This window comes from Siphateles boraxobius, unplaced genomic scaffold (genome assembly GCF_051911475.1).
Source record: "Siphateles boraxobius isolate OS27281-9 unplaced genomic scaffold, OSU_SipBor_1 15, whole genome shotgun sequence".
In the NCBI taxonomy this organism is placed as follows: Eukaryota; Metazoa; Chordata; class Actinopteri; order Cypriniformes; family Leuciscidae; genus Siphateles; species Siphateles boraxobius.
In genome coordinates, this window is record NW_027508755.1 from 4,876,985 (window position 1) to 4,949,073 (window position 72,089).

At 38.5% G+C, this 72,089-nt stretch overlaps 2 protein-coding genes across 5 annotated transcripts; one reads left to right on the top strand and one right to left on the bottom strand.

The window, feature by feature from the left end:
- Positions 1-5,973: 5,973 nt before the first annotated feature.
- prpsap1 (phosphoribosyl pyrophosphate synthetase-associated protein 1) lies at positions 5,974-34,226 on the top strand. 4 transcript variants are annotated; one of them, XM_077230745.1, is made up of 12 exons: positions 5,977-6,276; positions 6,719-6,771; positions 8,741-8,807; positions 9,163-9,335; positions 9,514-9,629; positions 9,735-9,790; positions 11,627-11,772; positions 13,811-13,849; positions 30,374-30,444; positions 30,538-30,684; positions 31,773-31,966; positions 33,861-34,226. In XM_077230745.1, exons 1-11 carry the CDS (start codon positions 6,194-6,196, stop codon positions 31,929-31,931), a joined length of 1,110 nt encoding a protein of 369 aa, XP_077086860.1. In that variant the 5' UTR covers positions 5,977-6,193; the 3' UTR covers positions 31,932-31,966; positions 33,861-34,226. The 4 variants fall into 4 exon arrangements, with proteins under 4 accessions (XP_077086861.1, XP_077086860.1, XP_077086859.1 ...); XM_077230744.1 differs by having other exon boundaries at positions 33,868-34,226; XM_077230743.1 differs by having other exon boundaries at positions 31,773-34,226.
- A 3,813-nt stretch (positions 34,227-38,039) lies between these two features.
- Positions 38,040-39,266, bottom strand: rasd4 (rasd family member 4). Its single transcript, XM_077230758.1, has one exon. The coding sequence runs from the start codon at positions 39,104-39,106 to the stop codon at positions 38,480-38,482; it is 627 nt and encodes a 208-aa protein (XP_077086873.1). The 5' UTR covers positions 39,107-39,266; the 3' UTR covers positions 38,040-38,479.
- Positions 39,267-72,089: the final 32,823 nt, after the last annotated feature.

Below are 72,089 nucleotides of genomic sequence, written 5' to 3' on the forward strand. Positions count from 1 at the left end.
CCACCTGCACCACTGACTCTCTCCAGCGCTTTAGCTCCACCTGCACCGCTGCCTCTCTCCAGCTCTTCTGCTCCACCTGCACCGCTGACTCTCTCCAGCTCTTCGGCTCGACCTGCACCACTGACTCTCTCCACCTCTTCTGCTCCACCTGCACCACTGACTCTCTCCAGCTCTTCTGCTCCACCTGCACCACTGACTCTCTCCAGCGCTTTAGCTCCACCTGCACCGCTGACGCTCTCCAGCTCTTCTGCTCCACCTGCACCGCTGACTCTCTCCAGCTCTTCTGCTCCACCTGCACCACAGACTCTCTCCAGCTCCTCGGCTCGACTTGCACCTCGGACTTTCTCCAGCGCTTTAGCTCCACCTGCACCACTGAGTCTCTCCAGCTCTTCTGCTCCACCTGCACCACTGACTCTCTCCAGCTATTCGGCTCCACCTGCACCACTGATTCTCTCCAGCTCCTCGGCTCGACTTGCACCGCGGACTTTTCCAGCGCTTTAGCTCCACCTGCACCACTGACTCTCTCCAGCTCTTCTGCTCCACCTGCACCACTGACTCTCTCCAGCTCTTCTGCTCCACCTGCACCACTGACTCTCTCCAGCTCTTCTGCTCCACCTGCACCACTGACTCTCTCCAGTTCTTCTGCTCCACCTGCACCGCTGACTCTCTCCAGCTCTTCTGCTCCACCTGCATCATTGACTCTCTCCAGCTCTTCTGCTCCACCTGCACCACTGACTCTCTCCAGCTCCTCGGCTCGACTTGCATCGCAGACTTTCTCCAGCGCTTTAGCTCCACCTGCACACAGACTCTCTCCAGCTCGTCTGCTCCACCTGCACCACTGACTCTCTCCAGCTCTTCGGCTCCACCCGCACCACTGACTCTCTCCAGCTCTTCTGCTCCACCTGCACCACTGACTCTCTCCAGCTCCTCGGCTCGACTTGCACCGCGGACTTTCTCCAGCGCTTTAGCTCCACCTGCACCACTGACTCCTTCCAGCTCTTCTGCTCCACCTGGACCGCTGACTCTCTCCAGCTCCTCGGCTCGACTTGCTCCGCTGACTCTCTCCAGCTCTTCGACTCTGCCTCAGGACCCTTCACCACCAGTACAGCTCTGTGAAGTGGATTATCTGGTTATACCTCCAGGCTCCAGGGTCATTTCTCCACTTCGACCAGTCAGCACTTCAGCTCTGCGCTCCCTCAGCTCCACCGTAGTCCTCCGTCTACTCTTTCCTCAATCTACACCTTAAACTCTCATCATCCTGGTTTCACCACAGATTTCCAGGCCTCCGACTGCACCTCAACTCTCCACCCCTTCAGCTTCACCAGGTTCCTCCTTCTCTTCAGCTCGTGGCGCCACCTTGGACCGCCTGGCCTATTATGTCACCCTAGATTCCTGTCGGTTTCACTGGGGTCTCCACTTCTGAAGAATAATGTACTGTAGGTTTGATTAGCCTGATCAAATCAGTGGCTTTGGAGACAAACAGGTGGGAAACACGGATAACTGAATTAACTAACAGATCAGAACAACAAAGAAACTCAAACATGAACAGAACTGAGACAGATCAAAAGACAAACTGAAAATGAGATAGTTGTATTTCGTATATCATTGTGCACAATCACACAGAGATATTTACCGGGAAGGAGGAGCCCGATGGAGCCAAAGGGGTGGAGGGACAAGGCACTGCCCGATGCCTAGAAGTCCATGGCGTAGGCATAACGATGACTGATCAAGGTGAAGCCAGAGGGATGAAGGAGCCCGTGGAGTCGTAAAGATGAAAGTCCCAGGTGGAGCTGAGGAGCCAAGGTGTAGCCGACTGGTAGATGGGCTGAGGTGGAGTGATGAGCTCGGCGGCCCAAAGCGGAGCCAGGGGATCCACTTACCAAGGCAGAGGTGGAGACCAGAGGGCCCAAGGTAGATCCGAGTAGCAGAGCAGAGCCACTAGAGGAGGAGCAGAGGGACTGAAGGGAGCCAGCGAATGCAGGGACGAGGAACTGGCTGGCTTAAGCAGAGGAACCGGGAAAGGCACTCATTTTGCGACCATTTTATGAGACAGTGCGAGTATTGTTTTTACAACTAGTCATTTGTGTGCGACCTGCAAATTTGAGTATATTTTATTTCATGTTAAAAAATGAGTAAGGATGAGTAATGAGCGAGTCCACCAGTGTATGTCGTGAGAGGGGGAGGTTTTGGGAGTGATTAGTCACCTGCGTGGGTCACGACTCGTGTGTGTGTCATGCTGTTGTCACGTCTAACGTCACATTTTATTTATTATTTTATTTAAGCCTTTAAATTCCCATAGGAAGATACGCCATCGACAAAGCTCTTCCATCCTCTCCGGTCTTGGGCCCTCCTCTCCAGATGTTGCCACGTCAGCCCTTCTTTCTTCATCTCTTGTTCTGTGGTTCTTCTCCAGGTGATTCTTGGTCTGCCTCTCTTCCTCCTGCCCTGTGGGTTCCACGTCAGTGCCTGTTTAGTGATTGATTTCTTTCTCCTGAGTGTGTGCCCTATCCACTTCCATTTCCTCCTCCAGATTTGCATTTCTATTGGGTCTTATTTGGTGAGTTCCCACATGTTGGCGTTAGAGATGATGTTGGGCCAGTATATTCCTAGGATGCGTCTGAGGCACCGGTTGGTGAAGGTCTCCAGCTGATTGAGTATGGTGGTGGTAATTCTCCATGTTTCTGAGCCATAAAGTAGAGTGGTCTTTACGTTTGAATTGAAGATTTGCAGTTTTGTCTTGAGTGACAAGTTTTTTGCCTTCCAAATATTGTTTAGCATGTTGAATGTTGTCCTTGCTTTTCCGATCCTGGCTTGGACATCGTCCTCCGTGCCACCTTCACTTGAAATGATGCTACCGAGGTATGTGCATTGTGATCCATGGTTATGGGTGTGTTGTTCTTGCTGTTGATACGCAATACTTTAGTTTTTGATGAGTTTATTTTGAGACCAAGCAGAGTAGCTGTTTCCTCCAGCTTTCCAGATTTTTCCTGCATCTGTTGGTGTGTGTGAGCCAGTAATGCCAGATCATCAGCGACATCGAGATCTTCTAGCTGCTCGGTCAAGCTCCACTGTATGCCAGTTCGTCTATAGTTGGTTGTTTCTTTCATCACCCAGTCTATGCAAAAGAGGAAAAGAAAGGGTGAGAGCAGGCACCCTTGCCTCACACCAGTCAGGACCTCAAATGCCTCCGATATACATCCTTCATGGAGGACTTGACATCTCGTCCCTTGGTAGGTGCTCCTTATGATGTTAATGATCTTTGCTGGGATCCCATAATGAGCCCTCAGTTTCCACAGCCTTTCCCTATCCACACTGTCAAATGCTTTTTTTAAATCTATGAAATTCACATAGACAGGCGAATTCCATTCGATGGATTGTTCAATAATAATCCTGAGGGTGGCAAGGTCTCCACAGGATCTGTTGTTCCTGAAGCCAGCCTGGTTTTCCCTCTTTCTCATCGGCCCCCTTCTGGAGCCTCTTGAGCAGGATATGGTTGAACACCTTCCCAGGTGTTGAGAAGAGCATTATTCCTCTGTAGTGTTTGCACTGCCGGAGGTCTCCTTTCTTGGGGATTGTCACGATGTGGCCATCTCTCCAGTCAGCTGGGACATTTTCCGTGTCTAACATCACAGCTCAGTCAAAAATGACAAAACGAACCATTGATGCATTTTTATCACCAGAGCCAGGCCCTCTACAGCAAAAATTGCAGAGAAGGAAAAATCAGATGACGAGTCAGAAGAAGCAGGAGTGGCGAAAAAGGCAAGACAACAATATTTTCTACAGGAAAATAGGGAGTTTACTAGGCTTAGATACTCAGGAATAGGCTGAATAGGCTTAGATATTGCAAAAACACTAACACCATGAACTGTATCTTCTGCTCTCGATGTAATCTAAAACGTGTGGGAGAACCAAGTCGGCTGAGGCAACCGGCACCACACAGTTTAAATATGACACACTAGTGAACTACAACAGCAGCTCGAAGCATAAGAAATGCAGAGACGGATACGTTAATGAAACAGGCAGGAAGATAACATTCAGTCAGCAGATGAGGCTGGAATGACAGTGAAATTTAACACAGCGTATTTCATAGCTAAGGAGGAACTATTCACCAAATTCAAGGATCAAATTGAATTGTTAAAAAAGAACGGCATACAATTTAGTCCTACATACATCAACGACACAGCATGTGCACAGTTTATTGGCGCTATTGCATATTCACTCAAACAGAAGACTCATTAAAGGAATAAGGACACCACTTATCTCTCATTCATAATCAATGGCATTGGTGACACAGATGTTTCAACTAAAGAATGTGAAATTGTGTACGCAAGGATCCTGCAACAAGGTAAACCAATGCGTAATTGATTGGCCGCATCGAAGTTCAACATGCAAATACTCAAGGTATGTTGTTTACAGTAGCTGAATTTGACTCTAATTTAGTGCTTACTCTCAATAACACAACAGTCACTTCAGCATATATGCCAGGAATGACTACAAGAGTGAAACCATTAACCTTTCTAGGCCTAATATATATATATATATATATATATATGTATATATATATATATATATATATATATATATATATATATATATATATATATATATATATGTATTATTTAGGTGCCACAGTGATTTTAACTGTTCATTGTGATTACGTGGAAGGAAACTGTTACTTTCTGCTGGTGGTTTTGGTGTATAGTGAATATATAATTGTGTTGCTGGTCGATTTGAGGTGTGCCCCTAAATTTTATGCTTGTGCTCCTAAAAGTTTCAGTAAGGGGCTACATTGCTTCTAGTAAACAAAGTTAGTCTGGAGCCCTGATAAAAATGACAAATGAATAATAGATTATACCATCTCACTCAAAGACAATTTTTGGTTATCACCAAAGCTATCTCTATAATGTTGCCACAGACCAGAAATCTGTGCAAAATGAGTTTGAAAGGAACCTTATGCGCAAACGCTGCCTGTAGTCATCATAGCTTTCGGACACAGAAGTGTGCAGAATTACTTGCAAATTACAGACAGGTGTGTTTAATTAGGGTTGTAACTATAAAGTGTGCAGGACACTAGTCCAGGACTGTAGTTGGTATGGCTCTTAAACGTTTTTAGCCAAGGAGCCAAAAGTGAATTCTAGTAGTTATAACTGGGAAGAAGAAAATAAAAATAAATAAATACAGTGTGGACAAATCTTTGATTAAATATAATTAATTGGCCTATAATGGCAGCATTATCACAAAAGTATGTATAGGCTTTTTCATATTGATTTTTTAAGCAAAGCATATAGCTCTACACAGTGGACATGGCATGCAGTCACACAAATGTCAGGATTCCACAGTATATAGGCCTACATAAAAAGTTTTGTTACTTAACCAGCATAGTTGTTGGAGATGTTGACGAGATGCTTTGTGCCCTTCACAGTGACTGTAGTGAAGTTTTTTTTTTTGTTGAAACTTTGAATCAATTGAAACAATTGCTTCGCAAAATGATTCGTTGTTTCGAAGTCTCCTCAAAACGCGACACGCTGGTGACCCCTGCTGGTCATGCATAAACTTGCATAAAAACACCTTTTAAGTGCGCAATTTACGCAAATGTTTTATTGAAAGTGTACTCTATTAAATGCTATTAACAAATAATACCATTAAATGAAGTGTAGTCTGTATAAAATGTGTTATTTTGCTTGATTTGTTTTATGGGGGCTGCTAGTGCTTGGTTAATCAGGCCTAGACTATTAACTACAACTGTCCCTTTTATACAGAAAACAGAAATCAGGTAAAACCAAATAGACACTAGGTCATAAACTTACATTTCGGAACGTTTGAAAACATTCAAGTAACGATGCCTCGTTTATTGAAATCACGTGACTTAAGCAGTTCGACACCCACTCTGAATCACTCATTCGAACCAAATGATTCTCAAAGGTTTCGAAGCTTCACGAAGCAGTGATTCACACGCGCCCGTCACTAGGCGTCAGTAGTGAGGCGTCGTGCGTTCATAGACAACAGTGAAGCTCGCGCAGAAGAAATCGGTATGGTTGTGTGGAAACCGCAGTAAACGTTGCATGGTCTTCTTCAATAGCTTTTACAACATTCGCAGGTTTTCCTTTGTAAATACGAAGATAAAACCAGGAGACCCTGTAGCAGTACACCTGTAAACGGCTCAGTTTTGTTGTTGGTCAATAGGTAGTTGATCATGAACGTGGCTAAAAGTGGTTATCGTGTTTTCTCGGCTAACTCTACGCCCGCCTGCATTGAGCTCTCTAAGAAGATTACTGAGTAAGTAAAGTATCCTACGACCAATTGCTCGATATTTAACATGGGTCGTGATTATAGAAGTTGATCTTGATGTATAAATGTGATGTTGTTGTGATAGTGGCCTGTAGATCAGCAGAACCTGGTCCGTTTCTTCGCATCATGTAACTTAGGCTAGTTGTAAAAGATTGGGTCCTGTAATAAGTGTACTTACTTTAGGACACCGTGGGAAGTAAATGTAATGTTTATCTTGAGCACGTGAAGAGATCAGGAACAGTGGGCTATTCATCACATAAGCTGTGCATGTGACTCACTGCTTTTGGAAATATCCTGCATTCATTGCAAACTCTTGACTGAAGGAATACAATCTATTTAATCACATTGTCATGCAATTCTGCTTGAAGTTACTTTCATGATAAGAAACTCTTTGCAATCCTGTCGTGATGTTCTGCTTGTGTTTGCGCAGGCGTCTTGGAGTCGAGCTGGGGAAATCAGTTGTTTACCAGGAGTCAAACAGAGGTGATCAATAATGCTTTGTTTGTTCAAGTACAGTTTGAGCCTTGAAACCCTAACATGGTCTAAACTAAATTTCACTATAATTTGATTTTAAAATGAAATGGGTTTAGTGTCCTTGTACACGTTACATGTACTTACTCAAGTAATAATAACAGTAAAGCATTCATAATTGCAAACATGCAAAGTGCATGTTGTTAATTGATATTACTTGGTTACTTAATTATAACTTAATTTAATTAATTACACTGTAACAAGGACTCCTTGAAATAAAGTGCTACAATTTATTTGGTAACACTTTATTTTAAGTTCTCTTTGTTTCACTGTAATTATACATTTAACTAGGCTTCTGAGTAAATATGAAGTAACTACATGTACTTACTATAGTGTCCTCAGGGAAACTATATTAGGGTTTGGTTTAGGGTTAGTTGCATGTAATTATGCATCATTTATAGTACTACAGTAACTCAATGTAACACGTTACAATGACACAGTGAAAGAAAGTGTAACAAAAACATGATTCTCCTTACTGAATTACATCTCTGATTTGTTTGTAATTACTAGGCTTAGAAGGCCATCACTACATTTTTGCAATTTCAAGCTTCATCTGTATCTCTCAAAGTCCGCACTATTTCTGACAATACTGTTCCTACATCACACAAAACTCAAAGGATTATTTAATATCTGTACGCACAGGAGAACTTCTCAAAAAACAGTTCTACCTAATTCTCAATACATGCGTGCGCACACAAATTTGTTCTTAACTTCATACTAATGATAATGAATCTGGAGGATTCTAAATGAGCGACCGTGCGTCCGACGTTATAGTCGTTTGCATAATTCACGCCCAAACAATCTCCAAATAAGTGCTTGCTGTGCGACCCTTCCTTTACGGCCTTTCGTCACGCTCAGCAAACATGTGACCTTCTCTAAAGACGTATCTGAGAGCACATGCATCTGCAAAAACCAGCTCAAACACAATGAACACTTTTAACCAGATTATACCACTCATTAGCCAGCGGTACATATGCATATCTGTGTGTTTTCAGAGAAACCTTGCAGATGAGCCATAACACTCCTTGCTTCTTAATATTTCACTGTATATGATGAAATACAATTCAAGTCGTCATGAAACGGAAGCTTCAATAGTCTTTTCTTCTTTCTTGTGACGCAAGTCAATAAGAAAAGAATTGTAGGACGAGACTTGTTTTTGTCCATGTGGAGTTGATTGGATGGTTGTGGTTTGCTATTGGTGGATCTCATGTGAGTGACAGATTGCTCCGCCCCAACGCCAGTAACACTTTAATTAAAAAAATGTGCATGGATAAATTGTTTATAATAAATCTTGCAATATTCAAAATAAATAAGAATTGTCAAATTTGATTTCATTGTGAGTTTATGATGAAATTTTGTGGTTTCACTTCTACCACTTTTTTTTTCTAAATTTTTAAAACAACTTTTAGTACAAAAGTTGGTGAATCATGATTTGTTCTTGATAACATTTGTGTGTTAGTGAATGAGACCTACCATGTGTCCGAATAAGCCAACTTTGCCAACAATGTCGTTGAAGAAAAACACTATCTGAAAAAATGCAGTATGTCCGAATTCATAGCGTTCATAAACCAAAAGTACTCAGATGACCTTCTTCATACGGCCAGATTGTGTCTCCACATATGAAATGCGTATCTGATGGACACTTTACTATCCCGTGAGGCCACACGAGAGGATTTTGTGACAGTGAAGCTCAAGCGATGTCATCGTGAGTCACATGATGATGACAACATGGCTGATGTTGCAATGTGTCCAAATCTCAATCAAACTACACATCATACTACATGTTTTTTAATGGTCGCGAAGTAAATTTATTATTTTTGTTTGAGGTAAAACATTAAATTTCACCCAAAAACCAGTTGGTAGCACCTGAATAATCCATTTAATGTTGCTTCTTTTTTATATGTTTGCTTTTATCTTACAGAAACGAGAGTTGAGATCAAAGAGTCTGTGAGAGGCCAAACAATCTTCATCATCCAAACCATTCCCAGGTAAGAGTGTGCTGGATCGGATTCAGAATAGGAAATCAGCACTCTTGTTAAGTCAATTCAGGCCATTTAAATGTATCTGTGTCTGTGCATTTTGCAATCACAAGTCATATATAGTGCATCATTGTACACAAGGTGATATTTTTAATGTGAGTTGAAGTTGCCAGTTAACGGGTTAGTTCACCCAAAAATCATTTACTCACCAACTTTTTCCATTGAACGCAAAATTTGAAAAGCCATGCCTTTTAGTATATATGCATGGCATCTTACCTTTTATTCTGAACTGCATGTAGTCGTCTTTTAGGCCCAGAAGCGTTTTAGAACAGTTTGTTAAAATCGATTGTTCTGTCTCTGTCAGAGATGTCAACACGGCTATTATGGAGCTGCTGATTATGGCCTATGCACTGAAGACGTCCTGTGCCAAGAACATCATCGGCGTGATCCCGTACTTCCCCTACAGTAAACAGTGTAAGATGAGGAAGAGAGGATCTATAGTGTGCAAACTGCTCGCTTCCATGTTAGCTAAAGCAGGTAATGCATTATAATGTGTCTGATGTTCCCACTTCTGTTTTCAGACTACCACTCTAATGTTTGGACGTAACATTCAGTCTTTTTTATTTATACGTGCTGAACACTTGATGACTGTTGCTGTTAAACTATTCATTTAAAAATAAAATAAAACCATTTTACTCTCTGCATTGATAACTAGGTCTGACTCATATAATCACAATGGATCTGCACCAGAAAGAGATCCAGGGCTTCTTTACATTCCCCGTGGACAACCTGCGGGCTTCTCCATTCCTGCTGCAGTACATCCAGGAGGAGGTTTGCAGCGTTCACAGACAAAAACTTCACCTTTTTAATTGTTAAAATGATAAATAAGCAATTAATATTGATAATTTCTCTTCTTCCTATTTCTGTTTTGCATAGGTTCCTGATTATAGAAATGCTATCATTGTAGCCAAGTCCCCATCTGCTGCAAAACGGTAACTGTTCCTGGATTTGTTTTCCTTTTGTATTTGTTTTGTGGGTGAAAGCAGGCCTAGGTGGAAGTGGATGAGGGAGTGTATTTAAACATTGTCAAATGGGCTAAAACGAGCTGAGAACGCTACATTTTTAGATTAAAGTGTTATCCAATTAAATAACATGCATGGGGCAGATAAAGCATATAACTTTGTGGATGGATGCACATTTGCAGAGATTTGTCAGTGCAGATTACATGTTCGTCTGCTTGTTTGCAATATTTCGGAAACCAAACTTTCAGGTTGCTTAAAATTCCCCATTATGCTTTTTTTGGATATTTCCTTTCATGTAATATATAATATAACTGTTTGTGAATGTTAAAGTTCTTCAAAATCTTGAAGATCATAGTGCAGATAAATGGAGTTGTTGACTCCCAAAAGAAAGAACATCTTCTGAACTGCCTGAAACGAGTCGTCAGCAATTCCAGTCTTGCGTCCTGTCACAAATTGATACGGTAAAACTGACGCCCTAACTCCAAGAGGTGGAGCTGAAATTCAGGTTTGGTAATAGCGTTTGGTTTCCGACATGCACTGTAACCGGTTGTCCAATCACAACAGACTGAACTGTCTGACCAATCAGAGCAGAGTAGACCAATCACAACAGACTGGCTTCTGATTCCACTTAACAATTCTGGGGTCTCATTTATAACCGTTGCGTACGCACAAAACATGCCCTGAATGAGGCGTACGCCACTTCCAAAACATAAGTTGTGATTTATAAAAACAAACTTAACGGGAAAATTTGCGCACCTGCACGCAAACTCTGACCCTTGCGTAGGAACGCCCTGGAGACGGAGCAGTTTGGCGACACCCATGGAGAGCTGGAGTTAAATGTCTTTTTGGTCATTTTAGACAGAAAATTCTACATATACAGAAAGACAATACAAATATAATTTCACTCACCAAGCCTATCACTTGAAGCAAATATCCATCGCTTCTTAAATGTCAGCGAGCGCGTTGGGCCGTTTAGTGAAACCTATATATCTAACGGCAGATGAAGTAAAACTGTAAATCTTGATTATGAGTCCTAATCATAAATACAGTGCATGTTCACAATAACGGTTTTAATAAAAAAAAAAAAATGTAAACTGTTTTACTTCTGATATAAACATTTCTCTGAAATGTATTTTACACTATTTGAGTAATTTATTCAAAAACAAGGCAAGGATAGGCTACTAAATGATTTTATCAATGTAATGTGACGGCATATCCGTATCTCATATTTTCCTAATGTCTTAAACATGTTATCAAGTGGATGAATAATCATATGCAAATGATATGCAGATGAGGATATGCATAGTAAAACTAGGCGTTGTAAGCTCATATATGGTTATTTCAGGGTGGAGACGCATGCGCGCACAATCTTCCGCTAACTGGGATTTATAAAGTGAATTCTGCGCAGGTTCTGGCGTACGCACAGTTTTATAAGTCTGAATATTTATTGGCGTACGTCCTGTTTGGCTTTCGGGCGCACGTACACTTTTAGTAAGGATCCTACACAAAGTTTTATAAACGAGACTGCTGCTTAGTTAACAATTCCATTAACTGTATACTTCTAACAAAAAAAGCATCTTTACCCCACACAGAATAATGTAAGACTTTGGATATAGCACACTAGGACTTTAATGTGCTTTTTCAGTTCAAGAGCTTGACAGACACGGTCTCTATGAACTGTCATTATTATGTAAAAGTGTTCAGGAATGGTATAACTCCTAAACTGGCACTCATGAACACACATAGGCAAGAGGCCCATAAGCAACATCTCTGTATGTGTCTCCTCTCTTGTCGTTGTCTCTCCAGGGCTCAGTCGTATGCAGAGCGTTTGCGTCTCGGTCTGGCCGTCATGCACGGAGAAGCTCAGTGTTCGGAGTCAGACATGGCAGATGGGCGGCATTCTCCTCCATGTGTCCGCAACACCTTTGGACACTCCGGCTTGGAGTTGCCATGTAAGAGCAACCACACTGTAGATCTGCACGACCCAGCAGCTTGAACTAAGCATTATTAAATATCTTAACCAGGTTATAAACACTAACTAGACCAGCAAGACAGCTGAACACTCACAAAACATGTCAAAACATGTCCTGTTTATATTTGACCCTAAAATCAAAAGAAATTAATGGTTATTTTTTATAAACAAAATTAATGTGAATAATTTTACTTTGAGATTTTATTTTCTTGGAAAAATCTCATTCTTATTAGTGTAATAATAATAATTTAAAAACACAACAAAGATATGAAATTTAGGTTGTGAAGTATTTGGACCTCATGGTAGTATGTGTTGTACTGCCTTTAAGGTGATTAGGTAAAGATATTCTATTTCAGTAATAGTTTACTGGTTTGTATTACAGTATTAAGAATAATCAGTAAGAAATATGGGAATTTAAAGTGCAATATAAAGAGCAGTGTGGTTTTGAGAATTAGGGTGGAAATGGTCCATGTACGTTGCATTCATACGTTTTTGGTTTAATATTGAAAGCAGAAAGTGACACAACGGCAGCTTTTTGGATCAGACCGAATTCTTGTTGTAAAAATTTTTTTTTCATTTTTTTTTTCTGCTCTCAGTATTAAACCAAAAAACAAATGAATGTACACAAACTGAAAATTTGTTTAATTGTCATGGAAATAAAGCCACAGTGCAAAAAAGACATGGTGGGGAAACAAATTTTATTTTACAAATTTCTAGCACAATTAATTAGTATTAATTGTTTTTTTTTTTTTATAAATAACACATTTTAATTTTATTTAGGCTTTATTTAAATGTACCAACAAAAAAAAAACCTTTTAATTTTGGGTGTGAAACGTAATCTAGACATGTTTTTGTGAGATTTATACCGTGATCCTGTTAATGAAGGGGTTGACTGCAGCATTCAGCCTGCCGAATAGCTGATTCTGGAGATCTGTTAAGTAGTTCAAGATAGGTCAAGAGCTTTTTTTTAACCCTCCGGCTCCCACATTCATTTAGCACTGTCTCTAGATGTTTACTAAGGCTTTGTCTCAAAACCTAGTCAGTACGTGAGCTACCTAGACAATCTGTTCTGTTCTGTTCCAAAACCTAGCAAGCCACCAAACTTACGGTTTATGCAATATTGATAGCTCTTGACTCGGAATGTCTTCGTATTAATGTGTAAGTATTTAGAAGTTGATTAAAGTTCTTCCCTATTGTGACATACTGTATATCACAGTGAAACTAACTAAATATTTCAAAATGGGGACCTCAGTTTTAACTCTTAAGATTTTGAGCGGGACCTACTAGCAGTCCAATTGGTTAGAGTGGGTCGGCAAATTGATTGGTGACTTTCTTTCTAATAATCAACAGTGCCAAATAGTGTATGGTCCTGACATTAAACAAACTTTGAAAAATATTTCTTTCTGAAGCATGTGCATATATAAACCAACAATTCAAGAACTCTTAGAATGTTTGACTCGTGTTAGTTACCATTACAAGACTTGTTTTCCATGACAAAAGTTTTACGGCATGTTGTTTAGCTAGACACTGACCAATAAAGGTGTCAGGCAAGTCATCTAGGTTTTGAGAGACAGCTTTTATTTCTAATGTTCCATGTGCTATTTGTTGTAGATTTTAAGATACCTGCGTCTTACCGTGAGCACATAGTTTACTTAATTAAGAAGTTCATAAACACACTGTGATATATTTAGCATATTAATTTATGAGCAGGTTTTGTTTGGTATGCGTCTTGGCCTTTATATACTCACATTGCCTGAGAGGAGTTCACTCCAAGTAGCTCTATATACATTTATAGTTGTTGTGTGGACTTTAACAATCCTCAAAATACCCTCTCTTGTCTTTGTTCTCCATTTGAAGGCACTTAATTCAACTTGAAGTGTAAAACAAAGTTTATTTGAAAGCTTAGAATAATGTTTTAAGGTTATGTAAGGATTGTTGAAGTCCTAGTTTCTTGTTTGTATGTTCTATTATTTGTGTGTGGATTTTTGTTTAACGTGATGTTTATTTATTGGTAATAGGCAAACAACAAGTTCCGTTCCCAGGCATAGAGCTCCCAAGTATGATGGTTAACTCTATTTGCTACCGATCACATCAGTGAACACGCTGAAATGTTTCCTTTTGCATGCGTGCAGTGGCTGAGGTCTCTCAGTGTCTGTGATCCCAGCACTCTGAAGTACTTCCTCTATTCACCATGAGGTCTTTATCAATTCACCCAAAAATTTTCATTATTACTCACCCTTGTGTCGTTCCAAACCTGTGAGATTTTCGTTCTTCTTTGGAACACAAATGAAGATATTTTAAATGAAATATGAGAGATTTCTGTCCCTCCATTGACTGCTACGCAGCTACCACTTTGACGCTTCAAAAAGTTCATAAAGGGATCATAAAACAAATCCATATGAATCCATATTTTATCAAAATTTTCTGAATTGTCTAGATCGCTTTATATGATAAATAGATTTAATTTAGTCTTTTATTCACATGAGTGAACATAAACAGAAGCTCAACTTTATTTGCTTGACGCATGACAACAAACCTCATTGGTTTTTGCGGAAAATCAAACGTGCCGCGTAAAACGAGAATGAACCTCATTGGTTTTTGCGGAAAGTCAAACGTGCTGCGTTACAATAATGAACTTCATGGGTTCTTGGAGAAGCTCAAAAGTGCTGCGTAACACAATTAACCTCATTGGTTCTTGCTGAAGCTCAAACGTGCTGCGTAACATGAGAATGAACCTCATTGGTTCTTGCTGAAGCTCAAAAGTGCTGCATAACAAAATAATTAACCTCATTGGTTCTTGCTGAAGCTCAAAAGTGCTGCATAACAAGAATGAACCTCGTTGGTTCTTGCTGAAGCTCAAACGTGCTGCGTAGAACATATTTAACCTCATTGGTTCTTGCTGAAGCTCAAAAGTGCTGCATAACTAAATAATTAACCTCATTGGTTCTTGCTGAAGCTCAAACGGGCTGTGTAACACGAGAATGAACCTCATTGGTTCTTGCTGAAGCTCAAAAGTGCTGCATAACAAAATAATTAACCTCATTGGTTCTTGCTGAAGCTCAAAAGTGCTGCATAACAAGAATGAACCTCATTGGTTCTTGCTGAAGCTCAAACGTGCTGCGTAACACATAATTAACCTCATTGTTTCTTGCTGAAGCTCAAAAGTGCTGCATAACACATGAGAATGAACCTCATTGGTTCTTGCTGAAGCTCAAAAGTGCTGCGTAACAAGAATGAACCTCATTGGTTCTTGCTGAAGCTCAAAAGTGCTGCGTAACAAAATAGTTAACCTCATTGGTTCTTGGAGAAGCTCAAAAGTGCTGCGTAACAAAATAGTTAACCTCATTGGTTCTTGGAGAAGCTCAAACGTGCTGCGTAACACATAATTAACCTCATTGGTTCTTGCTGAAGCTCAAAAGTGCTGCGTAACAAGAATGAACCTCATTGGTTCTTGCTGAAGCTCAAACGTGCAGCGTAACACATAATTAACCTCATTGGTTCTTGCTGAAGCTCAAACGTGCTGCGTAACATGAGAATGAACCTCATTGGTTCTTGCTGAAGCTTAAACTTGCTGCGTAACATAATTAACCTCATTGGTTCTTGCTAAAGCTCAAAAGTGCTGCATAACAAAATAATTAACCTCATTGGTTCTTGCTGAAGCTCAAACGGGCTGTGTAACACGAGAATGAACCTCATTGGTTCTTGCTGAAGCTCAAAAGTGCTGCATAACAAAATAATTAACCTCATTGGTTCTTGCTGAAGCTCAAAAGTGCTGCATAACAAGAATGAACCTCATTGGTTCTTGCTGAAGCTCAAACGTGCTGCGTAACATGAGAATGAACCTCATTGGTTCTTGCTGAAGCTCAAAAGTGCTGCGTAACAAGAATGAACCTCATTGGTTCTTGCTGAAGCTCAAAAGTGCTGCGTAACAAAATAGTTAACCTCATTGGTTCTTGGAGAAGCTCAAAAGTGCTGCGTAACAAAATAGTTAACCTCATTGGTTCTTGGAGAAGCTCAAACGTGCTGCGTAACACATAATTAACCTCATTGGTTCTTGCTGAAGCTCAAAAGTGCTGCGTAACAAGAATGAACCTCATTGGTTCTTGCTGAAGCTCAAACGTGCTGCGTAACACATAATTAACCTCATTGGTTCTTGCTGAAGCTCAAACGTGCTGCGTAACATGAGAATGAACCTCATTGGTTCTTGCTGAAGCTTAAACTTGCTGCGTAACATAATTAACCTCATTGGTTCTTGCTAAAGCTCAAAAGTGCTGCATAACAAAATAATTAACCTCATTGGTTCTTGCTGAAGCTCAAAAGTGCTGCGTAACTAAATAATGAACCTCATTGGTTCTTGCTGAAGCTCAAAAGTGCTGCATAACACATGAGAATGAACCTCATTGGTTCTTGCTGAAGCTCAAAAGTGCTGCGTAACAAGAATTAACCTCATTGGTTCTTGCTGAAGCTCAAACGTGCTGCGTAACATGAGAATGAACCTCATTGGTTCTTGCTAAAGCTCAAAAGTGCTGCATAACAAAATAATTAACCTCATTGGTTCTTGCTGAAGCTCAAAAGTGCTGCGTAACTAAATAATGAACCTCATTGGTTCTTGCTGAAGCTCAAACGTGCTGCGTAACATGAGAATGAACCTCATTGGTTCTTGCTGAAGCTCAAAAGTGCTGCGTAACATGAGAATGAACCTCATTGGTTCTTGCTGAAGCTCAAACGTGCTGCGTAACAAGAATGAACCTCATTGGTTCTTGCTGAAGCTCAAAAGTGCTGCATAACACATGAGAATGAACCTCATTGGTTCTTGCTGAAGCTCAAACGTGCTACGTAACAAGAATGAACCTCATTGGTTCTTGCTGAAGCTCAAACGTGCTGCGTAACAAGAATGAACCTCATTGGTTCTTGCTGAAGCTCAAAAGTGCTGCATAACACATGAGAATGAACCTCATTGGTTCTTGCTGAAGCTCAAACGTGCTACGTAACAAGAATGAACCTCATTGGTTCTTGCTGAAGCTCAAACGTGCTGCGTAACACATAATTAACCTCATTGGTTCTTGCTGAAGCTCAAAAGTGCTGCATAACACATGAGAATGAACCTCATTGGTTCTTGCTGAAGCTCAAACGTGCTGCGTAACACATAATTAACCTCATTGGTTCTTGCTGAAGCTCAAAAGTGCTGCGTAACAAGAATGAACCTCATTGGTTCTTGCTGAAGCTCAAACGTGCTGCGTAACACATAATTAACCTCATTGGTTCTTGCTGAAGCTCAAAAGTGCTGCATAACACATGAGAATGAACCTCATTGGTTCTTGCTGAAGCTAAAAAGTGCTGCGTAACAAGAATTAACCTCATTGGTTCTTGCTGAAGCTCAAACGTGCTGCGTAACATGAGAATGAACCTCATTGGTTCTTGCTGAAGCTCAAAAGTGCTGCGTAACTAAATAATGAACCTCATTGGTTCTTGCTGAAGCTCAAACGTGCTGCATAACTAAATAATTAACCTCATTGGTTCTTGCTGAAGCTCAAACGTGCTGCGTAACATGAGAATGAACCTCATTGGTTCTTGCTGAAGCTCAAACGTGCTACGTAACAAGAATGAACCTCATTGGTTCTTGGAGAAGCTCAAACGTGCTGCGTAACAAGAATGAACCTCATTGGTTCTTGGAGAAGCTCAAACGTGCTGCGTAACAAGAATGAACCTCATTGGTTCTTGCTGAAGCTCAAACGTGCTACGTAACAAGAATGAACCTCATTGGTTCTTGCTGAAGCTCAAACGTGCTACGTAACAAGAATGAACCTCATTGGTTCTTGCTGAAGCTCAAAAGTGCTGCATAACAAAATAATTAACCTCATTGGTTCTTGCTGAAGCTCAAAAGTGCTGCATAACAAGAATGAACCTCATTGGTTCTTGCTGAAGCTCAAACGTGCTGCGTAACACATAATTAACCTCATTGTTTCTTGCTGAAGCTCAAAAGTGCTGCATAACACATGAGAATGAACCTCATTGGTTCTTGCTGAAGCTCAAACGTGCTACGTAACAAGAATGAACCTCATTGGTTCTTGGAGAAGCTCAAACGTGCTGCGTAACAAGAATGAACCTCATTGGTTCTTGGAGAAGCTCAAACGTGCTGCGTAACAAGAATGAACCTCATTGGTTCTTGCTGAAGCTCAAACGTGCTACGTAACAAGAATGAACCTCATTGGTTCTTGCTGAAGCTCAAACGTGCTACGTAACAAGAATGAACCTCATTGGTTCTTGCTGAAGCTCAAAAGTGCTGCATAACAAAATAATTAACCTCATTGGTTCTTGCTGAAGCTCAAAAGTGCTGCATAACAAGAATGAACCTCATTGGTTCTTGCTGAAGCTCAAACGTGCTGCGTAACACATAATTAACCTCATTGTTTCTTGCTGAAGCTCAAAAGTGCTGCATAACACATGAGAATGAACCTCATTGGTTCTTGCTGAAGCTCAAAAGTGCTGCGTAACAAGAATGAACCTCATTGGTTCTTGCTGAAGCTCAAAAGTGCTGCGTAACAAAATAGTTAACCTCATTGGTTCTTGGAGAAGCTCAAAAGTGCTGCGTAACAAAATAGTTAACCTCATTGGTTCTTGGAGAAGCTCAAACGTGCTGCGTAACACATAATTAACCTCATTGGTTCTTGCTGAAGCTCAAAAGTGCTGCGTAACAAGAATTAACCTCATTGGTTCTTGCTGAAGCTCAAACGTGCTGCGTAACATGAGAATGAACCTCATTGGTTCTTGCTGAAGCTTAAACTTGCTGCGTAACATAATTAACCTCATTGGTTCTTGCTAAAGCTCAAAAGTGCTGCATAACAAAATAATTAACCTCATTGGTTCTTGCTGAAGCTCAAACGGGCTGTGTAACACGAGAATGAACCTCATTGGTTCTTGCTGAAGCTCAAAAGTGCTGCATAACAAAATAATTAACCTCATTGGTTCTTGCTGAAGCTCAAAAGTGCTGCATAACAAGAATGAACCTCATTGGTTCTTGCTGAAGCTCAAACGTGCTGCGTAACATGAGAATGAACCTCATTGGTTCTTGCTGAAGCTCAAAAGTGCTGCGTAACAAGAATGAACCTCATTGGTTCTTGCTGAAGCTCAAAAGTGCTGCGTAACAAAATAGTTAACCTCATTGGTTCTTGGAGAAGCTCAAAAGTGCTGCGTAACAAAATAGTTAACCTCATTGGTTCTTGGAGAAGCTCAAACGTGCTGCGTAACACATAATTAACCTCATTGGTTCTTGCTGAAGCTCAAAAGTGCTGCGTAACAAGAATGAACCTCATTGGTTCTTGCTGAAGCTCAAACGTGCTGCGTAACACATAATTAACCTCATTGGTTCTTGCTGAAGCTCAAACGTGCTGCGTAACATGAGAATGAACCTCATTGGTTCTTGCTGAAGCTTAAACTTGCTGCGTAACATAATTAACCTCATTGGTTCTTGCTAAAGCTCAAAAGTGCTGCATAACAAAATAATTAACCTCATTGGTTCTTGCTGAAGCTCAAAAGTGCTGCGTAACTAAATAATGAACCTCATTGGTTCTTGCTGAAGCTCAAAAGTGCTGCATAACACATGAGAATGAACCTCATTGGTTCTTGCTGAAGCTCAAAAGTGCTGCGTAACAAGAATTAACCTCATTGGTTCTTGCTGAAGCTCAAACGTGCTGCGTAACATGAGAATGAACCTCATTGGTTCTTGCTAAAGCTCAAAAGTGCTGCATAACAAAATAATTAACCTCATTGGTTCTTGCTGAAGCTCAAAAGTGCTGCGTAACTAAATAATGAACCTCATTGGTTCTTGCTGAAGCTCAAACGTGCTGCGTAACATGAGAATGAACCTCATTGGTTCTTGCTGAAGCTCAAAAGTGCTGCGTAACATGAGAATGAACCTCATTGGTTCTTGCTGAAGCTCAAACGTGCTGCGTAACAAGAATGAACCTCATTGGTTCTTGCTGAAGCTCAAAAGTGCTGCATAACACATGAGAATGAACCTCATTGGTTCTTGCTGAAGCTCAAACGTGCTACGTAACAAGAATGAACCTCATTGGTTCTTGCTGAAGCTCAAACGTGCTGCGTAACAAGAATGAACCTCATTGGTTCTTGCTGAAGCTCAAAAGTGCTGCATAACACATGAGAATGAACCTCATTGGTTCTTGCTGAAGCTCAAACGTGCTACGTAACAAGAATGAACCTCATTGGTTCTTGCTGAAGCTCAAACGTGCTGCGTAACACATAATTAACCTCATTGGTTCTTGCTGAAGCTCAAAAGTGCTGCATAACACATGAGAATGAACCTCATTGGTTCTTGCTGAAGCTCAAACGTGCTGCGTAACACATAATTAACCTCATTGGTTCTTGCTGAAGCTCAAAAGTGCTGCGTAACAAGAATGAACCTCATTGGTTCTTGCTGAAGCTCAAACGTGCTGCGTAACACATAATTAACCTCATTGGTTCTTGCTGAAGCTCAAAAGTGCTGCATAACACATGAGAATGAACCTCATTGGTTCTTGCTGAAGCTAAAAAGTGCTGCGTAACAAGAATTAACCTCATTGGTTCTTGCTGAAGCTCAAACGTGCTGCGTAACATGAGAATGAACCTCATTGGTTCTTGCTGAAGCTCAAAAGTGCTGCGTAACTAAATAATGAACCTCATTGGTTCTTGCTGAAGCTCAAACGTGCTGCATAACTAAATAATTAACCTCATTGGTTCTTGCTGAAGCTCAAACGTGCTGCGTAACATGAGAATGAACCTCATTGGTTCTTGCTGAAGCTCAAACGTGCTACGTAACAAGAATGAACCTCATTGGTTCTTGGAGAAGCTCAAACGTGCTGCGTAACAAGAATGAACCTCATTGGTTCTTGGAGAAGCTCAAACGTGCTGCGTAACAAGAATGAACCTCATTGGTTCTTGCTGAAGCTCAAACGTGCTACGTAACAAGAATGAACCTCATTGGTTCTTGCTGAAGCTCAAACGTGCTACGTAACAAGAATGAACCTCATTGGTTCTTGCTGAAGCTCAAAAGTGCTGCATAACAAAATAATTAACCTCATTGGTTCTTGCTGAAGCTCAAAAGTGCTGCATAACAAGAATGAACCTCATTGGTTCTTGCTGAAGCTCAAACGTGCTGCGTAACACATAATTAACCTCATTGTTTCTTGCTGAAGCTCAAACGTGCTGCGTAACATGAGAATGAACCTCATTGGTTCTTGCTGAAGCTTAAACTTGCTGCGTAACATAATTAACCTCATTGGTTCTTGCTAAAGCTCAAAAGTGCTGCATAACAAAATAATTAACCTCATTGGTTCTTGCTGAAGCTCAAAAGTGCTGCGTAACTAAATAATGAACCTCATTGGTTCTTGCTGAAGCTCAAAAGTGCTGCATAACACATGAGAATGAACCTCATTGGTTCTTGCTGAAGCTCAAACGTGCTGCGTAACATGAGAATGAACCTCATTGGTTCTTGCTGAAGCTTAAACTTGCTGCGTAACATAATTAACCTCATTGGTTCTTGCTAAAGCTCAAAAGTGCTGCATAACAAAATAATTAACCTCATTGGTTCTTGCTGAAGCTCAAAAGTGCTGCGTAACTAAATAATGAACCTCATTGGTTCTTGCTGAAGCTCAAACGTGCTGCGTAACATGAGAATGAACCTCATTGGTTCTTGCTGAAGCTCAAAAGTGCTGCATAACATGAGAATGAACCTCATTGGTTCTTGCTGAAGCTCAAACGTGCTGCGTAACAAGAATGAACCTCATTGGTTCTTGCTGAAGCTCAAAAGTGCTGCATAACACATGAGAATGAACCTCATTGGTTCTTGCTGAAGCTCAAACGTGCTACGTAACAAGAATGAACCTCATTGGTTCTTGGAGAAGCTCAAACGTGCTGCGTAACAAGAATGAACCTCATTGGTTCTTGCTGAAGCTCAAACGTGCTACGTAACAAGAATGAACCTCATTGGTTCTTGCTGAAGCTCAAACGTGCTGCGTAACATGAGAATGAACCTCGTTGGTTCTTGCTGAAGCTCAAACGTGCTGCGTAGAACATATTTAACCTCATTGGTTCTTGCTGAAGCTCAAAAGTGCTGCATAACTAAATAATTAACCTCGTTGGTTCTTGCTGAAGCTCAAACGTGTTGCGTAGAACATAATTAACCTCATTGGTTCTTGCTGAAGCTCAAAAGTGCTGCATAACTAAATAATTAACCTCATTGGTTCTTGCTGAAGCTCAAACGGGCTGTGTAACACGAGAATGAACCTCATTGGTTCTTGCTGAAGCTCAAAAGTGCTGCATAACAAAATAATTAACCTCATTGGTTCTTGCTGAAGCTCAAAAGTGCTGCATAACAAGAATGAACCTCATTGGTTCTTGCTGAAGCTCAAAAGTGCTGCGTAACAAAATAGTTAACCTCATTGGTTCTTGGAGAAGCTCAAAAGTGCTGCGTAAACAAAATAGTTAACCTCATTCGTTCTTGGAGAAGCTCAAACGTGCTGCGTGACACATAATTAACCTCATTGGTTCTTGCTGAAGCTCAAAAGTGCTGCATAACACATGAGAATGAACCTCATTGGTTCTTGCTGAAGCTCAAAAGTGCTGTGTAACAAGAATGAACCTCATTGGTTCTTGCTGAAGCTCAAAAGTGCTGCGTAACAAAATAGTTAACCTCATTGGTTCTTGGAGAAGCTCAAACGTGCTGCGTAACACATAATTAACCTCATTGGTTCTTGCTGAAGCTCAAAAGTGCTGCGTAACAAGAATGAACCTCATTGGTTCTTGCTGAAGCTCAAACGTGCTGCGTAACACATAATTAACCTCATTGGTTCTTGCTGAAGCTCAAAAGTGCTGCATAACACATGAGAATGAACCTCATTGGTTCTTGCTGAAGCTCAAAAGTGCTGCGTAACAAGAATTAACCTCATTGGTTCTTGCTGAAGCTCAAACGTGCTGCGTAACATGAGAATGAACCTCATTGGTTCTTGCTGAAGCTCAAAAGTGCTGCGTAACTAAATAATGAACCTCATTGGTTCTTGCTGAAGCTCAAACGTGCTGCGTAACTAAATAATTAACCTCATTGGTTCTTGCTGAAGCTCGAACGTGCTGCGTAACATGAGAATGAACCTCATTGGTTCTTGCTGAAGCTCAAAAGTGCTGCGTAACATGAGAATGAACCTCATTGGTTCTTGCTGAAGCTCAAACGTGCTGCGTAACAAGAATGAACCTCATTGGTTCTTGCTGAAGCTCAAAAGTGCTGCATAACACATAATTAACCTCATTGTTTCTTGCTGAAGCTCAAAAGTGCTGCGTAACAAGAATGAACCTCATTGGTTCTTGCTGAAGCTCAAACGTGCTGCGTAACACATAATTAACCTCATTGGTTCTTGCTGAAGCTCAAAAGTGCTGCATAACACATGAGAATGAACCTCATTGGTTCTTGCTGAAGCTCAAACGTGCTGCGTAACACATAATTAACCTCATTGGTTCTTGCTGAAGCTCAAAAGTGCTGCGTAACAAGAATGAACCTCATTGGTTCTTGCTGAAGCTCAAACGTGCTGCGTAACACATAATTAACCTCATTGGTTCTTGCTGAAGCTCAAAAGTGCTGCATAACACATGAGAATGAACCTCATTGGTTCTTGCTGAAGCTCAAAAGTTCTGCGTAACAAGAATTAACCTCATTGGTTCTTGCTGAAGCTCAAACGTGCTGCGTAACATGAGAATGAACCTCATTGGTTCTTGCTGAAGCTCAAAAGTGCTGCGTAACTAAATAATGAACCTCATTGGTTCTTGCTGAAGCTCAAACGTGCTGCATAACTAAATAATTAACCTCATTGGTTCTTGCTGAAGCTCAAACGTGCTGCGTAACATGAGAATGAACCTCATTGGTTCTTGCTGAAGCTCAAACGTGCTACGTAACAAGAATGAACCTCATTGGTTCTTGGAGAAGCTCAAACGTGCTGCGTAACAAGAATGAACCTCATTGGTTCTTGGAGAAGCTCAAACGTGCTGCGTAACAAGAATGAACCTCATTGGTTCTTGCTGAAGCTCAAACGTGCTACGTAACAAGAATGAACCTCATTGGTTCTTGCTGAAGCTCAAACGTGCTACGTAACAAGAATGAACCTCATTGGTTCTTGCTGAAGCTCAAATGTGCTGCGTAACAAGAATGAACCTCATTGGTTCTTTCTGAAGCTAAAAAGTGCTGCGTAACAAGAATGAACCTCATTGGTTCTTGCTGAAGCTCAAACGTGCTGCGTAACACACAAGAATGAACCTCATTGGTTCTTGCTGAAGCTCAAAAGTGCTGCATAATACATGAGAATGAACCTCATTGGTTCTTGCTGAAGCTCAAACGTGCTACGTAACAAGAATGAACCTCATTGGTTCTTGCTGAAGCTCAAACGTGCTACGTAACAAGAATGAACCTCATTGGTTCTTGCTGAAGCTCAAATGTGCTGCGTAACAAGAATGAACCTCATTGGTTCTTTCTGAAGCTAAAAAGTGCTGCGTAACAAGAATGAACCTCATTGGTTCTTGCTGAAGCTCAAACGTGCTGCGTAACACACAAGAATGAACCTCATTGGTTCTTGCTGAAGCTCAAAAGTGCTGCATAATACATGAGAATGAACCTCATTGGTTCTTGCTGAAGCTTAAACATGCTGTGTAGCACAATAATTCATTTCATTGCTGAAGCTCAAACATGGAGCGTAACACGGTTTGAATTTACATGAGGGTGAGTAAATGACAGAATTTAAATTTTTGGGTGATATAACCCTTTATATTTTCCTCATTTTGAGCACAAGAGCAGTTAAAAGTTATTAATATATTGTAACAATAGCAATTGTAAGCTATTACGAAGAGTATGGGTGGGCGGTATATCTAAAATATCACAATACAAGTATGCAAACAATATGCATCTCAATTTAGTTATTTTCATACTGACTATTTTTGCATAATCCATTTAATTAAAGGGGTCTTATGCTTTTTAAATTTTAGTTAGTGTGTAATGTTGCTGTTTGAGCATAAAAAAGATCTGCAAGTTTACAAAGCTCAAAGTCCACTCCAAAGGGAAGATATTTTCTTTAAGAGAATCCACTTTGCAAGAACTACAATGTGTTTTTTCCCAGATGTTACTCATTTAAATAATCCCCGCCCACAGAATATGCAAAAACATTGCGGGGGCCTGGTTGAGCGAGAAGACGGTGTTGTCGCTGTCAACGAGATGCTGTTTTTTCCACCCCGTTTCCAAAACTCATTTGTTTTACCTTCCTAAGGTGGACGAACCTAGAGTGCTTGACTTATTTTAAACGCTATTCTTAAACATTATAATACAAACGTTTCTGTATGCTGCACATTTTATGGAGAACCGCTTCCAGAACCTAAAAGAGTACAACGCACAAAAGCTTCTTCTGAAATGGAGCAGTTCCCACTTTGTCGGGACAATCTGTTGTTTGTGGATCACAAATTGTTAGTTTTACTTGTAGTTGCGTTTTCAATTAACAGTTCCAATTATACGTTTTATGTTGTTGCTACGATGTAACAAAGGGCAAAACTGGTTGGCTTCGCTCGCCTGCGAGCTAACATTAGTGTTGATATAGTGTTTACTGTAGCTTTTGTTAGCTCTCGCGTTTTTTTAACACCCCGTAGGAAAATTAACCATGGTTTTGTGATTGATTACTGTTTGTATTACTATAGTTTTCCAACAAATATCATGATTAAATTGTGTATAACATCGTATCTAAAACGCATAAGAAAAAAGAAAGAAAAAACCCTACTGAGACATCCTGCGAAATCTGTGCATGAAATCCGTTCTGAACGATCCTCATGTTAACATTCTTAAGTCTGAATTGGTTTGAAATTGACACATCCTTAATATTAACATCTGAGAGGAGCTTGCGGTTATGGTAAGGGGCGTGATATTTCCCAACACGCGCTTGGTGTGCCAAGTGGTGCCAATCACAACACACTGGGCCAGCTAACCAATCACAGCACATTTCGTATTTCGGAAGGAGGGGCATCATAGAAAATGACTCATTCGAGTCAGACTGGGGAGAGAGGTGCTGTAATGTAAAATATGTGAAACATGATCTGTGTTTTATGAACAATCGAGCATGAAAGCATATTCTAGTACACCCCAAAAACAAGACTTCGTAAAAGGGCATAATAGGACCCCTTTAACTATTTTACAAATCAGGTACTCCACTTATGTTATATTTTTATTTGAAATAGTTCATTACAAGCAGTTGTACAAAGCTGCTCAAATACATTCACCATAGATACTGCCATACCGCCCAGCCTTAATATAATTTTACCAAATAATTGTAAAAAACAAGCTTCAGAGTGCTTCACTCAAACAGAACTAAGAAACCTCAAATGAAGTGCTTTTTTTCAATTTCCATGTAATTATCATCATTTGTTCCATCAAAATGGAACCATTGAATGTCTGTCCGAGAGATATGTCTTTATTTGTGATCCAGGCTCATCTTGCCAATCAACACACCATGCCTGCTTATGAAAACCCCTAGACTGGAGTTTTTAAATGGTAGTCTTTTAGCTGCTTGTAACCAAGGATCTTGCATCGTCTTGGAAACACATGACCTTGATAAATAGAGAAAGGTGTTATTGAAAGCTCTTATCAAGGCTTAGAGTTTTTGAAACAGGGCTAATTTAAAAACAGGCTAGCATATGAGAAGTCAACATATGCTTTGTGGTCACACAAGCTTGTAGAAATGCACAGTGAGAAACAGTTTGACATCACCATTGAGAATATAACTTATGCAATAGAAATCTTGTTAATATCAACTTCCAGACTTCAAAACTGCCGTTGTCTATCAGCACTTGTTGGGGTCGTTCACACAGGACGTCATCTTGCATTCCATCTGCGTTATTTTATATCATTTCTATATTTAGTGTCTAATTTTGTTAACGAAAACGATGGCGAAAAATTTTCTTAAATTACCTTTTTTTTATGACTAAGACTGATTACAAGACAACAAGGTCATTAAACGATAACTGTGACTATATTAATATTTAGTATTGTTGACGAAAAAAACGAGACGAATTAAAAAAATTGTTAAAAATAAAAACTTTACCTTTGTCAGAAAAAAAAACAGACAAAAAATATACAAACTGCTGTACAAGCCTCTACCATGAGCAAGGTTTCCAGGCCTGCACAACTATACCTGGCCATTTGCTAATCAAAACTAGCCTGATCATGGCCAAAACTAGTGGTCTTGGGGGTAAAAATCGCAACCTGTGGACTACAAAAACTTGGCAACACTGACTATGTTGTAGGAAATTTATGTAAGATGTTAGGAGTTTAAATCAGAGCTTTTCTGTTAAAAGGATACATTTTTTTTGCCTGGTGTTTTACTTCATCTTTGTGATCTGGCAACCATGTTTAATAGAAAAACCTTAAAGGAATAGTTCACCCAAAAATGAAAATTCTGTCATCATTTTCCGACCCTAAAGTCCCTGTAAAGTCAAAATGAAGTATGTGTTCTGAGTTTGTCATATCACAGAAAAATGTGTTATTAGACACCCAGACATTTTTGAATGATAAAAAAGCCGGCAAGTACATAAAATAAGCTATCAAAATCTTGAAAAAATGAGCAGTAGTCTCTGCTTTCAAACGCTAGGGGCGTCTGCTGGCTGCGCTGAAACCACGCCCACTCGTGGTAAAGCTGCCGTCGCCACAATCAACTGTCACGACCCGCTACAGCCGGAATGGATGCTCCTAGCAGCTTATTAGGTTAATTATAACATAAGCGCACAAGGCAACTTACACTCATTGGTGGGCACGCACTGCCGATGATGTCACCAGTTGTCGGCGCGACAGGATGAAGGCCGAGGCGGGAGACAGTCGTTCGGCCCCATTCACCAGTAACACAACAGCGGATTATCAGTGAATCCCAGTTGTCTCCGACGAAAGTTTATAAAACTATCCCGTGTAAAATGATCACTACAGAGGCGGGTTTTGGTGGTGATCCTCAGCTTTCCATCAAGGTGGCTCTTCACAAAATTAATCCACCTCTCCTTGATGTGATCGTTTTTAGGAAATTTAAATAAGGACACCGATCTGTTTTGTACGTGATCACATCCAGGTAGTACGCATTTCCGTGTCGAAGACGTAGCTAACTAGCAAACTATAAGCTGTAGTAACTAATAGTACTGACAGTAACTCGTGATTGAGCGGCAAACTGATGCAGATGTGCTCTATTTATATTGTTAGGGGAGCGGCCTGCCTCAGTGGCTCTAGTGAGTCATCAGGTAGGGGCGGGGCCAGGAGCTCAGGCACTCCAGTGCGTCATCGAGTACCCTTTTAGCCCCGCCCAAAAAATCCGTAAAATATCAATGGTGAAAAACTGTTTAATGGTCTAACTCCACAATTCAGTACTACACAGTTCACAGTCTTTGTAATATGTTTTAGCAATACATTTCTAACATTTATAATGTGTTTAAATTTTTTTTTTTAAATTGCCTTTACAGGGACTTTAAGTTTTTCCAAACCTGTAGAACCTTCTTCTGCTGAACATGAAAGAAGATATTTTGAAGAATGTCAGAAACCAAACAGTTTATGGACCCCATTGACTTCCATAATGTATGTTTTTTTTTATACTGTGGAAGGCAATGATTATCAATTTAACCATTATGCAGCATGACAAAAATGTGAAGTTTTCGTTTATTAAAACTAGACTAAAATACCCGGCTATTAAGTTGACTGAACAGAAACATGACAAAACTAAAAAGTACATTTGACACAGGACTAAGACTAAATAATAATAATAAAAATAATAATAATAAAAAAAGCTGACAAAATTAACACCACTAGATAAAGTGATAATTTATCTTTATATAGATAAATTCTTTTTTCTGCCGGTTTGGCCGAATATTTTCAGTTGCCAGAGATTCTGTGCATTTCTATTTTCACGACAAACTGGAGTTCTCCTGGAGTCTGTGTGTTGCTGGTTTCTAGCACTCAAATTCAGTATCTAACTATGTCAGGCGGGAAATCACTGACTGCATTGGTAGTCGCTGCATCATGTCTCTGATCATTTGCACAAAGATGATCTCTTCCATGTGACTAATCGCTGTGTAAAATTACGTCATTTCAACGCTGACTGGCTGATGACACTGCGATAATGAACACAGTCTTAAACAGATTGCAAACAAGGAAAACATCTACAATGAAATATTTATGATTTTATTTCAAAATGTTGCTCACAAAAATTATAAAATGACCCCCTTTCACATTTTCAGTGTTCTCAGAAGCGTAAACCTATAGTCGTAAACGGAAACTATGACATGCATAACTTTTGCTTTCCCATTTGCTCCAATAGCTGAAGAAAATAAAATCCATGATGGCGTTTCTATGATGTTCCAAAAAGGGGAAAAAAATATCAAGCTATTTAGAACGTTGCTCAGAAGACAGAAAGATGTAAAATTTGCCAGCACTCGCTCGACCGTTATGTAAGAAACGGTCATTGTGTAATGCAAAGCCAATGTTACACACAGTAGGAGTTAAAAATGTACATGTTCATTACATAAAAAAAAAAATGAATATAGGTTTTAAAATTGCTAGATTTACAATGTTAATAATGCATTAATGGAAATGCATTAACCCATTCTGTAAAAAGGGTCCACGTCCATATGGGTTTTGGTCACCAGTGAAGAAAGATGTGTGGCGCATCTGTGTGCTGGTGCCTCCTATGCACTCCATCAGCTGTAGCTCTTTTTCAAGTCAAGATCTCGTCCTCTGTGAATTGCTCCTTTCAAATGTGCTATTTTAGATTTTTATATCATAGCAGCTCCTTGCAGTAGTGGGTCTATAAGCCTGTAAGGTCTGCAAACCTTGTTAATCTGATAATATAAGTATAAATATCGAAAAGCTCTGTGGATCTTGCTGTTGATGAAAGGCATGTGTTGAAGGCATGCATAACTCCTTTAACCCTATGTATTCTTAAATCGACCCGGCAGTCTCCCTCTCTCGTGTTTACTTGGGTCGGTGTGTTTTTGGCTGTGTTCCAGTGTCTTTCCTCTGGATGAATGACATTAGCCCTTCTTGACCTCTCCTAAATTACAGCAATGTCCTAGAGTCTATCATGCTGACTCAAGGACAGATTGATTGATTGATTGATGTGTAGTTTCCTGCACTGACTCTTAGTGTAAACCTCTAGACATTTGCCTATGATTGGGTACATTGGGGACCAAGAGATAATCATTTTGATTTCTGCATGGCATGTGCCGCGATGAGTTTTTTTAATTGCTATTTGGATTGAATTCAATCGTAGGTGGGGTAAAATGGGAAGCATTCTCCAACAAATAGGCTAGTGTTATGCTATGCTATGCTATGCTATCGGGTCCCTTCAGGACTCTTTAAATTTTAGTTTTACCATATGGGTTGGTTGGGCCATTACATAAAGTTCTAGGCCAATTCATACACTTCTTACCCCATCTTACCCAATCTACTTTGATGATGGAATGTGATTTGATTGGACTCTTGGTTATAAAAATGATTTCCTGAAATGATTTGCAACACCAGTTTATATTTTTCTTTATAGTAATGATGGCCAAGGAGAAACCACCCATCACTGTTGTCGGAGATGTTGGAGGCCGCATCGCCATCATTGTCGTAAGAAATGCAGATTTTTGGACTAGTTAGCAGTATGGCAGTCATTATTTTTGATTGACAGGATGACCAATGCATGTGGTTTCCGTCCTGTAGGATGACATCATCGATGATGTGGAGGACTTTGTGGCGGCTGCTGAGATTCTGAAAGAGAGAGGAGCTTATAAGATCTACATCATGGCCACCCACGGGCTCTTGTCTGCGGACGCCCCGCGCCTCATCGAGGAGTCCGCTATAGACGAAGTGAGTCTTTCAGCTCATTAACTTGAACATTCACTGAGAAGTTAATGGCTCATTCTGGTTCTCCAAAAAAGCACATTTCAATAATGAGGGGGATGTCTATGGTCGTCCCTCAGTGTCTATGGAAAATAGGGTCCTGATACGTTGGGTTTGAATTGGAAAAAGAAGATGATTTCTTCGAAAAAAAGTACAGCAGTAACTCTTTCAAATGGAATAAAAATAAATTCATAGGGGCTTTCGCACTGGGTAGTTCTTGGAATTAGTTCTAGGAACTAGTCAACAGGGTGGTTCCCTGAGAACTAATGGCTCCCTTAGGATATTTTTCTGGTTGCATTCGCACCGCCAGTTGGAACTCTGAAGTGACGCAAGCCGCGCTTGTTGTTTTTATTTTTACTGCGCGGCGGAGCTTTATTTTGATGGCGCGTAGAACGCCAGAGTCTAAGCACACAGTGCTCGCATTATCCGTGCTCATTAGTTTACGATCTGTCTAACAGTCCTGTCTAGTACGTTATTAGATAGAACTGTTATACATAGAAAGTAGACCGTAATGAAAAGTTATTAGCGTATGCCGTGTGGTTGATATCCACTGTCACTATTTGAGCAGAAATACATAATCGTGTTTGGCTTGGTCCTCTCAAAGTTGCGTTGGATTTAGCATAAAGGTTAAGAGGCCCATCTATCACTGTTTTCCATGTTGTTTCTGGAGAAAATATATAGTCTATGATCTGTAGGCTATGTTACAGTTTTTTTTAAAAATGGCGGGTGCTGGTGTTTCGCATGTGTTCGGCCAATCAGCGTACACTAACATAAATGGTATTTCCTATAGTGCTGGTTTAGACCCGATTCTGAAGTAGGAGCTAAATTAGTTCCTCCAAAAGGAGTTCCTAGAACTAAAATCGTTCCTAGTTCCTGCGGTGCGAACACGCCAAAATCCGGGTACTTCCATCAATAGTTCTAGGAACTATGAAAAGGTTTGAGAATGAGCTAGATGTCCATCAGCATTTACTTGCCTTCATTTACATGGTTGCTTAAAATGTTCATCAACAAGTATTGATAATGTTGCATGACAAAATGTTTGGGATGTCTTTCAGGTGGTGGTGACCAACACTGTCCCTCACGAGGTGCAAAAGCTGCAGTGTCCTAAGATCAAGACGGTGGATGTCAGTATGATCCTGGCCGAGGCTATCCGACGCATTCACAACGGGGAGTCAATGGCCTACCTGTTCCGCAATATCACAGTAGACGACTAGCCAACAGACACATTTGGGTTAGAGACAAAGGTGAGGTGTAGGTTTGAGTTTAGGGAAGTATCTTACGCAGTTGAGAGGTGTCCCAATGCAGTTCCCCATTCCCAGCACAATCAAACACTTCAATCACCTTCATTTATCAAATTAACCGCTTTTATTCGTCAAAACAATCTAAATAAACTCCCATTGCTAAATGACATGAATTCCAAAATAAATGAACAATTACTCAAACCTGTAAATTTACTCACACATCCAATTTTTTTCTAAAAGCAGATATGAAGTTATATTCCAATGAAAATAATAGAAATTATGAAGGTGTTCACCTGTACATCTGTTTTTACCTTTAAGTGATATTCTGCAGGAAAACCGTCAGTTATGGATCTACTTTCCTGATAGAAAACTGGTGATTTTTGGTTTAATTCTGCGTAATTAAACTACAATCGAACTATGGCTTTAATGTGCACTACAGATATCAAGTGTTAAAGGCCCAGGTATACTTCCTTTTTTTTGCGCTCCGCTCCATCCCGCGCACGTGTCCGCACAGCCTTCAAAGTATACTCAACTGAGGATGAGTGCGAACGGACGAGTTCGACACCCCAATTGCTTTTCTATACTCTACCAGACATCAGAGGGCAGCACTGAGTCGTGTCACTCACTGGGCATTCACTCAGAAGGATAGAAGAATAAAAGTAGCGGATCTGCCATTGCATGCAAAGTTTAGAACAGGAACCAATACCAAAACGATAAAGAATGATATGCTGCTTGGTTTACTGTTCTTGCAACAGCATGTTGTTTTGTATTGCTCTTTCCACACACTTCTTCGACTACTGTACAGTACATCACCGCTGTGTTTTGCCACCTAGTGGCCTTTTATTGTCTGAACATTCACCTTGAGCATGAGCAGTTGTGCATTACTATTGTGCAGTTGTCTGCCGACCCTCCTGATGATAAAAATAACGTCACTCGAACAGTGCGCGCACGTTGCAGAACGCGGATGGTGGAAGTATACTTGGGCTTAAGGAACTAAAATATATTATGTTACAGAAAATACTGGTTTCTGACTTTAGTTGGTTGATGCGTGTCATGAATGTTTACTCCATTGAACAAAAGCAAAACGGTAACACTTTACAATAAGGCCTCATTTGTTAACATAAGTTAATGTATTGGTTAACATGAACTTACTATGAGGAACATATTTTTACTTCATATGTTGAAAAATGGTACATTGCACAAAATTGTACCGAAATTTTTTATATTTTGTTTTAGGATTTTTTACTTCATTGGAATGGTACGGAACTTGGTAAAGGTTTTGGCACTTGCTATGTGAACACAAAACAAAAATCATGGACATGATTCGAAAAGGTTAAATGGTCCTGTAAAAAATAGTCACACTTGTGATCCTAGAGGTCAAAAATTGAAATTTGAAATGAATAAGAGACACCTTTTATCTAGTGGAAGCGTTTGGTACTGCAGCCAAACTAAATCTGACTATAAAATACAGTTGTACATTTGTTTGTTCATGTTTGTTCACAGTGCATTAACTAATGTTAACAGATACAACTTTTGATTTTTATAATGTAATTATTAACTAATGCGGCTAACAAATGAAACCCTATTGTAAAGTGTTACAGACAAGACAAAAGAGCTCTGAATGAAGCAAGTACTGTGAATACTTCTCCATATACTCCTACACGACAACTAAGGGAGTCAAAATGGCATGTAAACTCATCTCCGTCTAATCTGTTCCTCAGTTTCAGTGTATTACGTTTGTGTGCTAATGTCAAGATCTGGCGTAGATGATACACGACTTTTTATCTTGAAGGCATTCAAAACCATATTAGCAATACTAGGCCAATTAATGCAGTACACTGTGAACGTTTGGCTAGTTAACTGATAATACCATTTAGCTTTTGCTTCCTGATTAAACCTTAGATATGAGCGGGATAACTGAGGGATGGAGAACACATGCACCAGCACTACCCCCCCCCCCCCCCCCATTCTTCCTCTGTGTGCGTTCGGCCGTTGTTCGTTTGAAGCACAGCAACACTTCTTTCTTTTAACCGTATCTTCCACATCTGCGTGTTCCTCAATTGTATGTCAACTAGCTGTTTCCCCAGTGCCTCACTCTGTGAGAGTGACAGTGGTTGCTATGGCAACCTTATTCCAAGCGGTTATATTTTTTGCTGTTGTGCAAATATGGTCCAACCTTACAGAGAACATAATTTTTTTTGCTACAATGTACTGTATCTGCTGTTGCTTTGCAATCTTATTTTTGTAAATAAACACAGATTCGCTTCATGCTGCTCTCTGTTGAATCTTTATTGAACTGAAACATAGAAAAGCACATGCAGTTTTCTTAGATTTAGTACCATGAGGAGTTTAAACGTGTCCCTCAAGCTCCTGTCGGGATGTGATGTCATCAGTGGTCTTCAGTGTTAGAGGACGAGTTCGTGAAGGACCCTTTACTTGCTCTAAACTCCTCAGGTTTGATACACGACACTGAGGAGCTTAGACCAAGTCAAGCGACCCAAACAAAAGAACCTATGGAAACATTTCTGGGTTGCATTTTGCCTCAAAATCAAGACATAATTGCCTAATAAATAGGCATAGAAAATTATGCCTATTTTAAGGATAATTATGATGTTTTTTTTGTTGGAATGTGACATTACGTTCATGAAAATTAAGCACACAGTCGTTACCATAATTTGTCTGTAATTTTTTTACTGTTTTCTTTTGTCAGGGAGTTGAAATATTTATTAATAAAAATGAATCTGCATAATTAAAAAGTGGTATATCTAAACCTTAAACTACCATGATGTATAAATAAATGTATTAATTTTATGTTGCCCTGTGCTTAATGCAAAACATTGTAATGGTCCTACAATCTACATTTTCTAGAAGGAAAATATAATTTCTTATATAGTTTAAAATATTTTGAAATAAAATGGGACCCAGACGTCCCAAAAATGACAATTGTCATCTATTCACCCTCATGTCATTCCAAACTTGTATCACTTTCTTTCCTTCATTGAACATGAAACCTTGATCACACACACACACACACATATATATAATTGAATGTCAATTGGACATTCAAATCTTTTGCCTACCAACATTTTACCAAAATTCCAGAGGAGAAAGTCACGACATGACTATGAAAGGTTTAACCAATACAAATATTTACTAAATTCTCAAGGATCTTTTCATTTCAAAAGAACAATGATAGTTGAACGTATAGCAAACACAAAAAACTAAACCAAACGTACCTCCAGTTGTTGTGCAGGTGTAGCAGGTTTAACACTGTTATCAGTGAAACACAGATCTGATGAGAGGGGCACTTATCAGTGTGTGGATGACCAATGAACAGACAGCTGTGTGTTTAAACTCGGCTCAAAGAGGAACTAGACATGCAGCGTTTAGAGGTCACTTCCCACTTGTGGCCTCAGGAAACAATACACCTTGTATCTGCTGTTCGTATGAAAGGGGAAATACTCACAGTTTGTGTGTGTCAGTGGGCAACTGTGTTTTAGTGCATAGACATTTTGGGAAACCTTAAAGTCATTCCAATCATACATGGCTGACTTTCTTCTGTGAAAGTGCAGAAAGAGATGATCTGCTTGTTTTCATGCAACCAAAATGCATGATTTTCAAAAGGGACTAAAAAGCACCATAAAAGTAGTTCATATGACTTGTTTATTATATTACAAGTCTGTGTATGAGGAACATACCAGAATTAAACCATTTCAACATTTTCACTTACTTCATTGGCATATTTCACTCGTATATGTGTGTGTGTCTGTGTATTCAACATAAAATTGCATCGCAAATTTTGGTTTAAATTTTATATTTATACATTTTTATATATATATATATATATATATATATATATATATATTAGTGTGTGTGTGTGTATACACTGCCATTCAGAAGTTTTGGATCAGTAAGATTTTTAATGTTTTTAACTAACGCTGCATTTGTTTGATTATAAATACATAAAAAAAAACTTGTTTTCTATTTTAAAATGTAATTTATTCCTGTGTTCAAAGCTGAATTTTCAGCATCATTACTCCACTCTTCAGTGTCATCAGAAATAATAAAAGAAATTAATACTTTTATTCAGCTAGGGTGCATTAAATTGATCAATTTACAGTAAAGACATTGTACATAATTGTAATAAATAAATGAAATATAACTTTCTATTCATCAAAAAATCTGGAAACAATTTACACAACTGTTTTCAACATTGATAATATAATAATGAATGTTTTTTGAGCATCAAATCATCATGTTATAATGATTTCTGAAGGATCATGTGACATGTGAAATTCAGCTTTGATCTCAAGAATAAATTATATTTTAAAATGTATTCAAATAGAAAACTGTTATTTTAAATTGTCATCATTTTTTACAAATATTATTGGTTCTTTTATCAAATAAATGTGTTGGTGAGCATACAAGACTTCTTTTAACAACAGTAAAAATCTCACCGATCCCAAACTTTTGAATATCTAAATATAGAGATATATACAAAATATATATTTACTTGAGAAGCAACATCGCATAAAATATTAAGTCTTGTTTTCATCTACATTATCTTGAATATATTTTGGAATTTTCCACTTTCTAAACTATATATATATATATATATATATATATATATATATATATATATATATATATATATATATTGTGCTGGAAAGCAAGTATATAAACAATTAACAGTAATAACTCAAAAAGTAGTCATTTCTTTTGCAGTGTAATTTTTGGGGTTAAATGTTCATTATGTAATTGTAGATTTCATGACAATTAAGTTTTTAAGACTTGAATAACCAAGTAACGTTTGGATAACTGTGAACAACCTTTTTTATTGTATGATACATTAAAGGAAATACTTAATGTGGTAACCCACTTTATTATCTGTACAGTACTGCATTGTTAAACAGAAGTCTGTCATTGTAAAATGTTATGATGCAGATACAGTATGTGCTGCAGGTGCAACATGTTACATGCATTACGTTTTCATTCAATAGATCATTCACTCAGTGTTTTAGGAACTACCTTACTTCCTGTTGGGTGTGTAAGTGATAACAGGCCTTTGTTATACGCAACACGTTTCCTCGTTGCTTTTATTGTTCACTATATTCATGGCATATCATACCCAAAGCCGGAGAAATGAGGAGCTCAAAGTCAGTCGATGCACCACAAGGTGGCAATATTTGACAAGTCCTGTATGTGCACGGCATGCATGTGAAATTGAGCTGTGGTAGACGTTTTTTATTATCAAAGTATAAAAGTTAGGTATTATGGTTATGTTTTCATGGGGTTTATGTTGCCTTCTGGATATTATGACTGACTGAAACTGTAGTTAAATTATTGTATCTAAATTCTTTTAATAGCTTGTACTTAAATACTTGAAATTATTTTGAGGATAAATATACAATATATTAATGTTTTTACAACAAAAAAATTACAAGATAAAAACAGCACATGAAAACTCCATCGTGTAGTTTTTGTTCTTTCATAGCTTTGAAGTCTTTTGTTACGTTTTTCTTAAAAACGCTGTACATGATACTTGGTTCCCAGTACAAATATCTAACATTCTTAAATCAAGACACATTTACTTGAGACGCAAATTTACTAAAGATATTAAATCTTTTTCGCTGAAAACAAGACTTTAAAAAAAAAAAAAAAAAGGAAAATATCTGCCAGTGGGGTCAGAAAAATATACTTAAATCAAAATGAAAACAAGATTATTTTTCTCACCCCATTGGCAGATATTTGTTCTTGTTTTAAGTATAAAAACTCACTTAATTTTGATACTTTTCAGAAAACAAGACTTATATCCGATGTCATTTTGCTTCTCAGTTAAAAGCATCTTGGTTTAATAATATTTAAATATATCGGAAAACATGCAGCGTAGTGATAAAGAATGAATAGATATTTCCAACAAGTATATCACAAAATATTGTATATAGATACAAAAAAAGTTCAAAAGATCAAAAGTTTGTCTTTATTTTGTGCTTCAGACATCAGTGCAACATACGAGTTTTCGACAGAATAAAAGTGCATGTACTGATTCTGACGGTATATGCAACTGAACAATGAACACAGTGACCTTAATACTTGGTGCAATGATTTGTAAACCAATGAATGTCATAGTCAAATTATGTTAACAAACATTGATGACATTGCAATATTGCAATGCTATAGAATTAAAGTCCGAATATTTTAGCGTATACGATAGAATGTTGACGACACGGATCACACAACTGAACTTCAGAAACTCAACATCACAGGCAGAACATTCAACAGATTCTTTGCGCAAACGCAGCAGTTCATTGTGTTTTGATCATCCTCCTCTTTCTATGAAATCTTTGTCCCTTTTTTCTTTCATCACTGGATGCTGATTTTGGAAGCGGGATTTTGGGAAGTTTCGCTGTGTAACAAAAGCGCGCCTTAAAAGATACTTCCAAATCATCGCTTTGCGTCAGCATCGGCGTTGAGAAGAAACTCAACCCTCGCCTTTCTCACTCGTCTTTTTCTTGCGGGCTTTAGGAGACTGAACAGCTGTTGGCCTTGTTCATGGGCGGCCGTAGACCCGTGTCTTTGGGAAAGGTCTCCCTGCGACGACGCAAGGCCGGGCTGAGGCGGCTGGGGAGGTTGGCTTGCTTGAGCAACTCCCTGAACACCTCCATCACGTTCTCGTTTTCTTTGGCCGAGGCCTCCAGGAAGCAGTTGTTCCAGTCCATCTCCACCTTCGCCAGCACGTCATCCGCGGACACCCTCCGCTCGTGCAGCCGGTCGGTCTTGTTTCCCACCACTACGATGGGTGTGAACTTGTCCTCCTTGAGCTCCAGGATTTCCTCACGCAGGCTCTTGACGGCTTCCAGGGATTCGGGGTCGTCCACGGAGTAGACGAGGGCGAAGGCGTCTCCATTCTGGATGGAGAGCTTCCTCATGGCCGGGAAGGAGTAGCTTCCGCTCGTGTCCATGATGTTCACGGTCACTTTGACTCCGGCCACATCGTACTCCTTGCTGTGGAGCTCCTCCACTGTGCGCCGATGTTTGGGCTCGAAGCTGTCTTGTAGGAAACGTTTAATCAGGGCTGTTTTCCCAACACCTGCCGCTCCCATGAACACCAATCGCACCTCTGTCTTTTCCTTGACTTCCAGAGACATGATTCCCAATCCCAAATGCGCAAGCTCTCTACTGAATGCAAGTCTGAGAGTTTGGATTTGCTCGTTTCCCCTGCAAACTTCAAACTCGTGGATCTTTTTGATTGTGGCAGTCTTGAAGCATGAGAAATGGTTTCAGCTGCATCTGTGTTTTGTGTGTGTTCTCGTGCCCTATTTATGGCCTTTCTCAATCGCAGGGATTCCAAGCCCTCTTCAGAGCTCAGCCAATCAGCTTGCGGCAGCATCTCCTCTTGTTAAACCACTGGCCAATGACAAGACACTATGCAGATGAGATACAAGCTGTAGTGGAGAGCTGTCAGATGGGGTTTGCGCCTTGGATACAGCGGTTGTCAGGTTTTTAAATGTGTGAATTTAATTTGCCAAGAGCATTTTGCCAGTTTATATATTTGCATGCACAATGTGTAGTGTGTGTATCGCCCTGCAGTGGGAGAATCATCTTTTGGTCCTCAAAGAATCTTTCAGAAAACGTTCTAAGAACGTTCTAATACACATTTTTAATAATCGAAATAATCTTTTTTCCAGTATAATGAACCTTTTTTGGAATGGAAAGATTCCATGGATGTTTAAAGATTCTTTACAGAACCATATGAGCCAATAAAAAATCTTTGTTTTTAAGAGTGTATTATCTGACTCCTGTAAAAATACTACATGGTGCATACTGGTTGATTAATATTGTATGTGAATTATTTCACATACAGCATTCATTAAAGCAGCATTCTTATCTATGCTGCACACAGATCTCTTGCAAAACAAAGTGAGCTTCATTGTTCGGGAGTTATTCTTAACCTGTTGGCTTCCGAGATAGGCTTCCTTCAAGGAGAAGGCAATCACAGTTAAAAAAAATATGATTATCTGTGTTTTTATGTGGTGGATATAGGAGCCTTTCAAATCTGTCACGTACAGGCATTGCGTGTGTGTGTGTGTGTGTGTGTGTGTGTGTGTGTGTGTGTGTGTGTGTGTGTGTGTGTGTGTGTGTGTGTGTGTGTGTGTGTGTGTGTGTGTGTGTGTGTGTGTGTTAGAGAGAGAGAGAGTGAGAGACAGAGAGAGAGATTTTGTCCTGAAACAGCATTTGATTAAAAGTATAAAAATTTTACAATTGGATAACAAATTTGTGAAGCGCTGATCTAATGTGCCACACAGAAACACTCATCAGTACTTTGCAATTAGAATTGATAATAGTTGCTCAGATTATTATGAGGAATAAAGTGGCACAAGTTGCATTATAGAATATGATGACTCAATGTCACAAATCCAAGTACATCGCTGTAATAAAAAATAAAATAAAAATCAGTAGATAAATGGAAAATGTCCTGGTGATTTTCTGCCAGGACATTATCTGTTACGTTTACGGACATTTCTCTAAAACCCAATGCCGGGCGTAAATCAAAATACAGGTAAAGGACCTGTGAAAAATCTATATTTTTCATAAAATGAAAAGAATTCCTTCATATTAACAGTAGATTGGGCCCAATTTGTATATGTAGGTAAGTCTAGGCATACTTATATAGCACTTTTTTTTTAAATGGTTATTTAAAATGCTTCGCACAAGCAAAATAAATATACACACAAAGGTCAAGTTTTATACCATTTCAGATCAATAACAAAAAAATGAGAAAACTTAAGGTTTAAGGCAACCAGCTGCATGACATTTATGAGTTTTCTCAACTTAAAGGTCAATTAGTTGTACAAACTTGTATATTCAATCAACATAAGATATTAAGTTGAACAAACTTATAGTTAAACTTCCATTTTTAAGTTTATTTGACTAAAAATATGGAATTTCTTAACATAAAAAATTTGAGTTTTATTGCATTTACAAACTTAAAGTTGGAGTTAACCAACTTAAAGTTAGCAGGAAATTGTTTACATATCTCACTTTCCCGTGCATGTATTGTCATATCCCTATAGAGAAAAGTTGCCCGGCTACGAGGGAGAACGGCTGACATGGAGCAGATAAATCTCCAACCTCCGGGGAATCACTCGTTTTAAACAAACCTCGATCAGAGGAGAGGGCTGGCGAAAAGAGAACGTGACAGAGATCATAATGTCATAATAACCTTCTCCAGTAAGAATAAATGTAAGGCAGGACTGGGTTTTTGTCCATGGGGAATTGATTGGATGCTTGTGGTTTGCTATTGATCGATCTTATGAGTGACAGATAGGCAGTCAATATTTTCAGTATTCCATAAAAAAAAACCAATAATTACCCATTTTAGCTTTAAGAGTCTCAGCCCATACCCCTTAGCTGAGGTAAAACAATAAAAATCTGTAATTCATGGTTTACTGCTTTATTTCCTCTCTCCCCCGACGCTGATGTGCTCGAATGTAAGACTCAGCTGACACTCAAGAAGCTGTTCTTTTATCTCAACCTCTATTGTTAGAAGAACACCACTGAAAATCCTTCATTAAGCCTCAATTCAGAGTATGTATATGATATGATAAACTCATTGTGTTAAAAAAAAATCTCTATATATTGTCACATCTTTCTTATGTATGCTGCCGTTTCTCTTAGTTTTACTAAGAGGGACTAACATTGAGAATTAGCCTTGGCCAAAATGTTGTAGTATGGAACATGAGTTTATGTAACGTACTTGTCCCTATTCAAATAAACTTAAACTTACTATTGTTTTTATCGAAATTGCAAATATAATGTTTGCATTCAAAGCAAATAGTATTCAACTTGAAATAACAATTGTCATTTAGGAAAAAAAATATAAATATATTATTCCGAAATGAAAAACTGAACTAGTGTTTTGACTGTATTGTGTATGATAAATTTGGCTCAAACCAGGCAATTTATCTAGAGGATTATTCTTTTTTAATATCTCCGTGAGATCCCAGAATGCCATTCTGTTGAGTTTCTACTCATACCCGTTTCATTTCCTGTTCAAATAGAGCATATCTGTTCAAGAAGCATATGTGTAACGGGGAAATGCGAAAATTGAAGTGATCTTGCAGATAAAAATGTACATGCTTACAAATAATTTGCATTTTAATGATGCTTTTAAAATAGAAATTGGAAATATGTTCTGGAGTTTGGAGCTGTGATTCATATGTGTCTCAGTCTGAATAGAGTTTACTGATTAGATCAGAAAGGAAGAGACCTAGTGAAGGATAATGTGGCACTGTGAAGTATGGGAAGTGTGTTTGTAGAGTTTGTGCTTGAAATTGCTGTTTAAAAGACTCTTGAGTAATGTTATTTATTTTTATCCTGGCCAATGAGAGCTGGAGAATGTAAAACAATCAATGTAAAATACATAAAAATATAGTTTTTCACTAAAGAGTGATCATGATTTAATCATTGTATGCATGCACCACATGTCTATACACCAATGTATCAATACATGGTAGTAAACAACAATATTTATCTACAAATACTGGTACTAAAACACTTTAATAAATGCAAAAATTATAATACATGATAGATTGTTTAGGCACAGTTTTGAATCAGTTCATTAAATGGACAGTTTGAACTGGTTCATGGAAATGAATTGAAATAAGCTCTAATGCCCCTTTGCCAGAGACACTATTGACCTTGTAAAGCCTGAAAAAGTTAGAAAATTTGGCGCGCCGACCGTTTTTCCGCCTGTAAACTAGTAAAAGTGGATTCGGACACGTGCGCTTTAGGCCATGCTCTTAGATCGTTACAATAGTGATCCAATATCGTTGCCTCTGGTCGTCTCGCTTCTGCTCTGTGCACGTTCATGTGTTTTTGAGGTGAGGTTTGGACTGCGATTTGCAACGAATGTGGGATCTTATGCTTTCAATGTTAGCAGGCTAAATTTTGCATTTCCCAGATCACCTATTGCACCTTTTAAGAATCATATTTGATACATCAGACATTTATGACTCGTATGAAATGGTTAGAATATGGAGCTCACACTCGAGGAGGAAAAAACACCTCAATTTTATCCAGAGGCCCAAACTGTCACAGACACTCATTCTCATGGGGTGTTTACGCGACACCGTATACAACTAAAAACGTAAAACTTTTTATGCTTTTTGCCGTTCGTTTACACGACAACAGAGTTTTGGGTGCCTGAAAACGCAAAGTTTTGAAAACGGTTTCAAAGTGCAAGTTTTTGAAAACGTTCTCCAGGTAAAACAAAAACACGAATCTTTGAAGACGATGACGTCACGCACATGCGTATTACGTGTTCAGTCTATAGTGTTTCATCGCCATCTAATGGGCTGGCAGCAGAATACAGCGTCCTTAGTCATTTTCACGGATCCGTGTGAATGGGGATCGTTTTGACTATGAAACGACTAGGAAAACACAAAAGAAAATCTTTCAAGCGTATATTTGTCGTGTAAACGTACCCTTAGTTTCATTATAATGGACTTTGTTTGTTTTCATGAGTTTCCTGTTTCCCTTTGTTCTATTTTCCCGCCACTCGTTTGTCTCCTTGGTTACTGTCATTTTGAGTTTTGTGTTTCAGCTGTGTTTGATTATCATCTCGTTTGTGTTTGCTTTGTAAGTTGTACCCTCAAAGTCACTCTTTGTCCGGTCAACGTTAATGTTAAGTTGTGTTTGCTCGCCTGCTTTTTGGATTGTTTGCTCATATGCATTATTAAAGCCTTTTTAATAACTAAGAAAAAACATGACATTTTGTGCAGGTGCTGATATTTAAAAAGTAATATGAAATTCTGATAGCTTGATCAGACATAGTATAGACTTAAATAAAATGTGCATAAATGTGTATAATCTCCCAATAATCTCTGTAGTTTTAACCCGATGCCCAATTTATACTTTCTTTTGAACATGATTTTTGTAAGGAATTATGAATTATTACAAGCAATATAATAGTTATTCTTACATTTACTATATACAAATCATTAAAGATTTCACAGCAAAAATACTTGTGAACACCAGAGGGGACGTTTTTAAAAATGTACAAAAATGAATTTTACTTGCAAAAATTGTATTGTATTAAAAATGATACAGTAGGTTAAAACATTTTTAACATTCTCAACAAGAAAAGATGACACAACTTGTCTAATGACGATCTCTTTAGGAAACGTACTGCCAAAATAAAAAGACAATTGAAAATTTTGCCATAATTTGGTATAGTTTATTTTGCAGTCCTGTTCCGCATGTACGTACTTATTATAGTAATTATAATAACTGGGTAATAACTAGGTACTAACCCTGAACCTACTTCTAAACCATTGTAGTTACCTTACATTAACCAGTACTTATTTAGGTGAGTCCAAATACTGTAAAATAAAGTTTAACGCAGAATTCTTAATTTGCCCTTAATTTTATATCACCAGGAATCTCATCATAAATATATCATAAACAATAAATATATGGCCCAACCCCGTAGTCAGTCCAAATGTGACTGCCTTCTTGGTTCTCCATTGGTTTACCAAGCATTATATTTTTCATGTGACACTTTAATGCATTTAATCGATAATGGTTCAAAGAGACCGTGACTTAAGATAAAATAAGAAACCGTGTTTCTATGCATGCGGTTCCTGACTTGTCGGGTCATATATAAGTTTCATGTTTCAAAGCTTGATAAACAAGGCCAGACCAGGCATGTGTTGAGCTGATGAAATTCTTCAAACGATCCTATCCCTGCTCAACGTCTTTTACATTTGCCGTCCCCAGCGCTGACTGTGGGATGTAGCTGAAAGACCAGCTTCAGCTGAAATGACACATCTGACCCGAGCGGATCGCTGTGATGTGTCAGCCACTTGCGTCTGCATTTTATTACGCAGGATAAGTTGACAATGACAGAACAGTTGTGAAGTGTTTCCGCTGCAGCAAAGGCCAATTCAGTTCAATAGCTCACTCATTCTGAATGGTAATTTATATACTAGGTCAACAGCACTAGTGGCCGTCTACATTTATAGCAGCCTTGGTAGCAGACATGTATTTCCCTTTCATCTTTTTCCAAATGGCCTTTCAAAAATGTTCAATAACCCAGCCAACCAGCTCAAAAGAGATTCACATAATAAACTCTGTGCCAGGGCTGTACCGGTAAACTTGACAACCGCACCACCGCGGTTGTAAAGCACCACCGGCGGTACTCCGCCAAACGCACATTTTTTTTGTATGTGAATGCTGTTTTACATGAATATTATGAAAGGAGTGAAGCACAAAGCTGTGTTTACAAAAGCAACAATAGGTTAGCAATTAAATGTTACGTCGCAGCCATGGAAACATTTGGATTCATGACGAATGAGAGAGTTGTGCGTGAGCCCATACATTTAAGCTTTGTCGGCTTTGTATTCTTTCTTGCGATCTGGTCACTCGATTATCAGCGAATTTAAGAATATTCCATTAGTTATTCCACTGGACATGGAATCTCTTGTTTCTTTTCCCAAATCTTCACTCGCGTCTCACCCATTTTCGCAGGGGATTATAAACGTTTCTTTCTTTGGTTCGCTTTTAAGTAGGCCTATAATATTCGCATTCTTTACTGTGGTAAAGTAGAAAAACGCTGTAGGAAAGATAGCCTACCTTTTTACTTGCTCGTCAAATTCTTTTTAACACAGTTTGTGCTTGTTATTATACTTGGTAAGGCGCGTCAAGATTATTAGTAATCCTTGCTTCACACACGCGGGTGATTTTAGTTTCGCTTTCTCTGGCAGCGCAAAATCAAACATAGCTTAAATGCCTTGTCCTTGTGGAAGATAAAATTTCCAAGTAGAAAACATGAAGATATGTGCTCGTGTCCCACATCCCTGATCCCTCTCAAAGCGCAGAGCCGTAGGCTATATCATGCGTCTTTGTGTGGCATTTTTCCCACTTGAATGCCCCTCAATGAGGTGGTCCTTCTGTGTCTAAAAATGTATCAAAAATATATTGGGACAAGGTTTTCACACTGACAGCTGTCATTTGTAAGACAGTTAGCAACTCTGTTTGTTTGTCCGAGATAGCAACAGTAACTAAGGGGGGCGGGGCTTATCGATAGGTCAATTGTGCCATGCTGTGCCGGGCTCAAGTGGAAATATAACTTCAACCTTTCCTTGCCGTTATTAGAACCGTTTGGAAAATCGGCTGCAGTAAATGAACCTGGCCGTCCTGAGACTCTGTAACACTGTATCATGAACTACACGTGTGTAAACGACACGTTTCACTCTTAAACCGGTTACGTATATAATTACTTAAATCTCAGTCTCTGCGATTTGAAAATTGCCCTAATTCGCGATATTCCCCTACTGCACAAATCAGCAGACCATGCAATCCCCCATCAGAGCCATTTTACGAAGACCTACAACTGCGTTTGCAGAGAAGCAGATCAAGCTGACGATTATTTGTCGTAATGAGAACACTGTGCACATGGTCGTTCTCACAGCCCGCTGCGGCTACACATTCATCATCCGCCTCGTGGGCAGAAACACTCAAAGATGTCGAGAGGATCGTTTTTGAGCTCAGTCCGCTCATGACCTATATGACTCATACAAAAATGTTAACGTCAGTACTCTTTTTTTTATTTTTTATTGGCACTCAAAACCTTCTTTACCGATGACCTAGTTTCAGAAACTCTGAAGGCATGCGGTCTAATTGGATTTGTATCATTCAGGAGCTTTTGGTCTGAAACCACAAATGATAAGAAGGCTGCAGTGTAATGCAGACTTGAAAGACCTTTTATTGACGTTTCTAAGCCTAAAAAAGAAGAGTGGAGGGAAAATAGTCTTTGCTGACTCGTTCTTCATGCAGGAGTAATAGGACTGTAGTCAGACTTCTACTCTGGGCTCCTTTTGTTGTTTTCCTTAGGAAATCAAAAATTCATTGTGAAGTATATTTTTCTTTGAGAAAAGTGTTTATCTTTGAGAAAAAATAAAGTTGAAAATGTTTCCATTTTTGGGTAATTCTCAGGAAACAGTGCCATTTGTGCCGCATTTCTGTCCAGTTGACTTACTAAGACAGAATTTGTAACCTGAGGGTCGCCGGTTCGTTTCTCAATACCGACAGAAAACAACTAAGAAATCCACAATCACTCCCCGGTGAATGGCTACCCACTGCTCCGGGTGTGTGTGTCCACGTTTTGCAGTGTGTGTGTGTGTGTGGGGGTGGGTGTTCACTACACACTGCTCCTAATGTGTGTGCACTAACTAGGACAAATTCCAAGTTTGGGATGCCATACTTGGCCTTCACTTCTCTTCATTTCACTTCACTTACTGTGCATATACACTGTAATTTACTTTTATTGGAGATTCAAATACAATTAATTGGTAATTCAAATTTTTTTTTTTAATTTTAGGTAAAACATTTTTTTAAAATTATCAGCAGGTTTGCCTATCAACATTCATCACCTTTATGTTATTAATAGGTTAATTGATCTTAATATCGATGTAGTTTTCTGAGAAAATGCAGATTTTTCCTTCAGCACTTTCTGTTAAATTCTGTTATGCTGTGACATTCCCACCTTTACATAATTTTCATAAACATAATTTTAAGGAGAGAGTTGATCATGTTTAGATCACATTGAACACATTACATTACATATTGTTTTTTCTATATGGTTACAATTATATTTCCCCCAATAAGTACAATAGTTATGGAAATATCGCAGTGAAACTTAAGCTTAGGAGACAAGTTTGACCAGGAAACCACATGCGGCTTGTTTAACTCTTTCCCCACCAGAGTTTTTTTTTTTTTTTTAAGTTGACTGTTCCCCGCCAGCGTTTTTGATAATTTTCACAATAGTTTCATGGCCCCCAGAATATTTTGTTGTATGAATACCTGAACATGCAATGTCAAAGTTTGAGTTAACTTGTCAATGTCTTTCCCCGCCAATGTATTTTGCCACTTTTGTTGTTTTTACCCTTTAAAATTGGCTGATCTTTTGAATCAAATAAGTTTGTTTCTTTTCAGTAAATCATGTCCTCTCCGTGGATTTAAAAGTAGATCCTTCTAAGACAGTGACTCTCACTCAAGGGCCCCAAGATGACAATTAAGACAAGATGAGAATTAAAATAAGATATTTATTATTTTATTTCACCCTCTCAACAACTGTTTGTAAAGTTAATTCAGATACAAAGTTCTGTCATGAAAATCTAGATGGCACAGGCTGATAGGTCCTCAACTCAATCTGCTTGCAATCTCATCATTCTCTATAGGGCACAGCTGATTGGTTCCTGCTGTATCAATAGCCAATGAGCTCGCTGCACATCCTTAAAATACTTGGTCAGCATTTGCTGTAGATGTTACAGTGCCCTTTCAGAAAGCCTCCACCTTCCCCGGCTCCACCTGTATAGATCTGCTACGGGTAATTCATGTATGCTATATTGTGCAGTGTTTGGGCAATATGGCCTGAAAAAAATGCAAGATTTTTTCACACAAAAAAAAAAACTTCCATCAAAATAAGTGTATTGTGATTGTCAAAACATTTGATAACTAAACAGAATGTTATTAAGTTTAGTGACAACACAATGTTTACATGGTACAATGACTGGTATGCTACTGTTTTTATTATTGCTTGACACAAATTTTACAATTTCAATTCATGTGATTTGATTCTGATCTTGATTCAATATCGATTTCTTTGGATACATATTAGTAACAGTACGTTAATGTGTTGTGTTACAACTCTTTAATCATGTTTCTCAAACCATTCCTGAACAATGTGTGGCAGGGTGCATTATCCTGCTGAAAGAGGCCACTTCCACCAGCGAACACCATTGCCATGAAGGGGTGCACCTGGTCTGCAACAATGTTTAGATAGGTAGTAGATGTCAAATTACTACCTAAACATGGCCGGACCCAGGGTTTGCATGCGGATCATTGCCCGGGTCATCATACTCCCTCCACCGGCGTTGTCGTCATCCCACAGTGTATCCTGGTGCCATCACTCCCCCAGGTAAATGGTGCACACATACACAGCCATTAGCGTGATGTATTTCAGTTTGTTCTTTTCATCATCATATCATATATTGATTTTCTTTCTGTTGGGTGAATCCCCGTTAATTGTGTGTGTCCCGTTTTTTGTTTTTTTTGGTCCACGTTTCAGTTGCTGAGACCCGAAGGTGGTGGTGATGGTGTCCGGGTGGTGGTGTCCACTTCCAGTGTGCTGTGTTGTTTACCCCGTTTTCTTCGCTGTGTTCACTGTTGTGTGTCTGTGTGAGTTCACGGGGGACTCTCCCTGGGATTCCTCACTGCCCTCGTGAATCCCTTCTCCTCCACTGGTAAGCCTCAGCAGCAATTATTTATATATTTTTCTTGTTCCCCTCCCCAAAGTATGAATGTGTCTAAAATTATTTTAAAATTATTGAAATAAAAGGTGTTGTTCCTATTAAAATTGAACATAGTCTCTGGCTGAATTGTATACGGACCTGTGTGTCCTTAATCGTATCCATTACATTGCAATTAAGCATTAAATGATTAGTAAAATCATTCTCTGGGTGGAATTCCCAGGGTGGTGTGGTCGGTGTTTTTGGGGTAGGTTCCACCTAGATTATAACCTCCTCTGTTTTGTCTGCTCTCGTATCGCCACACTTGGAATCACTTTGGTAAAGAATCACCATGGATCAGACCTAGGTCTTCAAACCTGCTTCTGGACACCCACTGTCCTGCAAAGTTTATTTTCAACCTGTTTCAGCTCACATGCTTTTGATTTTTTTTCAAGTGATCCTGAAGAGCTTGAGTAGCTGGTTTAGGAGTGTTCGATTGGGGTTGTAGCTATAAACTCTTCTGGACAGTCAAGTCACCTTCATTTATATAGCGCTTTTAACAATATAGATTGTTTCAAAGCAGCTTTACAGTGATAATAGGGAATTAGGCCGTGTGTCCACCAAAGCTTTTTTTCAATCAGCTGGCGTATAATTCCAATTGTTTTCAATGGGAGCGCCGCGTTTTTTAAATGCCATGAGCGTAACGAGGCGCTGAGCGTTTTTTTCACGCTGAAGCGCTGAGCGCCCGGCGTTTTTTACTGGTCGCCTTGAGTTGAAGAATGTTCAACTTTGGGTAAAATGCTGTGCAATGCTGTGCAACCCTGTCACTTTTTACACAGCCGTCCAATCACAGTGGAGGAGGGGCGGGACAAATACCACACTGACCAACTGTCACAACATTCTTTCTGTACAACGACGTCAACCAGCAGAGCTAAGCGAACAAAATGGATGAAAAATAATTTTTTTGTATGAAACAAATTATCTGCGAAATCATTTACAAGTAAACTGTGCTGCGGACATTCTGTGTCATAGCAACAAATCGTCTCAACTGAAAAAACGCTGCGTTGCCAAAACACTCTCAAGCGCCCACAGCTAGGCGTTTTCAGCAAAGCAAATTGCTTTTTCAGCTGGCTAAAAACGCTTTGGTGGCCTTAAAGTAACAGAGATTGTTTTGGCTTTACAGCAGCTCTAGAATAAAGTTATTGTCTAGCTAAAGTTAGTTTTGATTGATTCACTTCCGTCGCAACGTTCATTAATTATTTACTTATGGGGCGCTAACACGACACCTTTCTAACAGAAAATCCTTAATGCGATCCGGCCGCTCATTTGTACAAAACAGTGCCTGGTGGCTCGAGAAAGCAAACCATGAAATAGGTTCCAAGGTACAAGCCTTGAAACATTTATAATACAGAAATTATTTATCTCTTCTGCATAACTGCGTGGACCGGGATTATCTCGACAATGTTTGATCTGTACAGAGGTAAAGGGAAGGAGGCCTTCACAGGGGAGAGACTTGTTGACACTTAAGGACAGCATTGTCTTCATGTCCAGGCGCAGGTCCTTCATCAGATTCGGATACGGCCTGGATCCGGCGGACTGCGGTAAACCTCGGGATAAACAGATTGATTAATATTAGCGTAGACGCAATCCTTCTTATGATGTAACAAGTATATCAGGATTTATGGGAAGTGTTCCCTGGTTCTGGCTGACCTAATATATGCAGCCTAACATTGAATTATAGAAGCCTATAATGTGTTATGTGTATGCTAGGTCAAAGAGATGTGTTTTTAATCTAGATTTGAACTGATAGAATGTGTCTGTTTCCCGCACAATGGAAGACTGTTCCAATGTTTTGGCGCGAAATAGGAAAAGGCTCTACCGTCAGCCGTCAGATCGCAATGTGACGGACTATAATGTGTTAAATGTCCCAAAGTACTGGGAAGCTAAACCATTTAGTGCTTTGTAAGTAATCAAAGCTTAACCCAAGTGCAAAGGAGCAACTGTGTCTAAAGTGCTGGAAAAGAGAGAGTCAAAAGTTTCTGTCGCAATATTGAGTTCTTCTAAACTATCTGGGATGAGGAGATGAAACTGATCAGGAATATTATTAATAAAGCAATCTTTAGTGGCAGAAGTAATGGGTCTAACATATTTGTAACACGGAGTCGATTTTGCAGCCTTAGCTAAATTAAGTATACACAAGACTAGATAATGATGTCATGATTCCATGTGATAATATTAGATATCGAGTATGATTACAATGAGTAAGTCCTGACACATGTTGTCTGACTCCAATAAAGTTCAGGATGTCTTTAAATGGCAATCCCAATGCATCTTTTTCATCATCTACATGTTAAAATCACCAACAATTAGGACTTTATCTGCAGCCAGTACTAACTCTGATAGAAAATCAGCGAATTCTTTGATAAAGTCTGTATGGTACTCTGGTGGCCTGTATACAGTAGCCAGCACAAATCTCAAACGTGATTTATCATTTTCACTAGATAGTGTTACATTAAGTGCCAACACTTCAAAAGAATTATATTTAAAACTAGACTTCTCAATAATTCTGAAGATATTACTATAAATTACAGCAACAACCTCCCCCTTTGCCTCAGTGAGAGCAGTGCTGAAGGCCTAGGGATTAGGATATTAATGTAAACGTGAAGGTCATATATGTCTACATTAATCTGGATACATTTGAAAACTGCATTTGTCTTTTCTCTCTCTCTCTTTATCCACATTAGCATTTTCAAGCATAATCTAAAAGCTTCTTGTTCACACTGAGGCATCGGAAAGCACTTAAATCATGTTATACAGCTTATTGAAATGATACCGAGACCCCAACCAGAATACATGTGTTAAATGTATAAATGCTATTCTTTTGGCACAATCATTTTACCAAAATATACGACTGACTAGTCGTCCAGGAAAAACTAACAATAACAAAACATGTGTCCAACCAAAACAAACACTGATTATCATAATGGTGACCTCAAACTAAACTATTATTTTCAATAAAACATCAACATCTAAACCTCTGTTAATTCTCAATAATGTTTAACTGGTTAGTAAAAAGTGAACCCGGTAATGCTGTTTTTTGGAGTTATTTAACCCTCCTCTGCTGAAATCTTGAGAGATTTACCCCAGGGTTGCACAGACTAAAATGCATGTTTGAGCTGTTTTAACTGAAAGCAACTTGCACTGAGATATCTTATATATGTCACTGCCATTGTAAGCAACTTAATTGTCTTAACTGAACTAAGGCCTAATACTGATTTAGTCTAAGCCCTTTTTGTGAAACTCTACCACTGATTCAGTGTTACTTTTAAAACCCTGCTGGTGGTTCCCATATAAACACAGAGCAGTGTTAATTTAACACGGGGGATTTTTCTGTGTAGCAACCCACAAGCCTAGCCTTTTCAGAAATATTCTAACCCAGTCGCCTTGCCTTAATAATTTGGCCCTTGTCAAAGTCACTCAGATATTTATTCCTTCCCATCTCTCCTGCATCTAACACATTGATTATGAGAACTGATTGTTTGCTTACCATCTAATCTACCCAGACCTTAATATGTGGCCTTGTTAGGAGACGATCAATGATATTTGGTTCAACTGTGACTTTTCATAATGTTTCTGGGCTCATCAGTCTATAATTTGCTTGGATGAATGTGCAATGTAGTTTTAGAAAATTAGATTTGTAATGTAAAATCTTCTTGGGAGAACTTGGGTGTGATTTATATTCAGTTCCTCCATATTGAGTATATTGACACTATAATATACACTATATTGACAGTAATATAAAATTCTGCCTTGAATTTCGATTAGCCGTGCAATCTTACTGCATTTCTGCCCATTCATCCTTCAGATGATATTTGAAGACGTGCACCAGCATTGAGGTTGTCGAAAGAGATTGTGCTGCACAACAAACTCCTAAGGGCCCTTTACACTCCACGAACAGAACTGTTATTGATCAGTGTGCAACACTGTGAAAGTGAATAGCACATAGCTGGCACATACTGGTATAAACATATCTTTGGGTATTATACATTTACTATACATTTAATCACATGACTAAACATGCATTATCATAGTCAAATACCTTTGTTTTCACAGTCCACGCAACAATGCGAAAACAGCCTTTTCAAGTCCACTTGGGAGAGTGTCTTTAAAAAGAGTTTTTTTTGTTGTTGTATTTTGCATGGACAAAATCCGTATCTAAACATGTGTCATCGTTTTTAAATACTTCTGTTTTCACAGTCCACACTACAACACCAAAATGCCGTTTTCAGATTCATATAGACAAATCTGAGTTTGTCCTCAAAAAGCCCAGTTTTTGCGGGACAAAAACGCCATCTTAGTGTGGACGGAAGACCAAAACGTACAGAAAAAGATGTGTTTTATGATTACTTGATATTCTGGGAGAGTCTCATTTCATGAAAGTACCAAGTTTCTGAAATGGCAGGGAGTGGTTTAGTTGTGGGGCTTGAATCGGTCTTTGTGGACCATCACTCATCAGCTTGTCTGTAATCACGAAAGGCTTAGAGACAGCAGAACTGCTATTAGTACTGCAGATAAGGCAAGGTTTGAGTACATAGCCTGTAGATGTATGGATTAGTACAGCCGAATTATACAGGAATAGCAACCAACTCCTCGGATTTATTCTGCTCTCAATGCAAATGATTGTACAACATTGACTGCACTGTAAATCTGCCCGTGTTATCTCCTTTTTCTCCGCATGAATATCCATGAGATGCTATCACACTCCCCTTGGCAACAGAGATATAGGCTGCAATGTTGGTTTTGAATCTTGAAGTTTACAGCCTGCCCTTCACTCGCAGCTTTCTCCGTGGTGGATATTTCAGAGCAACCTTTGCCACTGGAGGTAAAACAGTCAATCTAGTAAATATTATGTAGAAGAATGTCATGAAAAAAGGTAATGCAAATTTAGAAGATTGTGTTTCATGGATGGTTGAATCATCTGTTCCAGGTTTTATTTAAGATATGTTTTCTAAGCTGTTTATACAGTGTACCTTTCAAAGACTAAGAAAGTGGCATTTTCAGGTTCTAAATCAAATACTTCTGTTTGTAAATACTCGTTCTGAAATACAGTAAATTTATTACAAGAATATTTAAAAAGTATTTTCCAGTTAATAAAGGTTATTTACAGTATTTGAGCTACTGCAAAACAATGCATGTATTCATTCAGATACCCATAGTACAAACAAATGTCTACATGACCAGCCTGATCTCATACGTGAAAATTAGTATTTACGTGCATATGATACGTAATTTATTGCGTGTAATACCCACGTACCCCACATCACCACATCATGTACTCTAATCCTACTCAAGGGGATTACAATGCGTATCATATGTACGTAAAAACAAATGTTTGCGTATAAATTGCACAATAAACAATGCGTGCTATAGAGACGCATTTAATGAGATCGGGTTGACATGACATTTAAGTCTACATGAAACACTCCTTGCATCCCTCTGCTATATTCTGACATATTTCTGAATGAGTCAGTGAGAATAAATGTAGGAAGGAGATTTTTTTATTTTTTTTTAATCTAAGATTGAATGGGTATTCCCAAGTAGTTAGAGAGACAGATCTGAAAAGCATGGTAGCTTGTTTCTGCCACAGAATAATAATAAAAAAATCAATAGAATTCTAACTTTTTTTCTTGCGATGTAGTTTTTAGCTAAAAATTCTGACATTTTTTTCTCAGAATTCTGTCTTTTTTCTTTCAGTTCCAAGTTTATATCTCACAAATATGAGTTTATATATTGCAAATCTGATTTTTGTTTTAGAATATTTTCTTTTTTTTTCTCACAATTGCGAGTGTCACAATGAGGTATAATCCAAATCGCTTGGCGCAGATACGATCAATGGAAAGTCTTTAATAAACGAATATAAACACAGGTTATGATTAATGGGTTACCATTACCTTATATTATGCATTATTCACATTAAAGGGATAGTTCCCCCAAAAATGAAAATTCTGTCAGTATTTACTCACCCTCATGTTGTTCCAACCCCGTAAGACCTTTGTTCATCTTCGGAACACGAATTAAGATATTTTTGATGAAATCTGAGAGCTGGATCACTCCTTCATACTCCTCCATAGGCTTCAAAAGGATTGAAACTTGCCGGCCTCGAAAAGTTATTAAAGACATCGTTAAAATAGTCCAAGTGACTACAGTGGCTCAATCTTAAGTTTATCAAGCGACGAGAATACTTTTTGTGCGCAAAAACAAACAAAAATAACGACTTTATTTCAACTATTTATTCCCTTCTCTGTTGGCCTCTAGTCAGTTAACGTAGTGTAATAGCGTAGAGCTACGTCACACGTAGGCTCACAATTGGCCGACGCTGGTCATGTGGGTGATGTGTGTGACGTACAACAACAGAAGCTTACGCTATTACACTAGTGAACTGACTCGAGGCCCACAGAGAAGGACATGAATAGTTGAAATAAAGTCGTTATTTTAGTTTTTTTGCGCACAAAAAGTATTCTCGTCGCTTGATAAACTTAAGATTGAGCCACTGTAGTCACTTGGACTATTTTAACGATGTCTTTAATAACTTTTCGAGGCCAGCAAGTTTCAGTCCTTTTGAAGCCTATGGAGGAGTGATCCAGCTCTCAGATTTCATCAAAAATATCTTAATTTGTGTTCCTGAAGATGAACGAAGGTCTTACGGGGTTGGAACAACATGAGGGTGAGTAATTACTGACAGAATTATAATTTTAGGGTGAACTAACCCTTTAATACAGTATCACTGTATACAGTAGTTCTTAGTAATAATATGGGAGGTATGAAAAAAAAGAACTTTGTTACTGATTAGCTAATAATTAACTACCACATTCATCTGAGCCCTCTTACTTACTAATTCATTAATCAGAGTTTCTTGCTAGTCAATAGTAGTTACTAGAGTGTTAATAATGCATTACTCATTTGTTCCTATGTAGTTATTCGGTAATGACGGAACAGTATACTAAAGTTTTACCACTTTTTTTTTTAATTACGTTGCAAAAACAAGCTTCTTTAGAAAAGGGCCTGGTGATGTTTAAAAAAAGGAAATTTGTTTCACAAGTGTAGCAAGTTATTAGAATTTGATGACATATTACAGAGATAAAAAAAAAAAATCTTGGAATAACATGCACTGATGAATAACACCACATCAGCAATAGGCATTGAGAAAACAAGGTGGATTTTGATTTTATGTTGAGTGCAACTATAATGGATTTTAAAGAAGGTCTCTGTTCCGTATTGCACACATTTCCAAACTTACTGTGGCTTAGTTTACCTCTCACTCTTGACAAAAAGTGCTGTTTAGAGTTATCTAACTCAGGCCTAGCGATGATGCCCTGTGCTTTCTTTGATTTGGGTTAGAGGTGAGTGCAATGATCCAGTTCCAGTGAATTGCCACATTTGGCCTCTATCTGTCTTAATGACTTTGTTTAGTTTCCTTTCTATGGTGACCCTGTGGATATATATATATATATATATATATATATATATATATATATATATCTCAGAGTGTAAGGCAAAGTATCAACACAACGGTAAACACACAGAATAGAATCAAAGGGTCATTATGAGGAAAACGTTCCGGACATTTGTCTTTATTATTGTGATGTTTTATATAATTTTATAAAAACAGGATGTTCAAGAAAACATTTTCCGTCTTCGTGCCCAAAGTATAGGGCTGTAACTGCCAGATTCTAGATAACCACCATTTCTTATTCTATATAACCCATTACACGAGTAGATGGGAACATGCAGATTATATTAATTGTTGTTAATACAATGCACATTAATGAGTTAAATGTATCAAAGAATGTCACCAAGTTCAGTTAGTTGTGAGTTTTGCAAAACTTATTTTATCTGTGCTGTTTACATGATGAAATTTTTTTTTTTTGGTAACAGATTTGTGGACTACCATTCCCATGGCAACACAATAGAGTGCATCATGCTTTCAGCTGGAAAGATTAATTGGTTTTAAGGCCCATTAACACCACTAACAATAACTATAACAACAACTATATTAGCATCCACATCAGTGGACGGTATCGTTCTGTTTATTTAATCTGTCGTTTTAAAGCTACAATATGTAAGATTTTTTTTAAAAAAAATCCAAAAATCACTCGCACAGTGTGATATATTTCCTGCAGTTGTGTGCATACAATTTCCCAAAAGTTCCCAAAGATTTTTAATTTCAGAGGAATTCAAATTTTAAATAATGGCTCGTCCATGTTCATTTGTCGCCTGTCAATGACGTAATATTCGCGGTATCCCTGGTTTCCGCTCGTACTGCCATGGCGACAGATGTGGACAACTGCGTTACGTCTAGTGGCACGCTCACGCTGTGTTTGTTTCGGTCAAACGTTATGGACCATGGCAAGCAGACTTTGGGACAAAAGGAGAACTAAAACGAGGATCAATATCAGCGTGGCGTTTTCGAGATACCGAGAGCTCCATGTCCACGACTAACTTGGACTTGACAGAGATGCCACTCTTGCATGTACTTTATTAGACAGGTGAGCAAATGTACATAAAACTAATCAATGTTATATATCTCAACATGAAATGTTAGAATATGATCAGTATGTTATTCTAATGTTGATCTAGCTCACTGCTAGTCTCATACAGACAAACATTATAACTTTCAACCCACTCAAATGCAGTTTAGTGATAGTGTAATATTATACCAAATGAAACAGCGCTGCATTACCTCTCAAGTTTAATTTGTCTAATAAACTTAGTAATAATTCAGCATTTGCGGGTAGTTCGCTAGAATGAAATGTCCTTATTCGTTTATATCTGCGGGACTCGCGTGTGATATCTGTCTCTTATTAGCAAACGCACCCTACTTCATACCACAGTCATGTTAAAAACATCAATGTATTCAATCATCTATAAACATTATTAGATCCATCAGCATGACTGTAGCAATGTTCAGGGAAGGAGGCTGGAACCGGCGAACAATCAAAATAAACTTTATTTAAAATAAAACAAACAAACCAAAATGCCGCCAACAGCCCCTTGCGGACGACTGCTGGCTAAAATAAAATACAAATACAAAAACAAAACACAACTGAAATACAGGCCTGTTCCTCTCTCGATCATCAACGTTGTCGCTCCTCCTTTATGCTTCCGCTCCTCCGTGAGAGATGCTAGACTGGTGTGCTTCACAGGTGTTGCTCATTAGCAATCGCACCACCTGTTCTGTTCGCCACAATGACGAAGTTCCATAATTCCGCTTATGCGTCATAAAACTTCGCCTTTGTTATTGTAAGAGGTTAGCGACCCCTAGCGGTAAAAAAAATTACTTATTGTAGGTTTAAATGCTCAAGCTCTTTAAAGCAGGATGGATTCTGATTGGCTTTTATTGTTTTTAATCGTTGCTCAGCGTTTCCTCTGCCGTTATCCATTATAGTTGTGGTGTGAACTATTTTATTCTTTTATAATCTGAACGATTTTTAGAACTATATCTATATTTTAATGCAGTTAGGGGAGGCCAGGGGGAATTTACGGCATACAAGCTCATAACTTCAATTTTTAATGCATATTTCAAAAGAACAGTTCTTATGGTCTCTTTTGGCTGTGAAGTGACTTCACTCACTGCTATCAACGTTTAATGGTTAAGTGTCCGAGTGTCCAATGAGAATACATTATACTGTAGGCTAGTAAGATTTTATTACTCCCCATAAACCTCCATATAACATGTCCTCACTACCAAACACACACACACACCTTGAGATCTCACCTATACTCACCTATACAGGTGTAAGTAAATGGCATTATAACAAAACCTTCCCTTGAAGGACTGAATTTGGACCACTGTCAACACAGCGTAGTCAACCATACTGACTCTGTGTTTGGGTTTGAGCGGCCATGTGGTCATGATGTGTTTGCTGGTTTAATGTGGCGTATTAATGGCCTACAATGCGAGCAATGACGTTAACCACTAAACCGAGAGAGGGTCACACGACTAAGTTTAAGATCCGCATGAAAGCACTAAATGAGATGAATGAATGTAGTAAGGTGGCGTGTGCCCTTGTCAGTTCAATTGTATCACATGAGTGCCGTTTAATATATGAGGGAAAAGTGAACCTGTTCACCAGATAGAGGATGTTTGCTTTTCTTGATAAAAAGAAGAGGAAATGTCTGAAGCAAACAAAGACAAAGCTTTGTTCGAGAAGAATTAATATTTAATAACAGTGTGCCAAGATCTAGATCTCGAGTCTATTTCAGGCGGCCAGAATATTTCGTTCTCATAGATTGTTTGAGCAAACAGGACAACAGGGAAGTTATTTGAACAAAAGAATGCCACTCTTGGACAAGTAGATCTACTTTACCGTTTCTTACACGACATAGTAAGATTATCATCACTGTAAAAAAAAAAATTGTATTGGTGTTACAGGTTTGGTCATTCCTTTGTAGCCTCTGGACCAATCACTCACACAAATTATTCATTATACTTAATGAATAGTCCGGCAAACTCACTCTCCCAACAAAGATCTGTGCAACTTCCCCCGAAACTAACATTAAATGAAGCCAACACCACTGGCAGAACTCAGTGTCCGGTTACATTTATAAGAATTTTTAAGACCCTGGAATTCCTGACAGATGTGACTCTTCTGAGAAGGAGAAATAGACCCTGTTAATCCTATATATTCTAAATATATAACCACTTGAGAAAGGTATAAACATGTATTTAATTTTCCCATCTCATGATTTTCCTTTTATGTCGTTTTTCTTGTAAACTCTAATGTGTTAATGTTTCAGACTTTGCAACTATGGTTAACCAAAATCATATGTGTGGCTCTATAACTTGGTACTTTGAAGATCGAAATGACTGTGTACATGATATGTCGATAACAACAACATATTATTATTACAAGAATCTTTCATAGTTTCTTCATCAGCTACCACCCCTCCAGCGTGCACATGCAAATGAGCACCCTTGAAACAAAGAGCCATAAATTAAATTCTCCCGCTTGGAATTTCCACCTTTCTTATTGGCCGAGCCAACCCTGAGGGGTGGCACCTTTCTGAGGCTTTATATTGTATCTACACCCAACATTTGCTCTCTCTTGGCTTCTCAGAACGTTTGGGGTGTTGTGCTGTCCTGCATGTCCTGCATGTCCTCCCAGGCCCCAGGGCCTCAGGCCTTGACCAAACCGGACAGGTGCTCATTCAGGAGATAGAGGACTCTCTCAAGCACGACAAAATCAAGGACAATCTCAGGAGTTGGTCAAAACATCTTCATTCAACACAGAAGAAGTCCATCTCAACTCCCACCATCTGCTCTGCATGTCCTCTCAGGCCCAGGGCCGGCTGGCCACAAGCTGCACTCCGGCCACGAGAACAGAGATGAACTGCACGCAAGTTCATCATATCTTCTTCAATCCAATTCAAAAGACAACAATTCAACTTCAACATTCGACACTCACGGAATCATCAACAACTTCAATTTCAACAATTCTGATTTGCTACACCTCAGTGTTTCCCCTGTGACCTAGCTTTGCTATGTTATGATAAGTTCATTAATTCCCACCTGTTGTCTCGTTAATTATCCCATTAGTCCCAGTGTTTAAATGTCATTAGTTTCCTTCTAGTGGCTGTCAGTCTACATATGTTTATTGATGTTTTGTTGGTTACTACATGTTTCCTTTTACAAATTCCTTTGTTATGCGAGTCTTTAACCAAGAACGTTACAGATAGACTGACCTACAAAAGGTTTTACTGTGTTTTTTCTTTCTGTTTATATTTTTGTTTTTCCCATGGAACTTCCCTCAGTCCGGGTTATTTGCTTGGAGCCGAGAAACCATCCGCTGGAGATCCACACCTAGGACTTTTTACATCTGGTGTACCTATCATACTACTCTGATCGCTCGCTCTGTGTTTTCTACCTCACGACAGATCGAAGGTATGCCTACCAGCGGACAGCCCCAGAGAGGATTTCGCCATGTTTGTGGACTAGATGCTGGTGAACAATGACTCTCCGTTCACCATCGGCCTGGAAGATGACCACAAGCCCTGAAGAGCCCTGCTCCACAACCAGAGACCAGCCGTCCACCTCTGACAGCGACCAAGACCCTACAGTTGTCACAGACAGTGGAGACCGGCAAGCCGCTGTGGACAAGCCGTACTGAAGATAAGGACGGAGAGTGTCATCTCCACGGAGCACGGACCGCAAACAGAGTCTGACCTGGTGCCTCTGGATTTCCGGTTCCACCTCGGATGCTTGTCGCCGCGGCTTCACCTCTGTCTGCAGGACTCTGTCTCGGCTCCACCCGGATCTCCTTCCTTGGTCACTGCATCTCAGTCGGTTGTCGCCAGGGTGTCTGTTTCCATCAAGTCTTCAACACCATGGCTCCTCCGGCCTTCGAATCCGCCCTGGGGTTTCGTCCTGGCATGTCATCTGGCTCCTTCTGCTCCTTGCTCCCCACTTGCTCCTCCCATCTTCCACTCCTCCTTGGATTATTTTGTCGTTTAGGAAGGGGGAGGCGCCCCTGGTATTTTTCAACACCTTGTTTACAAAACAAAATGCTCTGAACAGACATATGATCCTCCGATGCAATCCGGGATGACAGTAAATGAAATGTCTTGTTTCTTGTTTCTTGTTTCACTTGTTTCTGATGCTGGGATCTTTCTGAAGTCTGTACAGAGACGCAAACAAACTGTTTAAACTGGACGCATCAAAGCAGAAGTTCTTTCATTCTTCCATTTGTCCTGTTGTCGACAGACTCAAGCACATTAATAATGTCTGAAACTGAATACACATCTGTAAACTGTATCTAGTGTAGACAGTGATTATAATGGGATTATAATGTTTTAATATAAAGACCTCTTATGTGTCAAAAAATCAATACAAATGTTTTTTTTATCATGTCATGGCCCCTTTAAAGCCACCAAGAACAGATTAGCCTGTACTTAAATGTTCTTTCAATATTTTCGCAATTCCCTAGATTTGTGTTCCAGTGTAGGGTATGAAATATATTTACTATTTTTATAAAATTATTTGTTAATACAGTAGATACCTAAGACTTAAGTCTAAGACCACATTGAAAATGTGTAACATTTTCACATTAATAAATATATATTTAGGATTTTTAAGGAAAAAAATAAATAAAACAATGAACAACTAAATTATGGAGACATGTTTAAGTTTCTGAACTGTTAATGGTGGTGAATTTTTTGTAGAGATGGTCAGATAAAAAAAAAAATGTATTTCCATTGAAGCACAAGATGCTCTTTGCATAATTTTCAAACCATGCGGGATAGTCTGAATGTCTATAAATGGGCAAATAAAGCAGGCACATCTGAAAGATTTAAAATCATTTGTATGGAGTGTCCATTTTCCCTCAAGAGAATGATACAGTGATATCCATCACAAAGGGTTACCGCAGCCCCCACAATCCATCGCACGAGTAATTGCTGCATTGCATTTGGGAGGTATTGTAGAGATGCTTCTATAAATGGAAGGAAAGTGGACAAAACTTGATCAGAACAGTCTGGAGAGACAGGCATTTTTAATAGCATATTATTTTGACTGATTTAGAGGCCAGCATGTCCTCCACTGGCTACTAGTTTGGTACATAAAGCACAGGTACAATTCATCATTTTTGCAGCTGTAGAAGCTTGGATGGAAATAAAATTTCCTTCAGGCTCATTTTTTGGTACATCTTGCTGGTCTTGGTTTTTTACTGTGCCATTTGATCTGAATTTAATCATATTATTGATACTGCAGATTAAACTCTTGTTAATTCTCTTGTCTTGTTAATATTTTATTTTAAACTACACTGTAAAACAATTATAATTTTACAGAAAATAACTTTTTTTGACGATCATTTTCTTTCATTTTAAATTGTACTCAAAACTCTAAAATTACAAATAATATCTGTAAATTAAAAATTCAGCTGGTATTTTAAGTATTGTGACATTAAAGGGACAATGTTTTTTAGGTATTTTATTATCTAAAATAAATTTTTATTCATAAATATGTCCTCAATGGTGTACAAATACCTCTGCCAATTATCTGACTTATCCTCGTAAACGAAGAATTTATTATCTTTATATACATGTGACGGGTAGGTCCACGGAGGCTTCCATGTCGTTCCGCCATCTTGAAAAACTATAATAGCAGAGAGGGTCAAAAAGTATTAGGTAAACGCGTTTCCACAACGCGTGCTCGTTCAGAGCCAGCGTCACGTAACTGAAAGCAGCAGAAACGGAAGAGTAGAGCAGTGAGAGGCGCTTCACTGCCCCGGCAAGTTTAAAAGCCTGCATTGCACTGTTATTATTCAAACGGTAACATTCGTTTGTTCGTTGTGTCAAGTTGCAGTTTGTTTGAAAGAAATAACCTGTTCACCCGAAGGAAAACTAGACGAAGTGCTATTAGAAGACATCCTGTCATAGCTTTTTGGTACATAACAGCTACCGTAGATGCAACACGCATTTGAAAAAGCGAGGCGCTGGAGAGCACAATTCGTTTGAATGCGAAAATACAATTTCACCGCTAGATGGGAGAAATTCCTACACAATGTCCCTTTAATGACAAATTCCAGCAATTCACATTTTTTATACAGAGCATTTACTGTATTTTTCATACAGTATTTTGTTCTGTTTTCTTAAATTACTTAAAAATGTATGTAAAATTACAAATATAATCTGTAATTAAGCAGTAACAAAACAGTTAAATGATAAAACGGTCAAATGACTGGCAGCCCCCAAAAAACCTGTAACATTAAAGTAAAATATTCGAATTTAAATAAACCGGAAAAAACACTGTTATTTCACATGTATTTACTGAATTATTATGATCAAATACCCTTATTGTAAATTGCCAAAGAAAAAAACATAAAATGAAAGTAAAATATGCTAATTTAAATAAAGTGCTAAAAACTTGAAAAGAAATTTGATGTCACCATGATTGAGATCAGTGTTTGCTTTAGTTGTGCTCATGACCCTTCAGTTTTTAACATTTGTTTTTCTCTGACTGCTTTAACTGTGTTTTTGATGTGACTCATTTGTTATGGCAATAAATGCATTCAGATTATTGATGTCTGAGTGAGTCTATGTGATACATTTTCTGTATATTTGTTGCTTTATTGAATAGACAGTAACTGTGTAGTTGCTGATGCAGTGACGTATAGTCACAGTAAATAATGCATGTTAACTGCAAGAGATTCACTTTTTACAGTGAATGTTTTTTTAGTAAAAATTCAAGAAATATTTATGAAATAACTGTTTCTGTTAAAAAGTTTTATGAAGATATCTGTAAAAGTATTTTGCACTTATTTAAATTAGGATATTTTCCATTCATTTTATGTTTATTGTATGGCAGTCATTGCTGACAGTCATTTGACTGTTGTTGTTTTTTTATTCAGGAAATATCTGTAAAATAACAGTGTTTTCCTGTAAAACATTTAAGTTTTTTGCACTTTATTTAAATTAGGATATTTTACGTCTTTGTTTGGCAGCCGTAGCTGACAGCCATTGACCGTTTTTTTTAGATTTTATTTTTTTTACAGTGTATTAAGGCTTAAATCAATCATTGCCCAAATATCAAAATCTGCTAAATGGTGCTTCTAAGCGCTTTGTAACAGTTTCTGTACTGTGTGATATACAGACGGGGAAATCAGACTTGAGTGTGTGCTGACAATTATTAAGAGTGCAGATGTAAGATTTTCTACATGGCTTTATATCCCAAAGGTTCAAGCAAGATTTGTGTTCAGAATTTGATTCATGTGAACAATATTACTAAAATATATACCAAGACAAGCACACGCTCATTTTTGAGGTTGTTAATGAGCCATTAATACACAGGACTCATTTGTGGTCTTTTGTTTAATTTCTCCAGCCCAAACACTTCTAGTCTCACACATGTTCAATCAGTGCATCTTGCATTGTTCCCACTAAATGTGTTGTAAATTATAAAGGGCAAATCCACCGAACATCTCACGACGCTATTCATCTGGGCTTTTACAGAGAGGACAGATGGGGTGTTTCCTCGGGAATAATCAGAGATGCAAGCGGTGGTTTTAATGATTACACAAACTCCAACACTGAGAGGACAGACAGTCAATGAAGGATATTCACCACCATCCTTAATGGGCATTTACATTGCAGGGGTGTTGACTTTTACCACCTTATGAAACTGGGTAAACAGAGAACAATAGCTGTCAGCACAGCTTTCTATTTACACACCTTGGATTTCAATGTAAATACTGGGAATTGAACCCCCTAAACTTCATAGTGGGTTAAATATCATCCAGACATCTAAGGTTTGTCATGATTCATGCTGTTCAAATGTCCGGGGTCAGTAAGCTTTATTTATTTTTATTAGACTGATTTCTGAAGGATCATGTGACACTGAAGACTCGAGTAATGATGCTGAAAATTCTGCTTTGCCATCACATGAATACATTGCAATATATTACAATAGAAAGCAGTTATTTTAAAAGTTTAATAATATTTTACAATATCTTAATATTTTAATCAAACATATGCAGCCTGCATGACATTGATAATTTTTCTTAAATGTTGATGCCTTCCTGTCTTTTTTCTTTCACCTTATAGTTCTGCTTATGGTTTTAGAGGATGGGGGAATGATGCCATGGTAGCTCACAAGATTTAATGGCCATATTTTTTTAAAAACTGAATAGAATCTGATTTGCTTGAATAAATAAATATAAATGGTACCTTGCATAGTTAATAGAAGTGATGAGAAAAACCTTTGCTAAGACATTATGCAGCTCTGAGCATTTCAACTAATCACTATCTGCATTGCAGAGAGATTGCACCCGCTAGCCTACTTCTTTGAATTGAATGACAAGAGGCAGAGCCTTACGGCAGACTAGGCCAATTCGTTTCTCTCTGCTTTTAACTGCCAATGCATTTATATGCATATAATTTATATCATCCAGTTTATGGTGATGGAACTTGACTTACGTGTACGACATAGGTGGAATGCTAAAAGAAGATTTCACATCTGGACTAAAATAAAAATATGTGAGTTGCACATCTCCTCTGGATGGAATGAAAGCTGTTGAAGATTAGAAGTGAGAAGCCCATCATCTGATTAAAAATACACAGAAAATATTCTGAAGCCCGGCTGGAGAAACGTAATTGGCGATTTCATATGAATTCGTATGATCTGTAGGTGTAGATAAACTTTCACCATGAAGGTCCACCCCCTAAACATAAACCTTGGGGTTTGCAGATCGTATAAAGCATTCACAACTGTAAGATATTTACAAATATGTAATATGTCATGAGACTGTGTTGGTTGTTCTTGTTAAATAACATTTCACAGCTAACAATGCATGCCAGATATCTATGCTGTTGTTTAATCCCACACTGTAAAATCTAACATTGTTCTTACTAACTATTGTTTAGTTAACTTTAATTAATCTCCGACAATGTGTTGAATTTACTTAAAAAAAATTAGTAATCTGTACTGTTTGCATGCTATGCCTTCATTACTCAGATAACCCTATTAAACATTACTTGACTGGTTTGAGTACCATTTTGCCAAAAAAAAAAAAAAAAAAAAAAGCAAATGGTTTTTGATGAGGGGCAATTCTTAATAGACTTTTCACTAATTTCTTCCACTTCTGCAGTCATCATTCTTCTTAGCTGCATACGCTCATTTTCCAGTCTTGTTGTTATTCCAGTCTTGTTATTGTCAATACAACTAAACATTTTGGGAGAACGTCACATAAGTTGACATCAGAAATTCATGTTGATTTCCTAAAATCAACCTAAAATTCCTCACCATTATTGTGATTAGTGTTCCCTTTGGTTGTGCACTTGGAACTTCATTAATATCATTCTGATTCTCTTCCAATTGATGCAGTGATGCAACATGAAATCACAGTTATTTGATTTCAAAGGAAGTAAAGTAATAAATATTATATATACAGTATTTATACTTAAATTATTTCCATGTTCTTAATGAATGCATTTATGATGTATAACATGATTATCATGTTAAATAATGATCTTTTTACATTTTAATTGCAAACACTTATGGCATAAACTTTTAATTGGGTTGATATAATCCCTCTATATTTGTGACAATATCTTACAATTTTGCTTAAGTCACACACAGACTTCAACATTCAGCATGCAAACCACAACAATGGTAACAAGTTTTTTTTTATTACTTTAATTAATTAGACCATTGCCATTTTATTTGCTGTCTCTTGTCAGTATAACCCCAATAACGATAGCAAATACAATTTTAATGGTTAAATAAAGCCAAAAATGGTAAAACAAAGCAATTAATTTATTCATGCCGCAATGCCCTCTGGGAGTACACGTCCTCAGATCACAGATAGAATTAAGTTGACAAAACTTAAATAGATTAAGTAAGAAGAACTTGATGTAATTAAGTTATGCTAACTTAAATTAAGGCAACGAGTTTGCACAATTTAATTAAGTAAACTGAACTAATTAGTTTTTACGGTGCATCTTTGACTAATTTGAGTGCATTTGGAGAGAATAAAATAACTGAAGCTAATCAGCTGTTGTTGTGTAGCAGGCATTCCGAAACCTGCGTTCACCATGGCAACACTGACTCTGCCGGCAGAAGCTCAGGTGTGTGACTGTGTGATACTGGGCTTTGAGAGCCACAATCAATGAAACTCACTGCTGAGGAGCTTAAACCTCTAACCTACTGAGAAACAAGGTAATAGTCAATTTCAATAGTCAGATCAGAGTAGACCAATTACAACAGACTTGGATATCTGACCAATTAGAGCAGAGTGGAACAATCACAACAGACTGGGCCATCTGACCAATCAGATTAGAGTAGACCAATCACAACAGACTGAACCATCTGACCAAATAGAGCAGAGTAGACCAATCACAACAGACTGGGCCATCTGACCAATCAGAGCAGAGTAGACCAATCACAACAGACTGGGTCATCTGACCAAATAGAGCAGACAGAGTAGACAAACCACAACAGACTGGGTCATCTGACCAATCAGAGTAGACAAATCACAACAGACTGGGATATCTGACCAATCAGAGAAGAGTAGACCAATCACAACAGACTGGGATATCTGACCAATCAGAGAAGAGTAGACCAATCACAACAGACTGGGCCATCTAACCAATCAGAGCAGACAGAGTAAAGAAATCACAACAGACTGGGTCATCTGACCAATCAGAGTAGACCTATCACAACAGACTGGGCCATCTAACCAATCAGAGCAGACAGAGTAGACAAATCACAACAGATTTGGCCATCTGACCAATCAGAGCAGGGGAAATAAGGGTTTAGAGAGACTGAATCCTTTATTGAAACATTTAAAGAAAAGAGGTAATGCTGCAATTATGAGATAAATTAAAGCCTATTGTAGGAGACCTCGAAAACGAAATTAAGAACCTTTGACTTTAAAATAGCAAGATAGGGTCACTTTATTAAGAAAGTGCCGAATCAAATTTAGCAAAAAAAAAAAAAAAAAGAAGCCAAATGTACAAGACAAAATACACATATACCGGTATTCATGACACAGACTACTCAGATACATCCCTCTATAATTATTCAGTTAACAAAGTGATAATAAAAAAGTTTTACACAATGCATTTTATTACATGAATAAAATGCAATACAAAGATAATGTGATGAGTCACCCATGCATGAGAGCCGTTTGCATGAATTTATGCTTTTACTGTACATACTGTACATAGTGTACATACTGTACATAGTAATCTTAATATCTGTTTAAAGTAGCTCTCTGGTACCGACTGACTCTGACTGTGCTCTTCTGTTTATAAATCTTCTATCCATGACATGAGCTCCAGGCCAGATTAAATGGTCCCTGAGAGCCTCCTGTGATTAGATAAATCTATCCTTCCACCTAAAATGAAAATGGTTCACCATGGCTGGTGTTTCTGTCTGCTCTACTGAACTACATTGTGTGTTAACAAGAAAAAAAATGGATCATCACCCATATAAAACCAGACAAGTCAATATGGCATTATTCAGTTGTGCAGAAGAGTACACAGGGATGTCTGTGCTAGTTGCTTTATATAAAGAGGGGATATAAAACCTGCAACCTGAAGTCATCGCGGAAAAAAATGTGCTTAAGGATTTTCCTATCACAACGGGACTTGATTAGCTGGTGAACCACATTCAACTGAGCACTATTACACAGTAATTCGTTAATCAGAGTTTCTTGTTAGTTAATAGTAGTAACTAATGTTAGTGTAGTTATTCAATAATGACGGAACAGTATTCTAAACTGTTACCAAAGGTTATTGTGATGCACCTGCCAGAACCAAACCTGCTAAAAAAGTGCTAAATACTAAACCAGACTTGGCCCAAACTTTGTTGCTATCTGGAGCCATATGCAATTGCTGTCCTTGTTTTTCTTATGCCATTGCACCTTGAATTAAAGTTGATATACTTTTTAAAGAACACTAATTAGACTGATATCAACACTCATTTCAACACTACTTTTGAAATGAGCAAATAAGCATAAATCAAATTCCATTAGTTTTGAGAAGAGAAAACCTTTCTCATATATTTTGTTGCAGGCATGAAAATCATCATTCATCATTTTGTTACTGTGTTGGGTCATCACTTGGTCTTCAATGTAAAATCTGCATCCTGGTGCAAAACCAGTTGAGAACCACAATGCCAGAGATAAATGTAGTGAAGTGTGAATCTGCCTCCTAGTGGGGTTTTGTAAAACTGCATGAAACTTCTAGTAGTAAGTGAAACAGACTAGTGAAAATCACATGAATTTCATATGAGGGTGTTTGAGTACTTATGGGATTTCAGATGGAAATCTTTGTGGTGGATTGTGAAGTGGGGACATAAGTCATGCAAAATCATTCAGTGGCTAGAGGTACAATACTGTCCAACAACATTTCAATGTAAGCTTTTCAATTTAAGAAACAAGGGACACATTTGATTATCTACCTCAAGCCAAAATCTGCATTTTAAAAAATCAAAGAAAAATATAATGTCTTCATGGGCATCTATATATATATTTACCAACATCATTTTTTATAATTGGATAAATCCCCCCACACGCACACAAAACAAATACAGAATGAAACAATTCAATCGCAAAGCTAAATAGTTTGCAAAGCTTTCCTAACTGATATTTGAAACTGACTCAGTGCCTCCAAGCACCACCTTGAGGAAGACCCCATTCCATAGAAAACAGTCAATAGCTGACAGTATTTGTCAAGTAAGTAGGTCAAGTACAGATGATGAACACCTGTGTCTGATTGCAGTAATTGGCGTGGCGAGACCGCATAAAAGCCGGCGGGAACGAGAGAGCGAGAAAGAGAGTTGGACTGGGAACCCGCACACTGCTGCCAAGTGAAACTTCACCCTGCAAGCTACTGTTCGTCACGTCTGTGTTTACTGTTGTGCTGTGACACCCGGGTGACATGGTGAATGCGCTAGTATGTGCCTTTCTTTTGTTTTGTTCTTTTTGTGTTTAAATAAAACCGCGAGTCCCAGTCACGCCGACCCCTGTCTTCCTTCCCCACGCACACTGAAACCCATCACAATGGGTAATTAATGCATAATGTGTATATGGATGTTTTTCTTTAATTACTTTTCCTAAACAGACATCTACACAGATGAGATTGAAGTCACCATTATGGTGATCAGTGTGTTATTTAGTCTTGGCTTTTAAATGTTTTCAATGCAGGCACAAAGCCTTTTCAGAGAAGATTTCTGCAATGACAAAGAAAGAGATTAACCCTCTGGGGTCGAGAAACGCGCCGGCGCGTTTTGCTGTTTTTTTTCCACATAGCAGCAACATAGACTTAAAATACTCCGTCATTTTTGGTCATATAAATAAAATCAATACATGATTATAAACTATAGAGGGTCTTCTTTTTTTGTGTACACTCACATTAGCATCAAAATCGTGTGCTTTTGTAAAATAAAGAAAATAAACAGGGTGTGCTTTCTGCCTCTCTGTCTCTGTTAACTTTTTTTCTGGAGCACGTCTCTAAACTTAAACAAAGCTCCGCGAATACTGTTCACACAAGCATGAGCAATATATCTTTATAATCATTTAAGTTTGTACTTTTAAAATATCTAATTCAAAACTAAAATAAATATTCTCTGTTTATGTAATCTATAAAAAAAGAGAGAGGTGTCAGCCGATCTCATTATCGTTCTCTCAGCTCATTATTCTGCTAATGTGACACGCCCACGGAGAGCGCGCGGTATTCAAACGCAAATGATCTGAAGCAACACATGGAAAGTGTCAACGCCGCTCATAAAAGCGATAACACAACAAATGTAATCATCAGATTAATGTACTATCTCTTCTTGCGAGACTGTGTGAGGAATACTCCTGGGACATTTACCTCAGAACATGTGCTGGTTTATTTTCATTTCGAGGAGCAATGGATCTAGCCGAGAAGTATGTTTTATTTATTATTGTTCTAATCGCGATATCATAGTGTATGTAAACCGCAAAAAGACTGTTTAAATATGAATTGTGTCCCTGTGAGAATGAATGAATGAACTGAACAGTTTTTACCAAATCCTATTGCTATACTGAGATGAGTGAAAATCGACTGAAATATGTTGAAATAACGTTAAAATGTCTTTGTATTAGCAACGTATTAAACTGCAAATTAATATTTATATGCCCTAATATAGGTCCATAAAAACAACAAACGATATGCCTATGTTACAGACGAAATATGAAAGACAACATTTCGTTGACTAGTTTTGGATAGATTATTAACTGTTTACTGTAAACTAGACTACTGCCACATTGAATAAGCTTTTGTTCACCAATTTCTGTTCAAATGTTAAATATATTAGGCT

Coding starts and splice junctions, on each gene's coding strand:
- prpsap1 (XM_077230743.1), top strand. CDS start 6,194: ATGAACGTGGCTAAAAGTGGTTATCGTGTTTTCTCGGCTAACTCTACG. Junction 9,630..9,734: donor TGCAGTACATCCAGGAGGAG/GTTTGCAGCGTT, acceptor TGTTTTGCATAG/GTTCCTGATTATAGAAATGC. Junction 30,445..30,537: donor GCCGCATCGCCATCATTGTC/GTAAGAAATGCA, acceptor TCCGTCCTGTAG/GATGACATCATCGATGATGT.
- rasd4 (XM_077230758.1), bottom strand. CDS start 39,106: ATGTCTCTGGAAGTCAAGGAAAAGACAGAGGTGCGATTGGTGTTCATG.